The 72,089-nt window shown below is 45.8% G+C and overlaps 1 protein-coding gene across 1 annotated transcript; it reads right to left on the bottom strand.

The window, feature by feature from the left end:
* Nucleotides 1-29,952: 29,952 nt before the first annotated feature.
* LOC135515778 (myotrophin-like) lies at nucleotides 29,953-53,028 on the bottom strand. The gene is made up of 4 exons (XM_064939508.1): nucleotides 52,684-53,028; nucleotides 48,064-48,177; nucleotides 42,802-42,885; nucleotides 29,953-31,265 (listed from the first exon to the last, which is right to left on the bottom strand). Exons 1-4 carry the CDS (start codon nucleotides 52,750-52,752, stop codon nucleotides 31,179-31,181), a joined length of 354 nt encoding a protein of 117 aa, XP_064795580.1. The 5' UTR covers nucleotides 52,753-53,028; the 3' UTR covers nucleotides 29,953-31,178.
* Nucleotides 53,029-72,089: the final 19,061 nt, after the last annotated feature.

Genomic DNA, 72,089 nt, shown 5'->3' with positions numbered 1-72,089 from the left:
GTGTTGGAGGGCCAGTAGGAGGCAGTCTTTCCTCTGGTCTAAAAAATATCCCAATTCCCCAGGGTAGTGATTGCAGGACACTGCCCTGTGTAGGGTGCTATCTTTCAGATGGGATGTTAAATGGGTGTCCTGACTCTCTGAGGTCATTAAAGATCCTATGGCACTTATTGTAAGAGTAGGGGTGTTAACCCCGGTGTCCTGGCTAAATTCCCAATCTGGCCCTCAAACCATCATGGTCACCTATTAATCCCCAGTTTACAATTGGCTCTTCTATTCCCCAGGTTGTTGCTGTAAATGAGAACATGTTCTCAGTCAATTTACCTGGGAAAATAATGCAAACATTATTATTTTTTTAAACAACATAGATATCTATTCAAACTATCTAAAAATGCCATATCAAGCACCGCTTTGCCTGCTGGGCTCTTCTGCAGAGTGAAAATGCAATAAGGAGGGAGGGACAGAGAAAAGTGTGTGCCCTCTCTACGGTGTTCTCTCTACTGGTGGTTGCCTCTCTGCAGAGGTCAGAATGTTTAACAACAAGGCTGATCAAAGGTACAATCTCCTGTCTGAGCCTCTGGATTGAGCTCTGTTTCCCTCTCTCATTCCTCTCTCCACCTCTACCCCCTCAGTTTCTCTCTCCATCTCTCCCTCCTCCTCTCTCTCTCTCCCCCTCAGTTTCCCTCCTCCTCTCTCTTTCCCCCTCAGTTTCTCTCTCCATCTCTCCCTCCTCCTCTCTCTCTCCTCCCCAGTTTCCCTCTCTCCACATCTCCTGCCTCCTCTCTTTCTCCCCCTCAGTTTCCCTCTCTCCATCTCTCCCTCCTCCTCTCTCTCTCTCCCCCTCAGTTTCCCTCCTCCTCTCTCTTTCCCCCTCAGTTTCTCTCTCCATCTCTCCCTCCTCCTCTCTCTCTCTCCTCCCCAGTTTCCCTCTCTCCACATCTCCTGCCTCCTCTCTTTCTCCCCCTCAGTTTCCCTCTCTCCATCTCTCCCTCCTCCTCTCTCTCTCTCCCCCTCAGTTTCCCTCCTCCTCTCTCTTTCCCCCTCAGTTTCTCTCTCCATCTCTCCCTCCTCCTCTCTCTCTCCTCCCCAGTTTCCCTCTCTCCACATCTCCTGCCTCCTCTCTTTCTCCCCCTCAGTTTCACTTTTTCCATCTCTCCCTCTCAGTTTCCCTTTCTCCATCTCTCCCTCCTCCTCTCTCTCTCTCCCCCTCAGTTTCCCTCTCTCCACCTCTACCCCCTCAGTTTCTCTCTCCATCTCTCCCTCCTCCTCTCTCTCTCTCCCCCTCAGTTTCACTTTCTCCATCTCTCCCTCTCAGTTTCCCTTTCTCCATCTCTCCCTCCTCCTCTCTCTCTCCTCCCCAGTTTCCCTCTCTCCACATCTCCCTCCTCCTCTCTCTCTCTCCCCCTCAGTTTCTCTCTCCATCTCTCCCTCCTCCTCTCTCTCTCTCCCCCTCAGTTTCACTTTCTCCATCTCTCCCTCTCAGTTTCCCTTTCTCCATCTCTCCCTCCTCCTCTCTCTCTCCTCCCCAGTTTCCCTCTCTCCACATCTCCCTCCTCCTCTCTCTCTCCTCCCCAGTTTCCCTCTCTCCACATCTCCTGCCTCCTCTCTTTCTCCCCCTCAGTTTCCCTCTCTCCATCTCTCCCTCCTCCTCTCTCTCTCTCCCCCTCAGTTTCCCTCCTCCTCTCTCTTTCCCCCTCAGTTTCTCTCTCCATCTCTCCCTCCTCCTCTCTCTCCTCCCCCAGTTTCCCTCTCTCCACATCTCCTGCCTCCTCTCTTTCTCCCCCTCAGTTTCACTTTCTCCATCTCTCCCTCTCAGTTTCCCTTTCTCCATCTCTCCCTCCTCCTCTCTCTCTCTCCCCTCAGTTTCCCTCTCTCCACCTCTACCCCCTCAGTTTCTCTCTCCATCTCTCCCTCCTCCTCTCTCTCTCTCCCCCTCAGTTTCACTTTCTCCATCTCTCCCTCTCAGTTTCCATTTCTCCATCTCTCCCTCCTCCTCTCTCTCTCCTCCCCAGTTTCCCTCTCTCCACCTCTCCTGCCTCCTCTCTTTCTCCCTCTCAGTTTCCCTTTCTCCATCTCTCCATCCTCCTCTCTCTCCCTCTCAGTTTCTCTTTCTCCATCTCTCCCTCCTCCTCTCTCTCTCCCCCTCAGTTTCCCTCTCTCCACCTCTACCCCCTCAGTTTCCCTTTCTCCATCTCTCCCTCCTCCTCTCTCTCTCTCCCCCTCAGTTTCACTTTCTCCATCTCTCCCTCTCAGTTTCCCTTTCTCCATCTCTCCCTCCTCCTCTCTCTCTCTCCCCCTCAGTTTCCCTCTCTCCATCTCTCCATCCTCCTCTCTCTCCCCCTCAGTTTCCCTCTCTCCATCTCTCCCTCCTCCTCTCTCTCTCTCCCCCTCAGTTTCCCTCTCTCCATCTCTCCCTCCTCCTCTCTCTCTCCCCCTCAGTTTCACTTTCTCCATCTCTCCCTCTCAGTTTCCCTTTCTCCATCTCTCCCTCCTCCTCTCTCTCTCCCCCTCAGTTTCCCTCTCTCCACCTCTACCCCCTCAGTTTCTCTCTCCATCTCTCCCTCCTCCTCTCTCTCTCCTCCCCAGTTTCCCTCTCTCCACATCTCCTGCCTCCTCTCTTTCTCCCCCTCAGTTTCCCTTTCTCCATCTCTCCATCCTCCTCTCTCTCCCCCTCAGTTTCCCTCTCTCCATCTCTCCCTCCTCCTCTCTCTCTCTCCCCCTCAGTTTCCCTCCTCCTCTCTCTTTCCCCCTCAGTTTCTCTCTCCATCTCTCCCTCCTCCTCTCTCTCTCCTCCCCAGTTTCCCTCTCTCCACATCTCCTGCCTCCTCTCTTTCTCCCCCTCAGTTTCCCTCTCTCCATCTCTCCCTCCTCCTCTCTCTCTCTCCCCCTCAGTTTCCCTCCTCCTCTCTCTTTCCCCCTCAGTTTCTCTCTCCCATCTCTCCCTCCTCCTCTCTCTCTCCTCCCCAGTTTCCCTCTCTCCACATCTCCTGCCTCCTCTCTTTCTCCCCCTCAGTTTCACTTTCTCCATCTCTCCCTCTCAGTTTCCCTTTCTCCATCTCTCCCTCCTCCTCTCTCTCTCTCCCTCTCAGTTTCCCTCTCTCCACCTCTACCCCCTCAGTTTATCTCTCCATCTCTCCCTCCTCCTCTCTCTCTCTCCCCCTCAGTTTCACTTTCTCCATCTCTCCCTCTCAGTTTCCCTTTCTCCATCTCTCCCTCCTCCTCCTCTCTCCCTCCCCAGTTTCCCTCTCTCCACATCTCCCTCCTCCTCTCTCTCTCTCCCCCTCAGTTTCTCTCTCCATCTCTCCCTCCTCCTCTCTCTCTCTCCCCCCTCAGTTTCACTTTCTCCATCTCTCCCTCTCAGTTTCCCTTTCTCCATCTCTCCCTCCTCCTCTCTCTCTCCTCCCCAGTTTCCCTCTCTCCACATCTCCCTCCTCCTCTCTCTCTCTCCCCCTCAGTTTCTCTCTCCATCTCTCCCTCCTCTCTCTCTCTCTCCCCTCAGTTTCACTTTCTCCATCTCTCCCTCTCAGTTTCCCTCTCTCCATCTCTCCCTCCTCCTCTCTCTCTCCTCCCCAGTTTCCCTCTCTCCACATCTCCCTCCTCCTCTCTCTCTCCTCCCCAGTATCCCTCTCTCCACATCTCCTGCCTCCTCTCTTTCTCCCCCTCAGTTTCCCTCTCTCCATCTCTCCCTCCTCCTCTCTCTCTCTCCCCCTCAGTTTCCCTCCTCCTCTCTCTTTCCCCCTCAGTTTCTCTCTCCATCTCTCCCTCCTCCTCTCTCTCTCCTCCCCAGTTTCCCTCTCCACATCTCCTGCCTCCTCTCTTTCTCCCCCTCAGTTTCACTTTCTCCATCTCTCCCTCTCAGTTTCCCTTTCTCCATCTCTCCCTCCTCCTCTCTCTCTCTCCCCCCTCAGTTTCCCTCTCTCCACCTCTACCCCCTCAGTTTCTCTCTCCATCTCTCCCTCCTCCTCTCTCTCTCTCCCCCTCAGTTTCACTTTCTCCATCTCTCCCTCTCAGTTTCCCTTTCTTCATCTCTCCCTCCTCCTCTCTCTCTCCTTCCCAGTTTCCCTCTCTCCACCTCTCCTGCCTCCTCTCTTTCTCCCTCTCAGTTTCCCTTTCTCCATCTCTCCATCCTCCTCTCTCTCCCTCTCAGTTTCTCTTTCTCCATCTCTCCCTCCTCCTCTCTCTCTCTCCCCCTCAGTTTCCCTCTCTCCACCTCTACCCCCTCAGTTTCCCTTTCTCCATCTCTCCCTCCTCCTCTCTCTCTCTCCCCCTCAGTTTCACTTTCTCCATCTCTCCCTCTCAGTTTCCCTTTCTCCATCTCTCCCTCCTCCTCTCTCTCTCTCCCCCTCAGTTTCCCTCTCTCCATCTCTCCCTCCTCCTCTCTCTCCCCCTCAGTTTCCCTCTCTCCATCTCTCCCTCCTCCTCTCTCTCCCTCTCAGTTTCCCTCTCTCCATCTCTCCCTCCTCCTCTCTCTCTCTCCCCCTCAGTTTCACTTTCTCCATCTCTCCCTCTCAGTTTCCCTTTCTCCATCTCTCCCTCCTCCTCTCTCTCTCCCCCTCAGTTTCCCTCTCTCCACCTCTACCCCCTCAGTTTCTCTCTCCATCTCTCCCTCCTCCTCTCTCTCTCTCCCCCTCAGTTTCACTTTCTCCATCTCTCCCTCTCAGTTTCCCTTTCTCCATCTCTCCCTCCTCCTCTCTCTCTCCTCCCCAGTTTCCCTCTCTCCACATCTCCCTCCTCCTCTCTCTCTCTCCCCCTCAGTTTCCCTCTCTCCACCTCTACCCCCTCAGTTTCTCTCTCCATCTCTCCCTCCTCCTCTCTCTCTCTCCCCCTCAGTTTCACTTTCTCCATCTCTCCTCCCCAGTTTCCCTCTCTCCACATCTCCTGCCTCCTCTCTTTCTCCCTCTCAGTTTCCCTTTCTCCATCTCTCCCTCCTCCTCTCTCTCTGCCCCTCAGTTTTCCTCTCTGTTTCTCACTGATTTTGTCTCTGCCTCTCTCTGAGTTTCCTGTTGTGAGCGTGTGTGAGTTTCACTCCTCAACATCAAGGTCAGTTTTATAATCATAGGTAATCATAGGTAGACAGTGCCTGGCAAAAACTGTTATGTCTGACTGACTGTCTGAAAGGTCTGGCTTTGAGCACAGCGATGTAGTACACTCTTAGAAAAAAGGTGCTGTCTGGAACCTACTAAACGGATTCTTCAGCTGTCCCCATAGGAGAACCCTTTGAAGAACCCTTTTGGTTCCAAATAGAACCGTTTTGAGTTCCATGTAGAAAGGGTGGAAAGGGTTCTACGTGGAAACCAAAAAGGTTCTTCTTGAAACCAAAAGGGTTCTACCTGGAACCAAAAAGGGTTCCCCCATGGGGACAGCTGATGAACCCTTTCAGAACCCTTGTACCTACAGTGTTCCTGCTTTGTCCACATTCCCCGTCAATAACTCTTTATCCCCCCTCTTCTCTCTCTCTCTGTCTTTCTCTGTGTCAGACAGTGTGTTTGGCTTTCATCCTTTTCATTGGAGAGGTATGACTGGATAATGTGTGTCCTGAAGAATACGTTTTTGTGTATTCTGTCTCGCGCCCAGTAGGGCTGTTCTGAGAGAGAGGTTACACAAGCCCCTCCCAGGCCTAACTGTGCACACGCACACGCACACGCACACACACCCTGTAGCATGCAGATGGAATCTGGCCACTGGTGGGGTTAATAGATTTTTCCTGTTATTGGCCAGGGCTCAGTGACCAGCCATATGTGATCCAGGGGAGAATTGATTACCCAAAGCTTTTTTTATCCTGATCTTCCTTTCCACTCCTGGAATCTCAAAACCATCCCTGTTGCCGAGTGTCGTTAGTAAGAATGGGAGGGGGGGGTAACAATGCAAACCTGAACTAGAGGCAACTTGTGCTTCATAATCTGTCTTCATCTATGAGTGATAAGGATTTGATCATCCTGGGGGGGCTCCCAAGCGGTGCAGCAGTCTATGGCACTGCATCTCAGTGTCAGTCCCTGGTTTGTATCCAGGCTGCATCACATCCGGCCGTGATTGGGAGTCCCATACGGTGGCACACAGTTGGCCCAGCGCTGTCCGGGTTTGGCCGGGGTAGACCGTCATTGTAAATAAGAATTTGTTCTTAACTGACTGGCCTAGTTAAATAAAGGTTAAAGATGCCATGTATGCCATTTATGGTCCTGGAGTAGGGTTGGGACTTGTGTTTCTTTGTGTTTACTTCCATTTTCCTTCCAACACAGTAAGGTAATTATGTCTTTGCACACTCAAGTGCCTCCCATGTGGCGTTGCCTTCACTTGTGCAAAAGATATCTGGCCCTAATCAGGACAAATTAGCCACAGAGAGAAATGGGATATGCCCCTGTGAGCTCTGGATTTTTGTGCTCTTCTCCCTCTGTTTGACAACTGAATTGCTAATGCAGAGATCCTGAGCAAGTAAAGAACGCCACTGTTGACAGAAAGGGTCTGGAGAGGAAAGAGGGACTAGACAGGGGACGAGATGAAGAGTCTTAGCGACAGACAGACACTGTTCTAAGAGGGATTCTCTTAGAGCGCATAACAATGCTGACAAGAAAATAAAAAACAGAGTACTGAAAAGAGAACGAAGTGGGTAAGAGACACGGATAAAAAATACTGGATATAAAACCTCCCGCTAAATGTTGCATTGTCAGCAGGATCTGGGGACCTCAGGCGATTAGCAAATCACAGGGGCTTAAGCTGTGTGACATTTCCTGCCCCTTAAAATGAATCTCCTTTTGTTGGCCATGCTGAGAGCTGGGTTGAACTTTGTTGTGCAGGGTCGAGATGAGGGCTGGATCGGGGTGTTTTCCCTGGTTGTTACCCAGGGAGCAGTCTGGCTCAGGCTTGGTCCCCTGGGCTGGGCTGGATAATGAGCTGTTCAGACATCCAGGTCAGTGGACTCACCTCCAAGGTCAGCCCTGGCCCAGACCACTCAGCCAGTTAGGGAGAACCCTGGGGTGGGTGGGAGTAGAGGTCACACACACAGACGGAAATAGTCCATGCTTTTACTCTGACATTAGCATGTACAGATACGCAAGCACGCGCACACATGCGCAAGCATGCGCACACACACGCACACACACACACACACACACACACACACACACACACACACACACACACACACACACACACACACACACACACACACACACACACACACACACACACACACACACACACACACACACACACACACACACACACACACACACACACACACACACACACACACACACACACACACACACACACAGGTCAGCTAACAATGTACCTCAATAGAATGCTGTGGCCACGAGTTTGAAAAATATACATTAGCTCATTGTAACTACCTCACAAATCATTAATTTCATGATTAGCTGTGGCTCCATACGGTCCATTTCACAAAAATCCAAAGTAGATTTACATTTATAAACAAGATTACAGAATCTCGGCAGACCGGTTAGTTAGACAAGCAAAGTCATCTTAGACAGTTGCTGTCCCAAGACGTAGTTCCCACCTATACAAATGTCCTCTCCATTAAGCATCATCATTCACTGTCACTCTTAATACTGTTTTAATTAAGGACACAGTTAGCCTACACTATCATACACTGTCCTGTGTTGAGCCAAGACTCCCCGCGGCTACAGATTAATCAGACACATCGTTCCGACAGGAAAGGAAGCTCTAATTACTCCTGGCTAATCGTTCGTACCTCTATGTCAAGCCTTCACCCCTCTGGCCAGCAGAGAGCTCTCCTAACCCCTCTCCAAGACAGAGAGACTCAGACATAACCGGATGTCATCACAATGACAAAGAGCGTCCCACAGATCCACGTCCCCAAGGTAACACAAAAGCACGCTTCTCCAGGTGAAGTCTGGTTTGTTTCAATAGTTGGCAAGAGGTGGAAAAGTTGAAGCCGTTTTGACAGCATGCACAAGCACCCAAGTGAGAGCGCACTTAAACTCTCCTAACCCCACCCACCAAGAAACACCCACTCAAAATCCCCTGCTGTCTAGACTGTCTTTGGGCGTGTGATAAACAAACAAGCAAGAGGGACAGAACTGAATTCAAACTGTTTTGTTATCTTTAGTCTGGTAATTCCAACAGCCTTACTCAGTGAGAAGAATATTGAACTCCCTGCAATACCATACCAACCCTCATTCTGAATGCAACAGACCAAATCACCAGCTCTGAAACAGTATTAATGTCAATTCTCAGTCTGTGACTGGTAGCAACAAAATCTCAAAGAGTGCACACTTTTTGATTAGTCTGTTCATTTGTTTATTGGCAGGTTTTGGATAGGTACAGAGTTCATTTATTTATGAATATGCGGAAATGTAATGGGAGTTGAGTTGTAAAAATCATAAATAATAAGGCATTGGGGCGTTGAAAGATACAATTGTCTGCATAACTATTATACTGAGCCACTAAATCAGCCTTTGAAAATGTAATATGCAGTTGTGGAAGTGTTAACTTGATTTTGGCAATAGCTTATGATGCAGAGTCCTAGATTAATTTAGGATGTTAACAACTACAGTAACTAACTTCTGCACAAGTCATGCATTTACATCAAAAGGGCATTTACACAGTTTGAGTACCTTGTGCGTGTCTCAAATTCGCATTCAACCTATTGTGACCAAGGAGGAAGAGTTCACAGAACTAGAAAGTACAGTGCAGTAAGTGATTGGTAAGTAAGAGATTGTGAAAAGTCATGATCATGACACTCCAATGTTCATATCAACTATTTAAGAAATTGAGCTCCCTAAATCAATACCACTGATTGCTTTCCTCTTCAACGAGGAAAGATATCCCAGAAACTAACATCTGAAGGGTCCCTGTTTAGAAACCACTCGGGGACTATGTGACTCAATAGTCAATCAGCTGAGAGCTCTCCATAACAGCATTAACCACAATACACCATTAAGGAACACTGAAGTCAAGTTGAACAATCAGACCTGGTCCTGAGTAAAGCCTGCTGCTGAATTCAAATCAAAAAGTTGTCAGAAAGGGCTCCTGAGGCAACAATGAGTGAAACAAAACAAGTTGCTGACACAATTTCTCTGCACAGTAAAACAAAGAAATGTTCTGGTAAATTGGAACTATTAAGAGGTGCAGGGTAATTATTCTGATCAATAGCAAAAGAGACACATCAACGTTTAACAGACAGAACTTCTATCTTGCTGCCCAGTTCATCTCAATTCACAGCAGTTCATCTTGTCTCCGGATGCCCTCTCCTGTTCTCCCCATCTAAAGGGCTGTGAATTCACCAATTTGTAAGTCGCTCTGGATAAGAGCGTCTGCTAAATGACTTAAATGTAAATGTAAATATCCTGCCCTCTCACCGTTCTCTTTCTTCCTCCTTCTCCACATCATCCTCCTTCAACACCTACTCCTTCCCATCGTCCTCTTCCTCCTACGCTCCCCCTTCTCCTCTACCTCCTCCAGTGGCCTGCCCCCTCCTCCACCACCTCCCCTCTTTCCCCGACTGCTCCTCAGCCCCCTCCTGTATATTCCCTGTTCACCCATGTCATCTCCAAGTCAGTCATCATGTTTGCTGACGACACAGCAGTGGTAGGCCTGATTGCCAACAATGACGATACAGCCTACAGGGAGGAGGTGTGAGCCCTGGCAGAGTGGTGAAAAGGGAGCTGAAGAAATTTGGCTTGGTCCCCAAAGTCCCTCATGAACTTCTACAGATGTACCATTTATATCCCAGACTCAGACATTGCTCGTTCTGGTATTTCTTCATTTCTATCATTTACTTTCTGGATAATGTGCGTATTGTTTTGTATTGGTAGGTATTATTACTGCACTAGCTAGAAACAAAATGATTTCGCTGCACCTGCGATAAAATCTGCAAATCTGTGTATGCGACCAATAAACATTGATTTTCCTCCTCTCTCCATACACCACCAATGTGGCCTTCCCTCTCCACACTGCCTGCTAGACATTCCCTGTGTGGCTCAGGTCTCAGGACACATGAATGCACTGGCCTTTCCCTTAATAACTGATGATCAGCTTTCCAATGACTTTATAATCTCCCTTAGGCCAGCTCCTCTAGCACCAGGGCTAATACTGCCTCCCCCCTCTGTCTCTCCCCTCTGTCTCTACTTCTCCCTCTGTCTCTGTTACCCACCTTTGTCCTCTGGGCCCAAAGCCATTAAAGATGATATCGGCTGGGGCAACAACCTATGCATCCTGCCTCCTCCTCAGTCAGTATGGCTACCTTTAATATGATGATATGGTATGTTGGGAGAAACTAAAGGGTAGCAAAACTGTTACAGTAAAACTATACAGTAAAAATAACAGCAGGGATGCAGTTGAGGGTAAACGCTAGTCTCCAACCGTCATCTCGACAGGCGTTGAGAGTTGACTCTTTCTACTACTACATCCCTGAACACAACACTGCACCCAGTGCAGAGGTAAAAGCATTGGTTTCTACTGTACTTTGCAGTCATTTCATCACATTGTCATGTTTACATTTTCTTAGGTAAAGGATAGGTCCAAGATGGAAAACCACGCAGGTGTAAGGGAGTGCGTAACTAGTGGCAGGGAAGTCAGGCGCAGGAGAGCAAAACTGGGTAATCAACGGAGCAGTTTTATTCGTAAAACCACCGGAAACCAGAACAACAAACAAATGGGTATTAAACCCGTCGCGCACCAGAGAAAACGTGCACATGCACTTACAATAAACAATTCCACACAAAGACATGGGGGGAACAGAGGGTTAAATACTTAACATGTACTGAGGGAATTGAGACCAGGTGTGTGGGAAGACAAGACAAAACAAAAGGAAAATGAAAAGTGGATCGATGATGGCTACAAGAACGACGCCGAGCGCCGCCCGAACAAGGAGAGGAACCGACTTCGGCGAAAGTCGTGACAACAGGTGTGTAAACTGAGGGAAATGAATAACACTCCAAAACCAACATCACACATTTGTAGATCAAAACCTGGAAGACCTGTATGAGATGTCAACTGGACCGCCAACACTCCTACCTGACCGTAAATCTTTTATGGACCGAACCTTGATTTTTTTTATACGACACATCTTATGAGCTCGAGAGCTCAATGAGATATTTCCTTTCTTAAATTGAAAGCAGGACGATCTGCCCTCCCCCAAAAACACACAAGTATAATAAATATAAAGACAAATGGCCAAAGAGGAGCCCAAATAATGACTTATTGAGAAATTACAATGAATACCTTTCCTCTCGCCCCAAGAAAGAGACACAGATAGAGGGGGCAGGGAGAAAAAAAAAACTAATCGAGGCGATTCTCCAAACGAATCATTTCCAAACCTGTGAGCATCGCCCACCCTGCTTTGAGGGACTCTTGGGATGCACAATCTCCAAATCTCCATCTAATTGTCATTCTATTTCTGTCCCATCCTCCCTACTCCCTATTTTTGATGCCATGCCGTCTTTATCTAACAGATTGAGCAGTGATAGAGAGGTGATCAACCTCCAATGAAGGATTATTTGGCCAATGAAACCAGAAGGAGGAATTTCTCTCTCCCTCCCACTCCTTGAAATTAAAAGTTAAACATTGCAATCATCTACCTCCCAACGGACATCCCACTATCCCATCCGTCTGAAGCCATGCGGAAAAGTCAATTCAGTTTGTTTGTGTTCCCATTAGAGGAGAGATAAGGAAACTAAATATCCCCATTCTGTTGATGGCTGAAGAGGAAACATAGGCCTCTAGCTCTATCAGAGGAGGCTGGTGGGAGGAGCTTTAGGAGGACGGGCTCATTGTGATAGCTGGAATGGAATAAATGGAACAGAGTCAAATGTGGTTACCATATGTTTGATGTGTTTAATACCGTTCAATGAATTCCATTCCAGCCATTACAATGAACCCATCCTTCTATAGCTTCTCCCACCAGCTCCTCTATTTTCTATAATACAATGTTATCTAAAGACCTCGTAACCCCAATATCAGTCTTCAGGGTAAGAAGGCTGACTAAGCTTTGGTCTTTGCTGCTACCCCAATTGAATCATATACAGTACCTCATATTTGTTCAGGAAATTGAGTCACGAGGAGAAACCTGGATAATCACAACACCATCATCTTAAAACTAGCTACTTGATGTATTTACAGTTCTTGTTCATCACTAAAGTTTTCCTCAATACACAGAGTACAGTATATGATTCTTCAGACTGTGGGTTGGTGCGGGACACATGGATTTACCATAGAAGATTAGTAAATAAGCTGAGCTTGTCTGCTGTCCATTCTGTCTTTACTGAGGTACTGTAATAGACAGATGGCTGAGGACTATTAGAAATTCCTGTGAAGTTGAGCTTGAAAGACAACAAACTGAAAGAGTACGTGGCAGTAAGTATAGAGAGAGGGAAATATCGCCTCAGACCTTCTATTGAAGAGGGTTTCAGTGGAGAATTAGAACCAAAATGTAGGCAAGAGATTGAAGCCTCAATCAAGTGTTTAACCAGAATATACAGCACAATTAATTAACAATATGGAGACAAGTGGGGACAGAAAAGACTCAAGACTCCTTTAAATGAATGGAGATAATCAGCTACTGTACTGCCCGACTCGCAGGTCAGGAAAATGACTTAAAATTAATCCACTAAAACATCCGATCCTAAAGAGCCAAGCACAAAAACAACTTCCTGCCAATCACCCAACTTGTTCAAACGAGCTCGAGAACGACGTGTCTTTTAGGTGTCTTTTTAAGTCTGGAATCTCCCGTCACCCCACACCAACCGTCCAATCAAAGATCTCAGAGGACTTTCATCAACAGAGATGTTACGTAGGTGTTAAGACGTCTCAGCGCCTCGTCCTGTCCGTCTCTGGCTAATGGCCCTGGCTGACAAGGCTCTACAGCGGGAGATGGAATTAATTGGCTTTTTTTTTGGGGAGAGGACACACAGTCATTGCGCACGATCATGCTTGCTTGCGTGCGCACACACATACATGACCTATAGGGCTGGTTGCTGCTTGCGCAGTGCATTGAATTGGTGCTGTACATTTCAAAGGAAATCATAAGAGAAATGTATAAAGTATCCAAATGACTACAATTCACTCATCTTCTATTCTAGATGATTTACTATCAGTTTGTATTATTCCCCATAGAACGTATCTCATCTTTTTATAAAACATACGCATTCATTAGCAACACTCTTACGTTATTGGCATTATGCATGGTGAAACAATCTGCCCGCAATGGAACGGAAATTGGACAATGAAAGAAACATTAACCAAGAAGAGATATGACCAGATGAACAGTTTACCCAAACAGCCAGCAATGCACTGAAACACAGTCAATTTAGTTTCACTATTTCCCTTTGAAAGGCCAAAAATCACATATCCACCATCAGCTTCCCTCTCCTCTGATCCAGGCCGCAATATCTCGCAGATGTGAACGGAAAAAAACCTGTTGTTTTGACTTCAGCTCTTTGGCAAAATATAAAATGTTCTATTTTCTTGATATTTCTCGCTGTATCTCTCTCCCAGGAGGAGAACCGCAGGACATTACTATTATGAACTTTGTGTTTCTTTGGAAACTCCACTCGACTGGTGTCAAATACTTCAACCAATGACTGTTTGAGACATGAGCAACATTTAGATGTATACTGAGTGTACAAAACATTAGGAACAAGTTCCTAATATTGAGTTGTATCCCCCTTTGCTCTCAGAACAGCCTCAATTCATCAGAGCATGGACTCTACAAGGTGTAGAAAGCGTTCCACAGGGATGCTGGTACATGTTGACTCCAATGCTTCCCACAGTTGTGTCAAGTTGGATGGTGGACCATTCTTGATACACACAGGAAACTGTTGAGCGTGGAAAAACCCAGTAGCGTTACAGTTCTTCACACACTCAATCCATGTCTCAGTTGTCTCAAGGATGAAAAATCCTTCTTTAACCTGTGTCCTCCCCTTCATCTAAACTGATTGAAGTGGATTTAACTGGTGACATCAATAAGGGATCCGAGCTTTCACCTGGATTCACTTGGTCAGTCTATGTAATAGAAAAAGCAGGTGTTTCTAATGTATTGGTTTGTTGTTTACTTTTTGTATTTTTTGTATATATTCCAATTTATTTTTCAATCTCTTTTTCCATTTTTTAATTAAATATACCTTCCGGTAACCCGCCTCACTCAATGTGACACGGATTCACATTTTTTTTGACCCTATAGACCAAACTTTCATCAGAATGTAGCCAGCTAATTAGCTAAATTACTAGCTATTTAGTCATTGTTAGCCACTGCTAGCGGACTTTACCCTCTGCTCAGGCACCTGCTGTTTTTTTTAGCCTAGATAATACTTGCCAGCCTCGGACTGTTTCCTCCACTACAACGCCAGACTCCTGCCGTAAACCCTGGACCATTGATCATCACAGCTAGCTAGCTGCCACTGAGTGACCCAGCCCCGAAGCTAGCCCTGAGCCAGGCGCATCTCCCGGCTAGCAAACAAAATTACCACAACTAAGATACCTCTTTCGCCATCAGGCCCGGTCCCTTCGTCAACACGGCGCCCCGCCGTACCACCACGACTGGTCCGCAAACGTAATTCCATCCGCTGTGCCTTCAACCGGCTTTTGCCGGACGACGGAGCAGATGCTTCTACTTACCCCGGACTGCTAACTTTAAACGCTGTGTCTCCCGCGTGCTAGCGTACTAACGACTACCTAGCGGTTTCCCTGTTTCATCATTGCTGTACACTGGACCCTATGATCACTTGGCTACATAGCTGATGCCTGCTGGACTCAGGCCCTGTGTGTAGTTAACCGACCCTCTCTGCCCATTCATCCCCATTTTACCTGTTGTTGTTGTCTTAGCTGATTAGCTGATGTTGTCTTACCCGTTGTTGACTTAGCAAGCTCTCCCAATTAACACCTGTGATTGCTTTATGCCTCGCTTTATGTCTCTCTCAAATGTCAATATGCCTTGTATACTGTTGTTTAGGATAATTATCATTGTTTTAGTTTACTGCGGAGCCCCTTGTCCTACTGTACATGCCTTAGATACTTCCTTTGTCCCACCTCCCACACATGCGGTGACCTCACCCAGTATAACCAGCGTGTCCAGAGATGCAACCTCTCTTATCATCACTCAATGCCTGGGCTTACCTTCACTGTACCCGCACCCCACCATACCCCTGTCTGCACATTATGCCCTGAATCTATTCTACCACGCCCAGAAATCTGCTCCTTTTATTCTCTGTCCCCAACGCACTAGACGACCAGTTTTGCTAGCCTTTAGTCGTACCTCATCCTACTCCTCCTCTGTTCCTCGGGTGATGTGGAGGCTAACCCAGGCCCTGTGTGTCCCCAGGCACTCTCATTTGTTGACTTCTGTAAAAAGCCTTTGTTTCATGCATGTTAACATCAGAAGCCTCCTCCCTGAGTTTGTTTTACTCACCGCTTTAGCACACCCCGCCAACCCTGAAGTCCCCAAAATTCTGAGATTTCCATACCCAACTACAACATTTTCAGCTCCCAGCTGTGCCCTGGACACCATATGTGAATTGATTGCCCCCCATCTATCTTCAGAGTTTGTTATGTTAGGTGACCTAAACTGGGATATGCTTAACACCCCAGCAGTCCTACAATCTAAGCTTGATGCCCTCAAGCTCACACAAATTATCAAGGAAACCACCAGGTACAACCCTAAATCCGTAAACATGGGCACCCTCATAGATATTATCCTGACCAACTTGCCCTCCAAATACACCTCTGCTGTTTTCAATCAGGATCTCAGCGATCACTGCCTCATTGCCTGCATCCGTTATGGGTCCGCAGTCAAACGACCACCCCTCATCACTGTCAAACGCTCCCTAAAACACTTCTGTGAGCAGGCCTTTCTAATCGACCTGGCCCGTGTATCCTGGAAGGATATTGACTTCATCCCGTCAGTTGAGGATGTCTAGTCGTTCTTTAAAAGTAATTTCCTCACCATCTTAAATAAGCAAAAAAATGAGGAACTAAGAACAGATATAGCCCTTGGTTCACTACAGACCTGACTGCCCTTGACCAGCACAAAAACATCCTGTGGCGGCCTGTAATTGCATCGAATAGTCCCCCGTGATATGCAACTGTTCAGGGAAGTCAGGAACCAATACACACAGTCAGTCAGGAAAGCAAAGGCTATCTTTTTCAAACAGAAATTTGCATCCTGTAGCTCTAACTCCAAAAAGTTTTGGGACACTGTAAAGTCCATGGAGAACAAGAGCACCTCCTCCCAGCTGCCCACTGCACAGAGGCAAGGCGACACGGTCACCACAGATAAATCCATGATAATCCATGAAAATTAATGAAAATTTCAATAAGCATCTCTCTACGGCTGGCCATGCTTTCCTCCTGGCTACCCCAACCCCGGTCAACAGCTCCGCACCCCTCGCAGCTACTTGCCCGAGCCTCCCCAGCTTCTCCTTCACCCAAATCCAGATAGCTGATGTTCTGAAAGAGCTGCGAAACCTGGACCCGTACAAATCAGCTGGGCTAGACAGTCTGGACTCTCTCTTTCCTCTCTTTCTAAAATTATCTGCTGCCATTTTTGCAACCCCTATTACCAGTCTGTTCAACCTCTCTTTCGTCCGAGATCCCTAAAGATTGTTAAGCTACCGCGGTCATCCCCCTCTTCAAAGGGGGTGACACTCTAGACCCAAACTGTTACAGACCTATATCCATCCTGCCCTGCCTTTCTAAAGTCTTTGAAAGCCAAGTTAATAAACAAATCACTGACCAGTTCGAATCAGTGCAATCCGGTTTCCGAGCTGGTCACGGGTGCACCTCAGCCATGCTCAAGGTCCTAAACGATATCAGTACTGTGCAGCCGTCTTCATCAACCTGGCCAAGGCTTTCAACTGTCAATCACCGCATTCTTATCGGCAGACTCAATAGCCTTTGTTTCTCAAATGACTGCCTCGCCTGGTTCACCAACTACTTCGCAGACAGAATTCAGTGTGTCAAATCGGAGGGCCTGTTGTCCGGACCTCTGGAAGACTCTATGGGGGTACCGCAGTGTTCAATTCTTGGGCCGACTCTCTTCTCTGTATACATCAACGATGTCGCTCTTGCTGCGGGTGATTCCCTGATCCACCTCTATGCAGATGACATATACATATGTCCCTTCTTTGGACACTGTGTTAACTAACCTCCAAAAGAGCTTCAATGCCATACAACACTCCTTCTGTGGCCTCCAACTGCTCTTAAACGCTAGCAAAACCAAATGCATGCTTTTCAACCATTCACTGCCCGCACAGGCCCACCCGACAAGCATCACTACTCTGGACGGTTCTGACCTAGAATACGTGGACAACTACAAATACCTAGGTGTCTGGCTATACTCATATCAAATCTCCAATCCAAAATCAAATCTAGAATCGTCTTTCTATTTCGCAACAAAGCCTCCTTCACTCATGTCGCCAAACTTACCCTAGTAAAACTGACTATCCTACCTATCCTCGACTTCGGCGATGTCATTTACAAAATAGCTTCCAATACTCTACTCAGCAAATTGGATGTAGTCTGTCACAGTGCCATCCGTTTTGTTACCAAAGCGCCTTATACCACCCACCACTGCGACCTGTATGCTCTAGTCGGCTGGCCCTCGCTACATATTCGTCGCCAGACCCACTGGCTCCAAGTCGTCTATAAGTCTATGATAGGTAAAGCTCTCAGCTCACTGGTCATGATAAAACACCCGACCGTAGCATGTGCTCCAGCAGGCATATCTCACTGGTCATCCCCAAAGCCAACACCTCATTTGGCTGCCTTTCCTTCCAGTTCTCTGCTGCCAGCTACTGGCACGAATTGCAAAAATAGCTGAAGCTGGAGACTTACATTTCCCTCACTAACTTTAAACATCAGCTATCTGAGCAGCTAACCGATCGCTGCAGCTGTACATAGTCCATCTGTAAATAGCCCACCTAATCTACCTACCTCATCCCCATATTGCTTTTATTTACTTTGCTGCTCTTTTGCACACCAGTATCACTACTTACACACCATCATCTGATCATCATCATCTGCTCATCTATCACTCCAGTGTCAATCTGCTAAATTGTAATTACTTTGCTACTATTGCCTATTTATTGCCTTACCTCCTCACGTCATTTGCACACACTGTATATAGACTTTCTTTGTTTTCTATTGTGTTATTGACTGTACGTTTGTTTATTCCATGTGTAACTCTGTGTTGTTGTTTCTGTCGCACTGCTTTGCTTTATCTTGGCCAGGTCGCAGTTGTAAATGAGAACTTGTTCTCAACTAGCTTACCTGGTTAAATAAAGTTGAAAAAAAAAAAATAGATTGTGCACTAAGTGATACACGTTAGACAATCCTGCTCTGCCAGCCTGGTCTCAAACACTAGTAGTAAATGTAAATCCTAGACACTCAATTTAGTATGAAATGTTACGTTTGGTATGGATACATAAAACAGAGGATTACTTAAGGCAAAAACTAAAGTAGGGTGGTTGGTTGGGATGGAATGTTTACGTATAACGTGAACCTCTAGCAACCCAAAGGTTGTCTGTTTGATTCTCATCATGGACAACTTTAGCATTTTAGCTAATTAGCAACTTTGCAACTACTTAGCATGTTAGTTAACCCTTCCCCTAACCCTGACCTTAACCCTTTAACCTAACCTTAATAATAATAATAATAATATATCCCATTTAGCAGACGCTTTTGTCCAAAGCGATTAAAGTCGGCTACTACCATATGGGTGGTCCCAGCGGGAATAGCCTTGGCGTTGCAGCGCCATGCTCTACCGACTGAGCCACACAGGACCCCGTAACATTAATCCTAACCTCTAGCCTAGCTAACATTAGGTACTTAGCTAACATTAGCATTTGCCACCTAGCCAACTAGCTAATGTTAGCCACAACAAATTGGAATTCGTAATATATCATACGTTTTGCTAATTAGTAACATATTGTACAAATGGCAGATTGTAACAAATACGAATTGTAATTCGTAACATATCATATGAAATGGATGATGAACATCCACAAAGTAATACATACCATACAAAACGTAACATATCATACTAATTGTCTATCACTGAGTCCAGGTTGACTCTGCTCAAATTCCCCTCATGGAGAAAAGGGCTGAGGCAGAAGGGGGAGGACACTAAAACACTATTGATATTCACACACAGTCGAGCTGGGAAGCAGTGAAAAGGTTAAAAGAGTGCACATAATCTATTCTCTTCAAAGATTACAGTTAAATTACCCCTGATGCTCTGATAAACGATTCAAGTTAATAGGCAAATTAACAGAGATTGAATGGGAACAGGTATTTGCTATTCTGTTACTGCATAAAGACCAGTGGAGTGAATAGGAACCCCACAGTATCATCTCCCTATTCCAACACCCAGTTGGACGACACAGTACATTTTGGACCTGTGGCTAGTCTACGGCACACCCTGACCCCAGATACATCCACAATGTGATTCCAACTAATTCCATCTAAATGCAGCTGAAAACTAAGACATGCAAACAAGCTTAACCATTCGCCCAGCAAAGCTCCTGCTGATGGTTTGAACAAGCAGCTCTGTGGCGATCAGAGCCATTAGCCACCAGCTAGTGCAGGGGAGGGACGCCCAGGAAGAGGCCCAAGAAGACTGAGACACCATTTGGGCCGGTTTCATAATTGAACCTGCGACCCTAAGCTCACGTCCTCTGAGTCTAAAGATATCTATGAATCTTTACAACTGAGCAGGAAATCACACAGCGCACCAGTCTCCAGTTCACAGAATCTCAACTAAGGAGCATCGGAATTGTGTCTGAGACAAACAGGATATGGAGGAAACAATATGGAAAAGATACCTATGGTGAATTGGCTTTAGCCTCTTTAATATCAGTGCAGATGAAAGGGAGGAGACAAGCCACTTCACACTATTGACATGTCCCCCAGAGTATCTGATGGATGTCGTCTGCTCTTTAGATGCTGATGCAGTAGCAGCAAGCGCTGATCTGGAGACAGTCGCTAAAGAGCTTGATATATTGCCTTTGCAGAAACACAACAACAAGTCGCAAATATAAACCAGGGAAATGATATCTCATATCACACTCTCCATTAGAATAAAGTCCATGGGGAAACACTAAACAGTTGACAAAGTATTTGCTCTCCTTGTTGCTGGCCAATCTAATAGGAAGTTATGTGTTTTTTACCTGGTACAGTGTGGTACCGTAGACACTTTCTTAACAGGATACATGGCCGCACTGTCCAACACTGACCGGGTAATGGAGAGATCGATGCACTGACATGCAGGCCCTCTCGGCACTACTACTGTGCATAATGTGCATTAAAAACCACATAATCAATGAGCACACATCAAGTGTCCCCCATGAGGAGTAGCATAGGCAAGAGCCTTGGGGGGAGGTGGAGACAGGAGAGAGGGCCAATTGGCTAACTCTATTAATATATTGGCATCTTGAGTGATTCATCACAATATCCATGGGTCTCTGTTTCTATGTTTTTCAATGAACCACCGTTGTCAGGGCTTGCATTGACCCTGTTATGAGGGCGTGAGTGAAGTAGACGTCTCAAGGACATCAAATGTGCTTACTTTACAGGCTTTTAATAGGCCACTTCTTACCAGCCCTGCACACACTATGCACCTTGCCAAAGGACCACAACTTCACAGAGCGATGACTGAGGCAGCACATTCCCAAAGTGCTCTCCCTCCACAATGTCTGCTCTGTGCTATTATTGTCCTTATCATTTAAAATGTGCAGAGCAAAGACATAAAAAAATAAAGAGCTGTGTTTGTATCTATTGATTAAAGTCAGCTTCTGAAGGAGTTTGTGAATAATAACAAGCAGTGACTGGCGCAACAAAGACATTATACTTGTACTCAGATTCCTGACTCTGAAAGTATGGAAGACCTCGATACTGAGTTGAATGGCAGACAGAGTTTTGATGCGTTCTACTGGAGATGCCATTAGTCAAAGGGTGACAGCAGGAGTGAACACATCATTGCTGTCATAATGGACTCTGTCAGCCCCGAGTGCCAGCGATTCTATTACTCAGTCCTATATATCTATCGCTCTGGCAGGAAGGAACACAAACTGCCTAAAGAACGTAAATAAATCAATAGACGAGACAATAGAAGATGTTTCAAGATTTCACAGCACCATAGGCTACACACTGCCATGGTGTGAATGAGTTTTGACGGCAAAGGTCCTCCTCATGCATTTGATAGACAGAGAAGAGATAGCTTAATCTTAATGGAATTAACACTTCCCAAAAGGATTTGCTCTAGTCTATCTGCACTGAAAGTACTCAGAAATTGAAATATGACTAATTTGAGTACACAGGTAAAAGCATTTGCAAAAGGGGTTCAGTGCTACTCTCCATATTCTTGATCTTGATGTGTTGATGGATCACAAACATAATCACCAGGGGCGTATTCATTACGCAGACTTGGTGGCAAAACGTTTCTTTGTAAAAGGAAGCAGACGGAACAAAACGGGGGGGGGACCTACCTGAATTTTTCCAATAGAAACTCTTCTTTTGCTTCTGTTTGGTTCTTAAAACCTAAACAGTTTTCGTTATGAATACACCCCCTGTTTTGCACAAGAAACCGATTACAAACGGAAAAACATTTTACAACAAAAACAATAGTTTCTATTTGACAAAGTCAGTCAGGTACAGTAGGTCCCTCCCTGTATCTTTCAGGTTGCTTCCGTTTAGTTCCTAGTGAATAAACCCTGTTTCAAAATCAAGACCACCACACTTTAAAGCACTCCCCCTTGTGAAGAAATATGTCCACCCCCAAAAGTTAAATCTACACTTAGGGGTCGTTAACCCTACAATAATGAAACAGTTCTCGAGTCAAACCCTCTATTTGATCAGGGCTAAAAGTTCGAACTCCCATCTAAAACCAAACTTAGAATTCCTTCTATGTAATAAAAACAGAGGGAACCAGAGATTTTCACATGGGCACAGTTTGTACATCATCAAACCACTAGTGGAATGGAATCTACTGGAGAACATGATGAATCGATACCATAGACCAGGGAGGAGGGGCAGCTGCCTGACAACTCGCTGCTCTATTGATCGCTGTCATCCTGGAGAAGAAACGTCAGTTTGGCCGCAGAGATGTGGATGGGTAACCAGGCAACAGGGGTAGTTCAGTAAGGGTCCAGGGGTCCATTGGTTTGGTGTTTACCTGTAGATAGGTCATGCTGAGAGAGCATTAGGGGGGTATATGTTGAATAGGAGACAGCTAATTGTGGATTCAACTCAGGTGAACACAAAGGCTGGATGGAAACACAAGCTGCCCTGCACAGCAACAGGAGGGCTCGTGCATGTGCTCTGTGGTGGGAGATGTAACACAGAAACAAAGAGATGTAACACAGACACAAAGAGCATTTCACAGACCAAGTCTGACTAATAGGGGTCACAAAGCCAAGGCAGTGGGAGGGAATATTGCGGTCAGGGTAGATGTGAGGTTTAACAACAAAGGTAGTGAGGCCGAAGGTGAACAAATACTTCCCACTACTAATACCTGGCAGCCTATAGGAGAAGGTCAAACACCTGGCAGTGTGGTGCCAGGACAACAACATCTCCCTCAATGTGGGCAAGACAAAGGAGCTTATCATGGACTACAGGAAATGGAGAGCCAAATGCCCCATTCACAGCGACGGGGCTGCGGTTTGAGAGCTTCAAGTTACTCTGTGTTCACATCGCTATAACAGGAGGTGTCAGAGGAAAGTCCTAAAAATTGTCAAAGACTTCAGCCACCCAAATCATAGACTGCTCTCTCTGCTACAGCACGGTAAGCGGTACTGGTGCACCAAGTCTGGAACCAACAAGACCCTGAACAGCTTCTACACCCAAAGCCATAAGAATGCTAAATAGCTACCTGAACTATCTGCGTTGACCCTTTTTGCACTAACCCTTTTTGACCCTATGCATATACACTGGACTCTACCCACACACTCACACATAGAGTGCATTCGGGAAAGAATTCAGTCCCTTTGACTTTTTCCACATTTTGTTATGTTACAGCGTTATTCTAAAATGTATTAAATAATTGTTTTCCCTCGTCAATCTACACACAATACCCCATAATGACAAAGCAAAAACAGGTTTTTAGAAATGTTTTGAATTTATATATATATATTCAGACCCTTTGCTATGAGACTGGAAACTGAGCTCAGGTGCATCCTGTTTCCATTGATCATCCTTGAGATGTTTCTACAACTTGATTGGAGTCCACCTGTGGTAAATTCAATTGATTGGACATGATTTGGAAAGGCACACACCTGTCTATATAAAAACCAGGCCATGAGGTTGAAGGAATTGTCCACAGAGCTCCTAGACAGGATTGTGTCGAGACGCAGATATGGTGAAGGGTACCAAAAACGTTCTGCAGCATTGAAGGTCCCAAGAACACAGTGGCCTCCATCATTCTTAAATGGAAGAAGTTTGGAACTACCAAGACTCTTCCTGGAGCTGGCTGCCCAGCCAAACTGAGCAATCGGGGGAGAAGGGCCTTGATCAGGGAGGTGACCAAGAACCCGATGGTCACTCTGACAGAGCCCCAGAGTTCCTCTGTGGAGATGGGATAACCTTCCAGAAGAACAACCATCTCAATGAATCAGGCCTTTATGGTAAAGTGGCCAGATGGAAGCCACTCCTCAGTAAAAGGCACATGACAGCCCACTTGGAGTTTGCCAAAAGGCACCTAAAGGACTCTCAGACCATGAGAAACAAGATTCTCTGGTTTGATGAAACCAATGTTGAACTCTTTGGCCTGAATGCCAAGCACCACGTCTGGAGGAAACCTGGCACCATCCCTACGGTGAAGCATGGTGGGTGAAGATGAACGGAGCAAAGTACAGAGAGATTCTTGATGAAAACCTGCTCCAGAGTGCTCAAGACCTCAGACTGGGGCAAAGGTTCACCTTGCAACAGGACATTGACTTTAAGCACACAGCCAGGACAACTCAGGATTGTCTTCGGGACCCTGCCAGAGCCCGGACTTGAACCCGATCCAACATCTCTGGAGAGACCTGAAAATACCTGTGCAGCGACACTCCCCATCCAACCTGACAGAGCTTGAGAGGATCTGCAGAGAAGAATGGGAGAACCCCCCCCCCCCCAAATACAGGTGTGCCAAGCGTCATACCCAAGAAGACTCGAGGCTATAATCACTGCCAATGGTGCTTCAACAAAGTACTGAGTAAAGGGTCTGAATACTTATGGAAATGTAATTTTTTGCAAAAAAAATAAAAAACATTTTTTTCTTTGTCATTATGGGGTATTGTGTGTAGATTGATGAGGAGAAACAAACCAATTTAATACATTTTAGAATAAGGCTGTAGCGTAATGTTTTGGGGAAAAAGTCAAGGGATCTGAATACCTTCCAAGTGCACTGTACTTACACTGACACTCCAACACATACACACACACATACATACACACTCACACATATCACGTACACACAGACACACATTTGCCACACACACACTTCCACACTCACCACATACGCTGATACTGTTTATTATCTAGGCTGTTGCAGAGTCATTTTACCCCTTCCTATATGTACATATCCACCTCAATTTCCTCGTACCCCTGCACATTGACTCAGTACTGGTACCCCATGTGAGCTAAGCTATCATTGCTCATTGAGTATTTATATTATTAATATTAATATTTTGTTTTGTATTCTGCATTGTTGGGAAGTCCCTGTAAAGTAAGCATTTCACTGGTAGCTTTGCTACCTGTTGTTTACAAAGCATGTGACAATAAAAATTTGATTTGATTTGGCCTGGAACATTCTGTCTCATGATTCTCCCTACAGGCCTATCTATTGTTTAAATGCCACCAGCTGTTGCACTGTCAGTAGTTGTTATCAGCTAAGTGCACTTACAGTACACACCCACTTTTAAATAGTCTACTTGAAGAAGACTGAAATAGACAGAAGAAGCTGCCAGTGTTCTGTAAATCACTTTTTAACTCTAGTTGCGCAGGAGGAAAGTTTGGGGAGAGAGTGGTTCACCAACGTCACTCAGGCAGCCTGTGGTCCCTCCAACATATTACCCAGCCTGCACCGATGTTGTTCAGCAGCCCACGCCTCCATAGCCGGCAGCCACGCTGCACCTGGGGTGCTCCGTCATAACAGCGATCATAAATCTCCTTTTATTCCAAGTTAAAATGTTCCTAATAGCTTTCCAGCCGCCATTGATTTCTCTACAAATGATTATCCAGCTGAGAAAGCTTGGAGTCTGGACCCTGGTCGGTTTGGGACTGAGGCTGGGGCTCTGTGCGCATTAGCTGCGAGTACAAATAAAGCTGTATTGATAAGTAAATAGCCCATAAGAGATTTATAGGAAGCAACTACCACTACTTCCCTCCACAATAAAAATTCCATACCTGAGCTGACCTGCCTTTACGTGTAGACAACTCTCCAGTTCAGTCCCCTCTATCCCCCACCTCCCTGCTCAAACATCTCCCTCCTGCTCCCCTGGGCCAGATGGAGAGACAGAGAGCAGGATGAAGGAGCAGAAAGAGAGGAGACGTAGGCTGGGGCCCAGGCCAACCCCTGTGCCTCCCTGACAGCTTTTAACTCCAGCCCATGGAGATGGTGGCTTTGTGACCACTGGACTGAATCTTCATTAAAGTCTTGCATTGAAAATTCCTTAAACGCTTATGTGACTAGCCTTGATATGGAGGCAAGTCAGGCAGTCACCCACCAGTACTTTATTTATTTCATTCTCCTAAAGACTTCTTCATGGATCAAACTTACAAGATGCTGTCCAATATTTCAAATCCACATGCGTACAAGCACACACTGACAGAGCAAGTACTGTTCCACACACAAGCACACACTGACAGAGCAAGTTGTGTTTTACATGTGTTCAGAATAGTTTAAAAGCCAAACCGTTTTGCCAATCTAAACTGCCTGAGGGATTTGAGCGCAATTTATATATGAAAGGTGTTGTTTTTTCCAGAGGACTGGTTTCCTTTTTAATTTCTCTCTGTGAAGAAGACAAATCATTTATTGAAATTAAAAGTACAAACATAGGGGATCGTCCAGAGGCAATAACTGATAGAAAGACACATCTGTATCACTATCATACTCTGCATGGATTCTCAGTAGCAACAGGAAGGAGAGAGGACGGCGTGTGTGTGTGTGAATGTGTGTCCATGCGCTCACACACTAATTACTGCATCTGGCAATTATGTCTGTAATACAGGACACTTAGCAATCAATCTGCTTCTACTATTCGCTGCACTATGTAGTGTAGACCATGCCTTTTGGTGAAAAAACAGGAGACAGGCAGAGACAATCATAGAGAGACAATCATAGATAGAAAGACAAATCATTATTATTGTAATGACCGGGATTTGTTACTTAATTTGGCAGCATTTTGAGCTGGTTAATCATGAGCTCCAATCTACATGGAATCTCTGTAGAAATAGAAAAAAAACTGGAGGAGAGAGGATGGTGTGTGTCCATGCGTGCACACACTAATTACTGCGTCTGGCAAGTATTTCTGTGAGACAGGACACTTAGTAATCAATCTGCTACTACTATTCCCTACATTATCAGGTTTAGACCATTCACTTTGGTGAAACATAATGATGAACAGAACAGTGTTCTTTGTGAATTGGCATTTCACAAGTATGATATCTATTTGAGTCTAAATGCATGTATGTGGTTGCATAATCATTTATGGAGAAAAAAAACTACAGTTGGTGCAGTTCTCTTTTCCATACAGAAGGTGGGAGTAGAGTTCAAGGGAACAGAAAGAAACACATGGTTCTTTATCATGTCTGACATGTATGTAAAATAGCTTTTTCTTTTCACTTCATTAATATATGAAACATTAGACCAACTCCCTGATAGGAAGCGCTAGTTCAAACATCAGTTTTGATGTCTATTTGACCTGGTTCAAACATCAGTTTTGATGTCTATTTGACCAGGTTCAAACATCAGTTTTGATGTCTATTTGACCTGGTTCAAACATCAGTTTTGATGTCTATTTGACCTGGTTCAAACATCAGTTTTGATGTCTATTTGACCTGGTTCAAACATCAGTTTTGATGTCTATTTGACCTGGTTCAAACATCAGTTTTGATGTCTATTTGACCTGGCTCAAACATCAGTTTTGATGTCTATTTGACCTGGTTCAAACATCAGTTTTGATGTCTATTTGACCTGGTTCAAACATCAGTTTTGATGTCTATTTGACCTGGTTCAAACATCAGTTTTGATGTCTATTTGACCTGGTTCAAACATCAGTTTTGATGTCTATTTGACCTGGCTCAAACATCAGTTTTGATGTCTATTTGACCTGGCTCAAACATCAGTTTTGATGTCTATTTGACCTGCCTCAAACATTGGTTTTGATGTCTATTTGACCTGGCTCAAACATCAGTTTTGATGTCTATTTGACCTGGTTCAAACATCAGTTTTGATGTCTATTTGACCTGGTTCAAACATTGGTTTTGATGGTTATTTGACCCAGTCTTACTATCACATATAGAAAAGCCTTCCGATAAGCAGCACATCAAATAGATGGCCTCCAAGGGAGAATCTCATTCCATACTCCTTGCGTCTTCACTCCTCTTTCCTCACCTACTTCTCAAAACCAATTGGATAAGAAAGTCAGAGGTCTCGCCCCTCTGACTTTCTCCTCCAGTGGGCTTTTAGAAGGAGGCGAGGAGGGAGGACATGAGGAGTATGGAATTGAGATTCTCCCCTAGACTTCCCACAGTATCTAAACTACTGGGAACGGCTTCCATTTTCAAGCAAATTATTATGGTTTGATTATAAAACAGGATCTCCCTCCCTGGTCTAAGCAGATAAAGCTCAGTTGAAAACACCTGAACTGCCTGAGAGCACGTCCGCAGGCCTGTGGAGAGGCAATTTATAGGCTCAATGAATTCTTATTTATCATCAGCCTAAATCATAGGTTTTTCTCATCACATATGAAGAGTATTTGTGCCTCTGCATTGCAAAGACAGAAGGAAATTAAGTGCTTTATATTCCCAAGCAGAATTTCCTTGCCAATCAAGAATGGACGGACAGACCTTTCTAACCATTTTAATCGTGTAGACACCCAATCAGAGAAGAGACAAGGATTGAACAGAATTTGCACTCGCAGTCTGAGTTTATCTCGATGTTTCACAGCTCTGGAATAATTGATTTCTCCTTTATTCTCGGGGAGACGGACAGGGGAAGGCTTTAGACATGGGCAGGGAAAGAGAGGCACGAGACTTCACAGGCCTGCCACTACACTCATCCAGTTTCACTCTGGTCTCTCCCCCCTGCTCTCTTCTCTCTGCTCTCCAGCTGCCTTTAGCATTTACAGACTAAAGAAGACATTATGGTGACTGTTGTCTATCAGCCGCAGGTTAAGCTGGGTGAAATGGGTGATGTCTTTCACCTCCTACTGAATGCCTTTGTTTATGTTTTGTGTAGCAGGGTTCCATCATAGACTCTAGTCAAGCTTCAGTGGCACAGCAGGAAACATGTTGCAACCAACTGTTGCCTCACCATTTGAAATGGTTGGGTACTTTTAGTGTGAGCCCCAGGGTTCACTGCTCTTATTGTGGTGCAGAACAGTGCAGTTGATCATCTCCAGTAATGCCTTTTAGAGAAGAAGGAAAAGCCTCTATGACAGAAGCGCCATTGGATACCTGTCAGCCCGCCTACTTCTATAACAGAAACACCATTGGATACTAGGCAGCCCGCCCACTTCAGCCATACTCAAGATACTTCACAAACACGTACGTTAGCACTGTTCCAGTGTGCAGCTCTTTTCAATGATACCATTGTTTTAGATGGGGTGTGTGTTGAGTAATGGCCAATGGGCCAGGATGGAATGGGTTTCCTGACCTGAGCTTGTCCACGGTATTATATTGACTGTCAAGGAGCATAACAGAACATAACATGCAAGGTGTAGGGATGAAGAAAGAGGATTATGATCTCAGACGGTACAAAGCTGGCTCTTCATTAAGCCATGCGTCATTTAGTGAAATATGAAAAAGACCTGGGCTCTGCTCAGTCACAGCACACTGTTGTGTTGTATGTTTCAGACTGATGTCACGCTCTCAGTCCTCCTCTGTACAGAGCAATGTGCCTGGTAGGTGACCCATGTCTACAAGCATCAGGGAAGCAACTCAATGGTCCCCCATACCATCAAGATACCTCATTCACCTCCTGAAAGACACACAGGCCTATCGGAGTTGAAAAGGGAGACTTTGTTCAGGTCAAGCTCATGAACACGGGCTGATTTCTATTGAGAAGCCAAAGGATATGAACAAAAAGACACCAGCGAAGGGAAAATAAAACACCAAGATGTCAGTGATAAACATCCCTTCCTCAAACCTCAGCCATCATTTTCTAATGTCATCCTATAGGCTGGAGAGAGCAGAACTTAGTGTTCCATTGGCCCTTCACCCAATGGGAGGCAACTGGCTAGGTGTTAGTCAACGTCTAAGCAGAGGAGGGTATTTAACCGGGGGGAGAGCGAGCTAGCTCGTTCACCTGGGACTGGGGGCACTCTAGAGGCAGCAGTCAGTGAACAATATGAGCAAGTCATTTTTTCCCCCTGCCAGAGACACTCACCACTCAGAGAGCCCAGACAGTATAATGAGGAATCAATGGAATCAATAGCTGCTGCTTGTTATTCATTCAGGACAGCCCACTGTGCTCCAGGCTCAGACACAGCTGGAGGGGGGCTTTGATGCTGCTGACAGTTTGACAAAGACACAAGCAATACTCAAGTCATTAAGATGGAGGGCATGGCTGTACACAAAGCACCTAGTATGGATCGCAGCCTCGCAGGTAAGTGGGTCCACAGACGTGTATAGCTGTATACAACGGAACTAATATAGATTACAGTTAAGTGTACACACCGCTCAGAAGTGTCCGTTCAGAGTCAATGAGTGTTTTTCTATTTGTAAAGACTGACTGAAATGTGACAAGACCAGCAGAAAACAAAATCAATGGATTACCACACAAAGAATAATTAAGATTTTTTATTTCAGTTTTCCCCTCACAACAATGCCAGAGAGAAAGTATTTTGTTACCATTTGCATTGTAATTACTTGAAAGCAACCAAAAGAGGAAGGCAGCCATTTTGGAGAACGTAGCAGTAGAAGCAGTTCTGACATGCAGCAGAGCCGGCAAGTTAATCAAACCCAGAGAGCGAGAGGACGATGATTTCCCGATCCACAGTTTGAACCCTGAACCCTTGTATATCCCTCCGTTCAGAGCCCACCCACCAAATTCATCTAATACAAAACACACTGCGGCAACAAAGGATTGCAGATCAGAACACGTTCAAAACTCACTCAAAAAGGGAAAAACATTATGCAATTCTAAATTGCATAATGGTCAATGTTGACATAATGACATCACTACACAGCAATGTTTTAATAACAGATTAAACTTTTTTTTTTTTTTTTTTTTTTTTTTACATACATTTTTTGTAATAGCCAACGTGGTGATTGGTCAAGGGGATATTTACGCTATTATACGTTAGAGTAACCTTGGTCATTAATGTTTAGTGTGATATGTTATCAGTAGAGGGTTACGTAGAGAGTGGGTAACCAATATTATTAGCCACCTAAACAGGACCTACCCTCTCATACAGTACAAACCCCCCTAGTTGAAGCGCTGGACAGTTAGCCAGTCAGGTCTACAGAAGAGCTACAGCACACAGCCAGGAGAAAGAGGCCATCTTACTGGGCTAATAGAATTCATCTTTACAACCGTCCTCCATCTAGCACAACTGATGTTTGGAAGATGAATATAACCAAGTGGTCTTACAATACTGAAAACGGCCAACAAAACTGAACACTATTGAATGTCTCCGGTTTTTCTGCCAACATCTTTGTGCAAGGAGTGCACACAGGACTTGAGAGCGATCATATTTAAGTGTTAAGCTCTATTCATTTTTTTTTTACATTGCATCCTTGTGTGTTCAGGGAGGGTCCAAGTCGGTGCTTTTCCCCTCAGTGTTTGGTCCCCAAGGGAGACATGATTGACAACTCCATCCATCCAATGGCTACTGAAGAGGCAAGAAGAGAGAATCCCTACAACTTAAAAAACAAAACAAAAAAAGGGAAAAAAACCAAAAGCTGCAAACAGACAAAGCAGTGCTAAAGACAGAGGTCGGGGGAAGGGGTGTGTCCATCTTGTCTGTCTGGGGGACCACTGCTGCATCCGGCCCTTCTAGGCTCCCGTCTCACTTGAGGAGAGCCTTGATGGCGTCAGTCTCGGCTGCTTCGAAGGCGCTCTGTCCGTCTGGTCCTTTCTGCTCCTTGTCGGCTCCCTGGGGGAGGGGGGACATGACAGGGAGACATTATGATCTGAGTGGAGCATCAAGGCCTCAACCTCAGTGTGAACCCGCTCATTCAAATTGAACCACAGGCCAAGGTTAGAATCAGTGTTCACCCCACACCCCCATCCAGCCCTCTACCCAAGGCCACAGGTTCAGCCCATCAGTAATGCTCTGTGAGAGTGTGGGCCAAACTGACTGTCCCCCAAGGACCACTCTGTGATTATGTGGTCTCTCTCACCCTCTCCAATTGCATTCCAAAAGGAGCGGCAAGGCACTGCGCAGAATCACTGATTAAAACTACTACTCATTTTCAGTTCAAGATGAGCAAAGCTGTGCAGTGCCCTGCTCTGGCCGACTCCCTCTAACCCAATGTTTCTGTTCATCTCTCTCACACACACACAGTTTAGAAACAAGACAGTGAAGGTGAATGAGGGTGAAGGGAATCCAGCAATGGTTGCAAATAACGGACAAAGTGGGATAAAACGTACAAGACTAGCTGACGAGTGGTTGAGCATTACCAGACCAACAACTTATATGGAAAACTTTAGCCTCTTAGCGGGGGCTTACGGAGCCCGGGCAGAGAACACGCCATTGTCGAGTGGAGAAGCCTGACCCACTTTGAGTGCCAGGCAGAAAGTGTGTGTATATGTGCTGCCAAAAGGGGCACCGGAGCGGGGCACGGGCTACAGGGATTAAACAGGACGGGTGGATACCGTCTTAGATAGAGGTCTCTAAAATTGGGGGAAAAGCTCAATTTATGAGTTTACTTGCATCTAACAATACAGTTTACAGTGTTCTGATGCAACTTTGTGAAAAGTTATAGATTTTTTTATTTACAATGACGACCTGGCTTAGTGAGATTGTATGGGTTTCAATATTCATAACAGGACCAAACTATCACCAAATAAATGTGGTAACATAGTTAAACAAACCAGCAATCTTCAGACACGCAGCGAGAGAGAGAGAGCGAGAGAGAGCGAGAGAGCGCAAGCGAGCGAAGCCTCAACACCTGTAGTTGGATGGTGTGTTAGTGAGGCATCTTGTGACCAAGCCTGGTGTTCTCCATGGTCATCGTGTTCGCAGCTCTAGTGGGCTGACGGCAAAGAGAACGAGGAAGAGGAGGCAGAGGCCCTCTAGCTCAGGGGAAGTCATTAGCTAGCAGCTGGTACCGGTGGAGGAGGCCCTCTAGCTCAGGGGAAGTCATTAGCTAGCAGCTGGTACCGGTGGAGGATGCTCTCTAGCTCAGGGGAAGTCATTAGCTAGCAGCTGGTACCGGTGGAGGAGGCCCTCTAGCTCAGGGGAAGTCATTAGCTAGCAGCTGGTACCGGTGGAGGAGGCCCTCTAGCTCAGGGGAAGTCATTAGCTAGCAGCTGGTACCGGTGGAGGAGGCCCTCTAGCTCAGGGGAAGTCATTAGCTAGCAGCTGGTACCGGTGGTGGAGGACCCAGACGTAGCAGTACTCCACAGGCCTCATTTACACAACAGCATCACTTCACCCCGACGCTCACCTCAACAAGACTCCTAGTCAACACAGCCTGGGAGAAGGCTGCTACCTAGCAGACTACCTACAGGAGCCTTCCAGCACCATCTAATGAGCATTCCCTGACTCATTATTTAACTGGAGCTAGCGAGCTGTATTATCCAGTGAAGACCAACTCGTGTTGTCGTACACCGACACGGCTTCTCACTCTCCCTGGGCTCTACTGACAGGGGGGGAGAAAACAACTGTAGACTTGAGGGACGTGGAGGAGGCTATCTACCATGGACATCCACCGGTCTCCACTTAGAATAATGAGCTAGTCTAAAATGGGAGTAATGATGGTAGCCAGTAAACACCGATGGTCCAAACAACATCCAGCCAGGAAGAGATTGAGGCTGCAACTATTTTTTAAATGTATTTAACCTTTAACTAGGCAAGTCAGTTAAGAACAAATTCTTATTTACAATGACGGCCTACCCCGGCAAGACCCGAACAGCGCTGGGCCAATTGTGCGCCGTCCAATCACGGCCGGATGCGATACCGCCTGAGCTAAGTGAGATGTAGGCCAGTCACAGCATTCTGGAGTGACAGAGCAAAACAACGCCATGGTGTGTGTGTAGTAAGTAGCAATAAGGGTTATGTAAGTCTGCCTCTTGGCCGAGGTGTCCATTAAGACTTCATTATGCCATTATTGAGTGGAAAGGAGAGACAGATTATGCATAATCTATCAGGCCCTCAGATCTCCTCCCCTCAGGATTGGTTATAAGATGTGATGCTTACAGGAGTCCATCGACCCGCCCGCTCCAGTCAAGCGGTCGTAGGGCCGTTCACGGGGCATATTTTACATGGCCTTGAACGAGGGAGGAAAGAAAGGAGATCGATATCTGTATAGGGATGGAGAAATACTTCTGTTGGCTGCACTGTTCTCAAAGAAGAGGAAAAGGATAGGAGGGCTGTTTGACCAAAACACACGCAGGGTGCTGATGGCTGTACTGCAAGACAACAGTGAGGAGGGGATGGCTGTACTGCAAGACAACAGTGAGGAGGGGATGGCTGTACTGCAAGACAACAGTGAGGAGGGGATGGCTGTACTGCAAGACAACAGTGAGGAGGGGATGGCTGTATTGCAAGACAACAGTGAGGAGGGGGATGGCTGTACTGCAGGACAACAGTGAGGAGGGGATGGCTGTACTGCAGGACAACAGTGAGGAGGGGATGGCTGTACTGCAAGACAACAGTGGAGGGGATGGCTGTACTGCAAGACAACAGTGAGGAGGGGATGGCTGTACTGCAAGACAACAGTGAGGAGGGGATGGCTGTACTGCAAGACAACAGTGAGGAGGGGGTGGCTGTACTGCAAGACAACAGTGAGGAGGGGATGGCTGTACTGCAAGACAACAGTGAGGGGGGGATGGCTGTAATGCAAGACAACAGTGAGGAGGGGGTATGGCTGTACTGCAAGACAACAGTGAGGAGGGGATGGCTGTACTGCAGGACAACAGTGAGGAGGGGATGGCTGTACTGCAAGACAACAGTGAGGGGGGATGGCTGTACTGCAAGACAACAGTGAGGGGAGGGGATGGCTGTACTGCAAGACAACAGTGAGGAGGGGATGGCTGTACTGCAAGACAACAGTGAGGGGGGATGGCTGTACTGCAAGACAACAGTGAGGGGGATGGCTGTACTGCAAGACAACAGTGAGGGGGGCTGATGGCTGTACTGCAAGACAACAGTGAGGAGGGGGATGGCTGTACTGCAGGACAACAGTGAGGAGGGGATGGCTGTACTGCAGGACAACAGTGAGGAGGGGATGGCTGTACTGCAAGACAACAGTGGAGGGGATGGCTGTACTGCAAGACAACAGTGAGGAGGGGGTGGCTGTACTGCAAGACAACAGTGAGGAGGGGATGGCTGTACTGCAAGACAACAGTGAGGAGGGGGTGGCTGTACTGCAAGACAACAGTGAGGAGGGGGTGGCTGTACTGCAAGACAACAGTGAGGAGGGGGATGGCTGTACTGCAAGACAACAGTGAGGAGGGGGGGATGGCTGTACTGCAGGACAACAGTGACAAGGACAACAGTGAGGAGGGGATGGCTGTACTGCAAGACAACAGTGGAGGAGATGGCTGTACTGCAAGACAACAGTGAGGAGGGGGTGGCTGTACTGCAAGACAACAGTGAGGAGGGGATGGCTGTACTGCAAGACAACAGTGAGGAGGGGATGGCTGTACTGCAAGACAACAGTGAGGAGGGGATGGCTGTACTGCAAGACAACAGTGAGGAGGGGATGGCTGTACTGCAAGTCAACAGTGAGGGGGGGTGGCTGTACTGCAAGACAACAGTGAGGGGGGGGGGGTGGCTGTACTGCAAGACAACAGTGAGGGGGGATGGCTGTACTGCAAGACAACAGTGAGGAGGGGATGGCTGTACTGCAAGACAACAGTGAGGAGGGGATGGCTGTACTGCAAGACAACAGTGAGGAGGGGATGGCTGTACTGCAAGACAACAGTGAGGAGGGGATGGCTGTACTGCAAGACAACAGTGAGGAGGGGATGGCTGTATTGCAAGTCAACAGTGAGGGGGGTAGGGCTGTACTGCAAGACAACAGTGAGGGAGGGGATGGCTGTACTGCAAGACAACAGTGAGGAGGGGATGGCTGTACTGCAAGACAAATGTGAGGAGGGGATGGCTGTACTGCAAGACAAATGTGAGGGGGGATGGCTGTACTGCAAGACAAATGTGAGGAGGGGATGGCTGTACTGCAAGACAACAGTGAGGGGGGTGGCTGTACTGCAAGACAACAGTGAGGGGGATGGCTGTACTGCAAGACAACAGTGAGGAGGGGATGGCTGTACTGCAAGACAACAGTGAGGATGGGATGGCTGTACTGCAAGTCAACAGTGAGGGGGGATGGCTGTACTGCAAGTCAACAGTGAGGGGGATGGCTGTACTGCAAGACAACAGTGAGGAGGGGATGGCTGTACTGCAAGACAACAGTGAGGGGGATGGCTGTACTGCAAGACAACAGTGAGGGGGGATGGCTGTACTGCAAGACAACAGTGAGGAGGGGATGGCTGTACTGCAAGACAACAGTGAGGAGGGGATGGCTGTACTGCAAGACAACAGTGAGGGGGGATGGCTGTACTGCAAGACAAATGTGAGGAGGGGATGGCTGTACTGCAAGACAACAGTGAGGAGGGGATGGCTGTACTGCAAGTCAACAGTGAGGAGGGGATGGCTGTACTGCAAGTCAACAGTGAGGAGGGGGTATGGCTGTACTGCAAGTCAACAGTGAGGGGGGTATGGCTGTACTGCAAGTCAACAGTGAGGGGGGTGGCTGTACTGCAAGACAACAGTGAGGGGGGGGTGGCTGTACTGCAAGTCAACAGTGAGGGGGATGGCTGTACTGCAAGTCAACAGTGAGGGGGATGGCTGTACTGCAAGTCAACAGTGAGGGGGGATGGCTGTACTGCAAGACAACAGTGAGGGGGATGGCTGTACTGCAAGACAACAGTGAGGGGGGGATGGCTGTACTGCAAGACAACAGTGAGGGGGGATGGCTGTACTGCAAGACAACAGTGAGGGTGAGGGGGGTGACTGTAGTGTAACATTTAGCAGACCCTCTTTATCCAGAGCTTCTTACAGTAGTGAGTGCATATATTTTCATACTGGTTCCCCATGGGAATCGAACCCACAACCCTGGTGTTGCAAGCACAATGCTCTACTAACTGAGCCACATGGGACCACACTGGAAAAGGTAGTACTATCCATCTAAATCCTACAATGTGATTTTCTGGATTTTTTTTTTCTTCTCATTTTGTCTGTCATAGTTGAAGTGTACCTATGATGAAAATTACAGGCCTCATCTTTTTAAGTGGGAGAACTTGCACAATTGGCGGCTGACTAAATACTTTTTTGCCCCACTGTATATGTAGCACAAAAGCTGTAAAATAAAAAAACATTTGTCCTCTGACGAGGGTTTAATAAAAGTAAGAGTGGGAGTTGTTAAGGGAGGCAGGGAGGGCTTCAGTGCTGATTCATAATTAACAAGCCCTGTGTTCTTCTGAAGCCGTCAGTAGCTGGCCTGTAGTCAAGTCAGCAGCGCTCCCTCCCCCAGCATGCTGGCTGGTTAGGGTCAAACAGGGTTAACAGGCCTTCGAAAATGCAGGAACCACCTGTGGGCAGTCAGAGGTCAGCTCCCATGATGCTCAGGTGCACACTTCCGAGACTGTCAAGCATTTTGTTCAGAATGAATACTTGAGTTATCATGAATGATACATTCTGGTAGTAGTGGACTACCGATGCAGTATTCGATTCCTCTGAATGTTTCTTAAAGCTGAATAAATGAGAAGACATTCAAGCACTGGCCTGCTGTTGCTCTTGATGTGTAATAACAGTGTGGTTAAAGGTAGCCAGAGAGAAAGTGTTTCAGAGCTCCAGTCCTGCTGCTGTAGCTTCTGGCTGAAACGAGACATCAGGCTGCTGTGGCGTGGAGCGTCAACTCATATCTCCTTGCACTCCACTTCAGGCCTAAACCCTGCTGATGAGCCCATGGCTGGTGGTGACCCGGGCCTGCCGTCGCCTGATGACAGACGCCACATTCTCATATCTGCCAGATAGGGTCTCAATTACTGACGTATAGCGCCGAGGCTGTCCCCGCCCCAAGAGGTGATCTGGTTCCAGCCACATATCTCGGTCTCTGCATGTATCGTGACTGTGTCCCATCCCTAACAGGTGATCTGGTGCCATCCATATTAGAGGTCGACCGATTTAAAACTTTTTTTTCTTCCTTAAAAAAATAAACATAAATTTTAACAATTATTTAAAAAAATAAATGTAAAAAAATAAATAAAATAGGCATGGCCTATTAATTAGGGCCAAATTCAAGTTTTCATAACAATCGGTATTTTTGGACACGATTACATTGTACTCCACGATGAGACTGTGGCAGGCTGACCACCTGTTACGCGAGTGCAGCAAGGTAGTATATTTTTTAAACCTGCAGATTAGTTAAGAAATTCATGTTAGCAGGCAATATTATTTAGAGAAATTGTGTCACTTCTCTTGCGTTCAGCGTATACACACAGTTTGGGCCGCCTGGCTCGTTGCTAACTGTGTGAAGACCATTTCTTCCTAACAAAGACCGTCATTCATTTGCTACATTTTACATAACATTGAAGGTTGTGCAATGTAACTGCAATATTTAGACTTATGGATGCCACCCGTTTGATAAAATACGTAACGGTTACGTATTTCACTGAAAGAATAAACATTTTATTTTCGAAATGATAGGTCATTAATATAGTCAAATCTGGAAACTAAGGCTCGTATTTCTGTGTGTTGATTATATTATAATTAAGTCTATGATTTGATAGAACAGTCTGAGCAGTGGTGGGCAGCAGCAGGCTCATAAGCATTCATTCAAACAGCACTTTCCTGCGTTTGCCAACAGCTCTTAGCAATGCTTGAAGCACAGCGCTGACTTCAAGCCTATCAACTCCCGAGATTAGGCTGGCAATACTATAGTGCCTAAGAACATCCAATAGTCAAAGGTATATGAAATACAAATGGTATAGAGAGAAATAGTCCTATAATTCCTATAATAACTACAAACTGAAACTTCTTAACTAGGAATATTGAAGACTCATGTTAAAAGGAAACATCAGCATTCATATCTTCTGAGCAAGGAACTGAAACGTTAGCTTTTTTTACATGGCACATATTGCACTTTTACTTTCTTCTCCAACACTGTTTTTGTGTTATTTAAACCAAACGGAACAGGTTTCATTATTTATTTGAGCCTAAATCGATTTTTATTTATGTATTATATTATGTTAGATTTCATTCAGTATTGTTGTAATTGTCATTATTACATATATACTAAATAAAATGAAAAATAAAATAATTTGGTCGATTAATCGGTATCAGCTTTTTTTGGTCCTTCAATAAATCGGTACCGGCGTTAAAAAAAATAAATAAATCAGAATCGGTTGACCTCTAATCCATATGATATCTCGGTCTCTGCATGCATTGTGACTGTGTCCCCTCCCAGTAGTGTTGATGCCGAGTGATTTACATGGCGGGTCTTGTCCGTAGGATGCAAAGAAAGGGGCGCCGCTTGGAGTTTGGACAAAGGTGAGTGGAGTAAGTCCCTTAACTGCTGTGGCGCTGAATCACTCGGCGAGTGAGGCCGCTTACGCCACTCTGATGAGCGCGTCATGGTGCTTTTGTATACCCCACCTCATTTAGCCTGGCTGGGGTTGGGAGATGACCGATGCTTACCCACTGGAAATATTAGCCTGTTGGTTTCCAGTCTCACAGTCAGAAACAAGAAAACACAAACATCGACATACAAATGCTGAGGCACACACACGTTTTATGGAAGTAATTTGTAATTGTACTGACATGTCGGCACTCCCCAGATAGAGACCAGAGACATAAAAAAAAGCACAATCACGAGGCAATGAAAGAAATTGCCATATTGTGCTTCTACCATGTGTTGTGCAGCTACACGTGAGGGAGCGCGGAGAGAGAGCGCGGAGAGGGAGCGCGGAGAGGGAGCGCGGAGAGGGAGCGCGGAGAGAGAGCGCGGAGAGAGAGCGCGGAGAGGGAGCGAGAGGGAGCGCGGAGAGAGAGCGAGAGGGAGCGGAGAGAGAGAGCGAGAGGGAGCGCGGAGAGAGAGCGAGAGGGAGCGCGGAGAGGAGCGCGGGAGCGAGAGAGAGCGAGAGGGAGCGCGGAGAGAGCGAGAGGGAGCGCGGAGAGAGAGCGAGGGGGAGCGCGGAGAGAGAGCGAGGGGGAGCGCGGAGAGAGAGCGAGGGGGAGCGCGGAGAGAGAGCGAGGGGGAGCGGAGAGAGAGCGAGAGGGAGCGGGAGAGAGAGCGAGAGGGAGCGGGAGAGAGAGCGAGAGGGAGCGCGGAGAGAGAGCGAGAGGGAGCGCGGAGAGAGCGAGAGGGAGCGCGGAGAGAGAGCGAGAGGGAGCGCGGAGAGAGAGCGAGAGGGAGCGCGGAGAGAGAGCGAGAGGGAGCGGAGAGAGAGCGAGAGGGAGCGCGGAGAGAGAGCGAGAGGGAGCGCGAGAGAGAGCGAGAGGGAGCGCGAGAGAGAGCGAGAGGGAGCGCGGAGAGAGAGCGAGAGGGAGCGGGAGAGAGAGCGAGAGGGAGCGCGAGAGAGAGCGAGAGGGAGCGAGAGAGAGAGCGAGAGGGAGCGCGAGAGAGAGCGAGAGGGAGCGAGAGTGAGCGAGAGGGAGCGAGAGGGAGCGAGAGGGAGCGAGAGTGAGCGAGAGGGAGCGAGAGAGAGCGAGAGGGAGCGGGAGAGAGAGCGAGAGGGAGCGGAGAGAGAGCGAGAGGGAGCGCGGAGAGAGAGCGAGAGGGAGCGCGGAGAGAGAGAGGGAGCGCGGAGAGAGAGCGAGAGGGAGCGCGAGAGAGAGCGAGAGGGAGCGCGGAGAGAGAGCGAGAGGGAGCGGGAGAGAGAGCGAGAGGGAGCGCGGGAGAGAGAGCGAGAGGGAGCGGGAGAGAGAGCGAGAGGGAGCGCGGAGAGAGAGCGAGAGGGAGCGCGGAGAGAGCGAGAGGGAGCGGAGAGAGAGCGAGAGGGAGCGCGGAGAGAGAGCGAGAGGGAGCGCGGAGAGAGAGCGAGAGGGAGCGGGAGAGAGAGCGAGAGGGAGCGCGGAGAGAGCGAGAGAGAGCGCGGAGAGAGAGCGAGAGGGAGCGCGGAGAGAGAGCGAGAGGGAGCGCGGAGAGAGAGCGAGAGGGAGCGCGGAGAGAGAGCGAGAGGGAGCGCGAGAGAGAGCGAGAGGGAGCGCGGAGAGAGAGCGAGAGGGAGCGCGGAGAGAGAGCGAGAGGGAGCGCGGAGAGAGCGAGAGGGAGCGGAGAGAGAGCGAGAGGGAGCGCGGAGAGAGAGCGAGGGGGAGCGCGGAGAGGGAGCGAGGGGGAGCGCGGAGAGGGAGCGCGGAGAGAGAGCGAGAGGGAGCGCGGAGAGAGAGCGAGAGGGAGCGCGGAGAGAGAGCGAGAGGGAGCGCGGAGAGAGAGCGAGAGGGAGCGCGGAGAGAGAGCGAGAGGGAGCTCGGAGAGAGCGAGAGGGAGCGCGGAGAGAGAGCGAGAGGGAGCGGGAGAGAGAGCGAGAGGGAGCGCGAGAGAGAGAGCGAGAGGGAGCGCGGAGAGAGAGCGAGAGGGAGCGCGGAGAGAGAGCGAGAGGGAGCGGAGAGAGAGCGAGAGGGAGCGGGAGAGAGAGAGCGAGAGGGAGCGCGGAGAGAGAGCGAGAGGGAGCGCGGAGAGAGAGCGAGAGGGAGCGCGGAGAGAGAGCGAGAGGGAGCGCGGAGAGAGAGCGAGAGGGAGCGCGGAGAGAGAGCGGAGGAGCGCGGAGAGAGAGCGAGAGGGAGCGGAGAGAGAGCGAGAGGGAGCGCGGAGAGAGAGCGAGAGGGAGCGCGGAGGGAGAGAGAGCGAGAGGGAGCGCGGAGAGAGAGCGAGAGGAGCGAGAGAGAGCGAGAGGAGCGCGAGAGAGAGCGAGAGGGAGCGGGAGAGAGAGCGAGGGAGCGCGGAGAGAGAGCGAGAGGAGCGGGAGAGAGAGCGAGAGGGAGCGCGGAGAGAGAGCGAGAGGGAGCGCGGAGAGAGAGCGAGAGGGAGCGGAGAGAGAGCGAGAGGGAGCGCGGAGAGAGCGAGAGGGAGCGCGGAGAGAGAGCGAGAGGGAGCGCGGAGAGAGAGCGAGAGGGAGCGCGAGAGAGAGCGAGAGGGAGCGCGGGAGAGAGAGCGAGAGGGAGCGCGGAGAGAGAGCGAGAGGGAGCGGAGAGAGAGCGAGAGGGAGCGCGGGAGAGAGAGCGAGAGGGAGCGCGGAGAGAGAGCGAGAGGGAGCGCGGAGAGAGAGCGAGAGGGAGCGCGGAGAGAGAGCGAGAGGGAGCGGAGAGAGAGCGAGAGGGAGCGGAGAGAGAGCGAGAGGGAGCGCGGAGAGAGAGCGAGAGGGAGCGGAGAGAGAGCGAGAGGGAGCGCGGAGAGAGAGCGAGAGGGAGCGCGAGAGAGAGCGAGAGGGAGCGCGGAGAGAGAGCGAGAGGGAGCGCGAGAGAGAGCGAGAGGGAGCGCGGAGAGAGAGCGAGAGGGAGCGCGGAGAGAGAGCGAGAGGGAGCGCGAGAGAGAGCGAGAGGGAGCGCGGAGAGAGAGCGAGAGGAGCGCGGAGAGAGAGCGCGGAGAGAGAGCGCGGAGAGAGAGCGCGGAGAGAGCGAGAGGGAGCGCGGAGAGAGAGCGAGAGGGAGCGCGAGAGAGAGCGAGAGGGAGCGCGAGAGAGAGGAAAGTGATATAAGCCTCCACAGGGCTTACTATTAGAGAATGGAGACATCTGGAATTTCTATGTGGCTGCACCACAGGTACCTCACTGAGCCGACATGCCATGATAGCAGCTGGGAAAACGTGAGCAGAATGAAAACAACACAGTGAGTGACTGACTCCTCCACAAGGCAGTGCCCAAATCATGTCCTGTATGTACACAGTTCTGCATCAAACAAAATATGGTCTAAATCACTGCTCTACGACTGCACTGTGATAGTTACTGTGTACTAGGAATACGATTATTTAATAATTTGACAAAGATCACCTCTCAAAGAATACATAACCTATCTGATTGTATGAATCCAAAAAATGGCAGCATTACAGGACTGTAAAAGCAGCTCCTTGGTGTTAAGGAAAAGTGTTGGCTCCTCTCTACAGCGGTGGGTGACTGCCAGGACAGAGTTGTCACATTCAGCCACCGTGTCATCTCCTCAGTGTTCCAGAGCTGAGTGAGAAGTGTGTGTGTGTGTGTGTGTGTGTGTGTGTATAGCTAGCTAGTGGGATAGGAACAAACAGCAGCAGTGCTGTGTGATGAGGTCTAGGAACATTCCAGCTCCCTCCACACAGAACAGAAGGTTTGGGCAGGCAGGACCAGAGTCACTGAACATTCAGCCTTCATTCTAGTCCTTTGTCATACAGTAGTTACCGCATCAGCAGTTACACATCACACACACAACTTCCAACACAGAAATGGCTCCGACGAGGGTAAAGACAGCTCTGTGCACACGTGTGCGGTGTTACCTTTTCTAGCAGGATCTTGACACAGGTCAGGTGACCCTCGTACGTGGCAGAGAGCAGCGGAGTGATACCATGTTTGTCTGGGGCCTGTGGGAGACCAAAGAAAGTGGAGAAAAAAAAAGGGAGTGAGCGGGTTTGTGCGTGGACAGCCAGCATACATCAGCAGACCAGTCGTCCCTGCCTCCAACACAAGGGCACTCTCGTTATCAGAGGAAATAACTCAGAGGGAGCGCTTTTATTTCTCTCCTTATCACGTCAATGAATTAGAGGAAACTCACTCTGCCACTATTTATCTCCCCTGTTTCAGGAGCCCTGACTGGGCCCCTTATCTGAAGGGACTGGGGAAGAGAGACAGAGTTACACATTGTGTGGGGGGGGGGGGGGGGGGGGGGTGTTAGTGATACAAGACTAGAGGAAGCAAAATGGTGTAACAGCCAGACTGATGGATGTTGGAGTGAACGACAAGTGTGTTGGTGATCAGGCCATGAGGCAGATAAGGGAGGTTGGGAGAGGACATGGCTCGACAGACTGTGTGCAGTGAGAGTCGGGCCTAGTTAACAAGCATTCCAAATTCACATTGGTACATTCAGGGTCAGAACGTCCAGTTCTAGCAAGTATCGGCTAAATGGTCAACACTAACTATAACGTCTTGGGTCAGTGACACCCATAAGAACGTTCAGGCTTGTGTGGCAATAATGAGGGGCTGAGACCAAAGAAGAGCTTTGAATAAGGTTAAGAATTTCTAATATTAAGAATAGTTGCACAACGAGGCTACCTAGAAAGATACTAGCGCAAAACCGTACAATACTGTCACCTTCCCTAACTTGTAAATGCCACAACCATCACTCTACTCAATCCCATTGTAAAAGCAGATCGATTCCCTCCACTGCAGTGTGGTAATGGGTTGAGGCTCAGGGGAGCATTCTGACAGACTATGTGGTCTGGCCAGTTAGCCTGTGCTGCTCTCTGCACACTGAGGGAATTGGGGGGGGGGGGGGCTTCAGGATAATGACAAGTCCCTTATAAACGGAGGAATCCCATTGGTCCAAATATAGAACTTAACCACTCTCTACATGTCTGAACAAGACTAGCAGAGTCTACAGTGGTTAAGTCATGTCGGTCTGAGTCGTTACTACAGTATGTGGTTGACTATAGTAGAAGCTTTGTATGAGTGGATTAAGAATAAGGGACTTGTTCTCTCTGGTACCATTAGGTCTATTCAATAAGCAAATGAATGCAAACACAGAATGGAAAACATCATTCCTTCCTCCTTGGGCATCAGTAATAACTGATCTCTAACGTGAGCAGATAGGAGACAGAGAGGGCAACCACCATAGCCTTCTTCCATATCAGTACTAATAAAATGGAGAAGGACTCACATTAGAATACGGTTGTTAAATACTAACAACATAACAGCAGTATTCTAATAACAGCAGTAGGCCTATATTAACAGCAGTATTCTAATAACTGTATAACAGTAGGCCTATATTAACAGCAGTATTCTAATAACTGTATAACAGCAGTAGGCCTATATTAACAGCAGTATTCTAATAACTGTATAACAGTATGCCTATATTAACAGCAGTATTCTAATAACTGTATAACAGTAGGCCTATATTAACAGCAGTATTCTAATAACAGCAGTAGGCCTATATTAACAGCAGTATTCTAATAACTATAACAGTAGGCCTATATTAACAGCAGTATTCTAATAACAGCAGTAGGCGTATATTAACAGCAGTATTCTAATAAAAGCAGTCGGCCTATATAACAGCAGTATTCTAATAACTGCAGTAGGCCTATATTAACAGCAGTATTCTAATAACAGCAGTAGGCCGATATTAACAGCAGTATTCTAATAACTGTATAACAGCAGTAGGCCTATATTAACAGCAGTATTCTAATAACTGTATAACAGCAGTAGGCCTATATTAACAGCAGTATTCTAATAACTGTATAACAGCAGTAGGCCTATATTAACAGCAGTATTCTAATAACTGTATAACAGCAGTAGGCCTATATTAACAGCAGTATTCTAATAACTGTATAACAGCAGTAGGCCTATATTAACAGCAGTATTCTAATAACTGTATAACAGCAGTAGGCCTATATTAACAGCAGTATTCTAATAACTGTATAACAGCAGTCGGCCTATATTAACAGCAGTATTCTAATAACAGCAGTCGGCCTATATTAACAGCAGTATTCTAATAACAGCAGTCGGCCTATATTAACAGCAGTATTCTAATAACAGCAGTCGGCCTATATTAACAGCAGTATTCTAATAACAGCAGTAGGCCTATATTAACAGCAGTATTCTAATAACAGCAGTAGGCCTATATTAACAGCAGTATTCTAATAACTGTATAACAGCAGTAGGCCTATATTAACAGCAGTATTCTAATAACTGTATAACAGCAGGCCTATATTAACAGCAGTATTCTAATAACTGTATAACAGCAGTAGGCCTATATTAACAGCAGTATTCTAATAACTATATAACAGCAGTAGGCCTATATTAACAGCAGTATTCTAATAACTGTATAACAGCAGTAGGCCTATATTAACAGCAGTATTCTAATAACTATATAACAGCAGTAGGCCTATATTAACAGCAGTATTCTAATAACTGTATAACAGTAGGCCTATATTAACAGCAGTATTCTAATAACTGTATAACAGTAGGCCTATATTAACAGCAGTATTCTAATAACTGTATAACAGTAGGCCTATATTAACAGCAGTATTCTAATAACTGTATAACAGTAGGCCTATATTAACAGCAGTATTCTAATAACAGCAGTCGGCCTATATTAACAGCAGTATTCTAATAACAGCAGTCGGCCTATATTAACAGCAGTATTCTAATAACTGTATAACAGCAGGCCTATATTAACAGCAGTATTCTAATAACTATATAACAGTATTCTAATAACTGTATAACAGCAGTAGGCCTATATTAACAGCAGTATTCTAATAACTGTATAACAGCAGTAGGCCTATATTAACAGCAGTATTCTAATAACTGTATAACAGCAGGCCTATATTAACAGCAGTATTCTAATAACTATATAACAGTATTCTAATAACTGTATAACAGCAGTAGGCCTATATTAACAGCAGTATTCTAATAACTGTATAACAGCAGTAGGCCTATATTAACAGCAGTATTCTAATAACTGTATAACAGCAGGCCTATATTAACAGCAGTATTCTAATAATTGTATAACAGTAGGCCTATATTAACAGCAGTATTCTAATAATTGTATAACAGTAGGCCTATATTAACAGCAGTATTCTAATAACAGCATAACAGCAGTAGGCCTATATTAACAGCAGTATTCTAATAACTGTATAACAGCAGTAGGCCTATATTAACAGCAGTATTCTAATAACTGTATAACAGTAGGCCTATATTAACAGCAGTATTCTAATAATTGTATAACAGTAGGCCTATATTAACAGCAGTATTCTAATAATTGTATAACAGTAGGCCTATATTAACAGCAGTATTCTAATAACTGTATAACAGCAGTAGGCCTATATTAACAGCAGTATTCTAATAACTGTATAACAGCAGTAGGCCTATATTAACAGCAGTATTCTAATAACTGTATAACAGCAGTAGGCCTATATTAACAGCAGTATTCTAATAACTGTATAACAGCAGTAGGCCTATATTAACAGCAGTATTCTAATAACTATATAACAGTATTCTAATAACTGTATAACAGCAGTAGGCCTATATTAACAGCAGTATTCTAATAACTGTATAACAGCAGTAGGCCTATATTAACAGCAGTATTCTAATAACTGTATAACAGCAGTAGGCCTATATTAACAGCAGTATTCTAATAACTGTATAACAGCAGTAGGCCAATATTAACAGCAGTATTCTAATAACTGTATAACAGCAGTAGGCCTATATTAACAGCAGTATTCTAATAACTGTATAACAGTAGGCCTATATTAACAGCAGTATTCTAATAACAGCAGTCGGCCTATATTAACAGCAGTATTCTAATAACAGCAGTCGGCCTATATTAACAGCAGTATTCTAATAACAGCAGGCCTATATTAACAGCAGTATTCTAATAACTGTATAACAGCAGGCCTATATTAACAGCAGTATTCTAATAACTGTATAACAGTAGGCCTATATTAACAAGAGTATTCTAATAACTATATAACAGTATTCTAATAACTGTATAACAGCAGTAGGCCTATATTAACAGCAGTATTCTAATAACTGTATAACAGCAGTAGGCCTATATTAACAGCAGTATTCTAATAACTGTATAACAGCAGGCCTATATTAACAGCAGTATTCTAATAATTGTATAACAGTAGGCCTATATTAACAGCAGTATTCTAATAACAGCAGTCGGCCTATATTAACAGCAGTATTCTAATAACTGTATAACAGCAGGCCTATATTAACAGCAGTATTCTAATAACTGTATAACAGTAGGCCTATATTAACAGCAGTATTCTAATAACAGCAGTCGGCCTATATTAACAGCAGTATTCTAATAACTGTATAACAGCAGTAGGCCTATATTAACAGCAGTATTCTAATAACTGTATAACAGCAGTAGGCCAATATTAACAGCAGTATTCTAATAACTGTATAACAGCAGTAGGCCTATATTAACAGCAGTATTCTAATAACTGTATAACAGTAGGCCTATATTAACAGCAGTATTCTAATAACAGCAGTCGGCCTATATTAACAGTAGTATTCTAATAACTATAACAGCAGTAGGCCTATATTAACAGCAGTATTCTAATAATTGTATAACAGTAGGCCTATATTGACAGCAGTATTCTAATAACTGTATAACAGCAGTAGGCCTATATTAACAGCAGTATTCTAATAATTGTATAACAGTAGGCCTATATTGACAGCAGTATTCTAATAACTGTATAACAGCAGTAGGCCTATATTAACAGCAGTATTCTAATAATTGTATAACAGTAGGCCTATATTAACAGCAGTATTCTAATAACAGCAGTCGGCCTATATTAACAGCAGTATTCTAATAATTGTATAACAGTAGGCCTATATTAACAGCAGTATTCTAATAACAGCAGTCGGCCTATATTAACAGCAGTATTCTAATAATTGTATAACAGTAGGCCTATATTAACAGCAGGATTCTAATAATTGTATAACAGTAGGCCTATATTGACAGCAGTATTCTAATAACTGTATAACAGCAGTAGGCCTATATTGATAGCAGTATTCCCACTAGCAGCTCTTACGTTGACATCTGCTCCCTTGGAGAGGAGGTACTCCAGCATCTCAGCCTGGCCACAATCAGCAGCATAGTGCAGGGGCTTCCTGCCACCCTCCAGGGTCCTGTTCACATCCTCATCCTAAAAATAAAAAAAATACAAACGGTTGAGATACCATCATCACCGACACAACTTCCCCTTCTGTATCAAGACTTGGTCACCCACTTGCTAAAAAGGAACAAACACTTACTGCATGGACATGCACACAGTTAATACAATCACATAATAACAGAAATCCTTTCTTGTGCCAGAAACACCTCTCAGTTCAAAAAACAAAGGCCGTCACACAATCACGCCACACAACACGCCTCTTCCTAGAGTCTCCCTGCTGTGGTATTATGAGGCCTCAAAATGTCAAGCCTGCAGGCGAGAGGAAAGACAGGCTCTGTAGCCACAGTCCATTGTGTGGAGCGGTGGGTCGTCCTGAAGAGACAACACTCATCACAGAGACCGGGCAGCGTTGTCAGTGCCATGTCATAGCACCTTTCTCATTGGCTGGCTATGTGGCCTGAGGAAAGAGGGGACTGGAATGTATTCACCTGCTAAGCATCCTGCAGAAAAATATGCCAAGCAAAAACCATTGATTTCAAAGTTCAACAAAATCATACAGCTCTATGCACAATGACAACTTTGAACAATTTCCACAGTGAAAAAATAAAACTTGATGCAAAGTTTGGTAAAAGAAAGGGTAAAATCTCTCAGTTTAGTGCAGTTATCAAACTTTGTTTTTGCATAGTTCTCCCTGTAAATGTGTTTTGTTAAATGTTCCGTGGAAATTGTTAAGAGTAGACAAGTCGTTGCGCATAGAGTTGTATGGTTTGCTAAACTTTGAAGTTACTGGTTTTTGTTTGAGTCTCCGCATAATTCCATTACCGCATAACTGCCCTAAGGCAACAAGCCTATCAGGAGATGAGTCAGGGTCTGGGCTAGTCTTTGGCTGTGCCGGACGGGCGTGATAATCAATCTGGCTCAGTAAAGGTTACAGCCAGGCTTTGGGTCATGCTAGCACCACTCACCTGCTCTCAAAAGCTTAGGCTCGACAGCACAGTGATTCAATGGATGCCGTTGCTGCAATTCATTGGATTTCTGAAGCTTGATAGGTCTCCATAACTCAGGTAAACGTATAATGTAGCCTGGTGAGAAAGGTTCCTATTGGATAAACAGACAGCAGCTGCAGACACTAGTTGCCCTTCTTGCAGTTCAAATATGAATACATATGAATGACAAACATAACGGCTAAACCCGACAGTGATGTGCAGTCAATCTGCTATCCTGTCACTAGCTGTATGACTGCATATATACATCTCCCACAGAGACCCATCTCTGGCATGCTCACCTGTGTCACCATTCCCATGCCTTCATTTTTTCACACAAGCCAACTGAATCCATTGGTGATGAGATACCATCATGCCTGTTCTAATAGTTTTCAAATATTACCTCCAGGAGCTGGGTAATATGGGGCCAATTTAAACGGTTTCATTGAGGGATATGGGAAACGACAGTGGATCAGTTTAATATCCACATGTGCAGTATGAAGTGTCTAGGAGCTGCCTGCTTTTGAAAAATCTTTGGCAACGTGTGGAAAAACCCATCTCCGCAACTGAATGGCCCAGATCTGAAACATTTCCATCCTATTGCAATTTAATTGTTATCTGGGATTATTGGGCTAGGTTTACACAGGCAGGCAAATTCTGATATTTTAGTCAATTACTGGCAAAACATCTGATTGGCCAAAAGACTAATTAGCGGCAAAAGATCAGAATTGAGTTGCCCGTGTAAACACAGCCTTTGAGATCAATATGAGTAATGCAGCAACTCAGTGCATTAGTAATGTCCTTGCGTTCCAAAAATCAGTAAAGACTTTTTTGAAATAGCTGTACTTCTGACTTTGATTAGACTCAATCACCAAAAGCTGAAAAGAAAGCAGAGCCTAAATACAGTCCACCCTAATGGTTAGGGCTAGGCTGTTTCACAGAAGTTAGCTAATCAACTGATAGGTTGAGGTTGAAGATAAAGAATAGAGGTCTGATTGTCTAGCGCCAAGCCTACGGTCTAAACAAAATGCATAAAAAGACATGTTGATTTTACATAGGAGCTCTACAGACCTAAATGATTCATCAGTGTGGTTCAGCTTTCAACAAGAGTTAGCCCCACAGCTATTTGAAGGTGTTCAACCTACACCAGACTAGCTAAACCTCAAACCACAGTATTCTTTTCAGGTACTTCACAGAAAGATCCAATGCTTAGATACCTTATGTACTGTGTATTTGGGGGGAGTATTCAGACCCCTTCCCCTTTTCCACATTTTGTTATGTTACAGCCTTCTTCTACCACACAATGACAAAGTCAAAATAGGGTTAGAAATGGTTGCAAATGTATTAAAGTAAAAAAAATCATGAATAGCTTATTTACATATGTATTCAAATAAAATCAAATGTATTTGTAACATACACATGGTTAGCAGATGTTAATGCGAGTGTAGCGAAATGCTTGTGCTTCTAGTTCCGACAATGCAGTAATGACCAACGAGAAATCTAACATAACAATTCCAAAACTACTACCTTATACACACAGGTGTAAAGGGTTTAAGATTTTTTATTCAGACACTTTGCTATGAGACTTGAAATTGAGCTGAAGTGCATCCTGTTTCTATTGACTGGACATGATTTGGAAATGCACACACCTGTCAAAGGTCCCACAGTTGACAGTACATGTCAGAGCAAAGACCAAGCCATGAGGTCAAAGGAAATTGTCAACAGAGGTCCTTGTCAGGATTGTGTGAACGGTACCAAAAGATTTCTACAGCATTGAAGCTCCACAAGAACAGTGGCCTCCATCATTCTTGAAATTGAATTTGTTTGGAATCACCAAGACTGTTCCGAGAGCTAGCCGCCTGGCCAAACTGAACAATCGGAGAAGGGCCTTGGTCAGGGAGGTGGCCAAGAACCTGATGGTCACTGACAGAGCTCCAGAGTTCCTCTGTGGAAATGGGAGAACCTTCTAGAAGGACAACCATCTCTGCAGCACGCCACCAAATCAGGCCTTTATGGTAGTGGCCAAACGGAAGCCACTTTTCTGTAAAAGGCACATGACAGCCCTAAAGGACTCTGACCATGAGAAACAAGATTCTCAGGTCTGATGAAACCAAGATTGACAATTGTCCCGAAGACTACAATGTCCTTGAGAGGCCCAACCAGAGCCTGGACTTTAACCTGATCGAACATCTCTGGAGAGGCCTGAAAATAGCTGCAGCAATGCTCCCCATCCAACCTGACAGAGCTTGGAGAAGTCCTGCAGAGAAGAATGGGAGAAACTCCAAAAATACAGGCGTACCAAGCTTGTAGCGTCATACCCTAGACTCAAGGCTGTAATCGCTGCCAAAGGTGCTTCAACAAAGTACTGAGTAAAAGGGTCTGAAAACTTATGCAAATGTGAACATTTGGTTTTTTTTAATACATTTGCAAAAATGTCTAAAAACCTGTTTTTGCCTTGTAATTATGGGGTAGTGTGTAGATTGTTGAGGGATAAAAAAAAAGGATAAGGCTGAAATGTAACAAAATGTGGAAATAGTCTAGGGGTCTGAATACTTTCCAAATGCACGGTGTGTGCCTGGAATGTAGGCCTACAGAGTATGCAACATTGGTGATAAAATCTATTTCAAGAAGATGCCTACAAAACGACTGCCACCATTAAAGTGTTCTTCAAATATGATTGATTCAAGTTTGAGTCTATTTTATGTCTAGAAATATGACCAAAATAAGTTAGTGTCTAAAATGACCAGTTTACAGACCAATAGCAAATGTTTCACTGCTCTGAAAATGGCATAGGTGTGGCCTGAAAATGAGTGAGACCCAGTCAGTATGGAGGCTGAATGATAAGATTCCCCGGAACATCCTCATTCAAAGTAGAGCGCAAACAAGTATTATGATTAGGCCTACTTCATGGTTTCAACAGCATGAAGTTAGCAAGCTAGCCATCTAGATAGATCTGCCTTGCAACAAAACTCTTGAGACACCCGCACACTAGCTAGCTGTCACAACACGGGCCTGTGGATTTGGCTATAGCTAGTTTGGCTGCTTGCTAAAACCAACCATGACTGATTCTCAAGCAGGAGCCAACTATCTAGCTAAATAGGTCGTTAACGTTAGCTAGGTACTTGACCATATATATGCTTGTCTGCAGAACTTTAGTCATTCATTAGGCAATGGCAAACAGACACACACCGATACACAGTGATTGAATCAGATTACAAGTTGTTGCAGTAGCTCGCTAACCATTTCTGTTTAGCATGGTAGTTTGCTAAAGCTAGCTATCTAACAATTTACCCAATCTAGCTACCGATTGCTTTACAAACGTTTGTAAAAGCAAACCTTCTAGCTAGCTAACTACAGTGAGTTGGTGATAGTTAGGTGAACGGATAGTTAGCTAATGTATGTACACTAAGCTAGCTATGAAAGTCAGCTACCTAGCTAGCTAACCTTGCAATGCCATGGCTAGCTAACGTTTGCTAGCTATACAGACAAAACATAGCAAGCTAGCGCACATAGCTGGCTGATTTGCGAGTAAGATAGCTACAGTATATCGTACCTTCATTAGAGTCTTAACCTCGTCAAGGTCTCCATTTTTCAAGGCCCACATCAATTCTTTATCCCCCATTTTCTTGTGTTCCAAGAGTTCACTGTGGCTTCCCTAATGAAAAATGCAGCTGTCAAACTTCTCTCAAGGCAAGCAGTTCTTGACAGATCACTCCGTAGTCAAGGGAAGGCGGCTATAAAATTTGCAGCGTTAAAGGAATTAAATAATTTGCTAAATTGAACACCTGGTACTTCTATAGTGCACTGCAGGCAATTGTTAAAAAATAAAGTTTCAAAGAAAGGACAGTAGAGGGGTCCGCCTTTCTCTCATGAAGCGTTTCCGATGCCGCACACCCGGAAGTTAACCTTTCCTTCATGCCAGAAAAATTCCACTAGAAAACACAAAGTCAAAATTGTCTTGATATGAACCATTCGCTTAAAAAAAGTAAGTTTAGAGTTAGTCATAATGTTAGCAGTGTAGTTAAGGTTAGGTTCAAGGTTAGGTTTAAAACCACATTTAAAGAAGATAAATTGTAGAAATGGGCGGGATTTATGAATTTGTGGCTGTGGTAACTAGTGACGACCGGGATCGCAGATCTTCTTCGTGTGAATTTCCGCCTGATGAGACGCTTTTTGAGTATTCCAGCCTTTCTCAGTTCGGAATTTGACAATTATATATATAAATGTGAACGGTAAAATAACATTTGCACCACCCACTAACCCTGCACCTATAAAATCAAAACACACCCCTTATCCCACAACATTTCTCAACAACTGTTCCTACTCCTGGCTTCTAGCTTGGGAGGATGGGACTCCTTTCAAGATCTCCTGTAACTATTCTGCAGTAAGATCGTTCACTCCTAATAACTTTTCTGCTGCTGCTACTACTTGCAGCTACTACTACTTTTATCTTCTGCAACTTCCGCTCCTTTTCATCTGTGCTATACAGTTAATTACCATAGCAATGAATGCCAATTAACCATCCTTGCAAAAACACAAGCTATTTCAGGACACTCATTCCTGCCCTACTACTTACTGGTATTCTCTCATGATCCCTTACCCTTTGCCCATCATCCTCTACTTTCCTCACTGCCTCAGCATTTGTCACTTTTTGCACTGCTCAAACCCTTGGAACCTCAACCTGTTTCACTCGCACATGATCCCCAGCAACATGAACTCCCCCAACATTGCAACACACTACTTTTTCCTACCAAAACTACACACTCCTTTGTCCCATGCCCTCCTGCACACTCCCCACACCTCGGAATGTCCCTGCCACACACTGCTGTAACATGACCATAACCTTGGCACCCACAAACACTCTCACGGGATAACTAACATATCCTAGCATGACTTTATCAGGCAAACACTCAATATCAAGGATAGACACGGTCTCCTCAGTATCACGCTCGCCACTGGATCTGCATCTCACCAAATGGTGTGCATCACAGATACCAGGCATCTTCAACTTCAGTTGATCCATCTCCACACTCAAAGCCACCTAAGTAATCACTAACTTCAGTGGTGCTCTACTCTGGAGAGCATAGCTTGACACAAGTCTTGTCCTTTTATTTATTTTTATTGAACCTTTATTTAACTCGGCAAGTCAGTTAAGAACAAGTTCTTATTTACAATGACGGCCTACCACGGCCAAACCCTAACCCGGATGACGCTGGGCCAATTGTGCGCAGCCCTATGGGACTCCCAATCATGGCCAGTGATACAACCTGGATTCGAACCAGGGTCTGTAGTGACGCCTATAGCACTGAGATACAGTGCCTTAGACCGCTGTGCCCCTCGGGAACAACGAGGCGCATGACACATAGCGTCCACTCCCTCTGGGTGGAAGACACACACAAAAAATCAATATAAGTCCACTTCTGGATACTGAGTTAACAACACCCAACTCCCCCTTCCAAAGTAGAGTCCACATGACTCTACTTTCTCCGCGAAACAAACTCCCACTGGGCCAGAGTCATCTCAGGCATGTCCCTGCTCATCAAGGTGAGGTGAGGAAGCCTTCACCACAAGTTCTTCCTCTTCACTTCTATAGGATTTGATTTCTGAACTTCCACATTCCTACTCCATAAGGTTTTCAGGAGAGGGACATGTAACTGTCTCTCCTGTTGTTGACTCATAGGAGAAAGTACTCAGTTTATATTTCGCCAATGTTGGTTTGTACAGTTAGAATGGCGCTAAGAACTTTCTCCCTCATGTCATCCTTCCGTCTCCCAGATCAGCTGTCAGTTAACCTTTTCACACTACTCAAACGTCTATGGTTCAAGCAAAACTGATCTTATATCAGCGCTTAGGCAAAACTCCATTGGCTGTGTACAGGTACAGTGATCAGTAAGCTGCTCTGACAGCTGACGCTTAAAGTTAGAGAGGGAGATATAAGACAGTGATTTTTGCAATTCGTTCCAGTATTTGGCAGCAGATAACTGGAATGAAAGGTGGCCAAAGGAGGAATTGGCTTTGGGGATGACCAATGAAATATACCTGCTGAATCGCGTGCTACAGGTGGATGTTGCTATGTTGACCAGTGCGCTGAGATAAGGGGGCGCTTTACCTAGCAAGGACTTATAGATGACCTGGAGCCAGTGGGTTTGGCGACAAATGTGAAGCGAGTGCCGGCCAATGAGAGCATACAGGTCGCAGTGGTGGGTAGTATATGGAGCTTTGGTGACAAAACGGATGGCACTGTGTTAAACTGCATCCAGTGTTGGAGGCTAATTTGTAAATGACGTTCCGAAGTCGAGGATCGGTAGAATAGTCAGTTTTACAAGGGTATGTTTGGCAGCATGAGTGAAGGAGGCTTTGTTGCAAAATAGGATGCCGATTCTAGATTTCATTTTGGATTGGAGATGCTTAATATGAGTTTGGAAGGAGAGTTTAGTCTAACCAGACACCCAGGTATTTGTAGTTGTCCACATATTCTATGTCAGAGCTGTCCAGAGCAGTGATGCTAGGTAGGCGGGCAGCGATCGGTTGAAGAGCATGCGTTTAGTTTTACTTGCATTTAAGAGCAGTTGGAGGCCACGGAAGGAGAGTTGTATGGCATTGAAGCTCGCCTGGAGGTTTGTTAACACAGTGTCCAAAGAAGGGCCAGAGGTATACAGAATGGTGTCGTCTGCGTAGAGGTCAATCAGAGAATTACCAGCCGCAAAAGCGACATCATTGATGTATACAGAGAAAATAGTCAGCCTGATAATTGAACCCTGTGGCACCCCCATAGAGACTGCCAGAGGTCCAGACAACAGGCCCTCCGATTTGACACACTGAACTCTATCTGAGAAGTTGTTGGTGAACCAGGGGAGGCAATCATTTGAAAAACCAAGGCTGTTGAGTCTGCTGATACGAATGCGGTGATTGACAGAGTTGAAAGCCTTGTCAGGTCGATGAATACGGCTGCACAGTATTGTCTTTTGTCGATGGCGATTATGATATTGTTTAGGATCTTAAGCGTGGCTGAGGTACACCCATGACCAGCTCGGAAACCAGATTGCATAGCGGAGAACGGTGGGTGGGATTCGAAAGGGTCGGTGGGATTCGAAAGGGTCGGTGATCTTTTTTGTTAACTTGGCTTTCGAAAGGCAGGGTAGGATAGATATAGGTCTGTAACAGTTTGGGTCTAGAGTGTCTCCACCTTTGAAGAGGTGGATGACCGCGGCAGCTTTCCAATCTTTGGGGATCTCAGACAATACAAAAAAAAGTGGTAGAACAGGCAAGTAATAGGGGCTGCAAGAATGATGATCCGGTGTGAAGGTTCAGAGCTTGCGATAGGACTCCGGAGATGTAGTAGAGGAAAAGCAGTCTGATGTGCTCTGGGTTGATATCGCTCTGTGCAGACTGGCAGGAATTGACCGGGTGTAACGGTTTTCTTCATGTGAAGGAGAGTCGGACCAAAATGCGGCATGGCTATTTAGATTCATGTTTAATAAAACATACAAACAATCCAAAACAAGAAACGTACCGTGAAAACCGAAACAGCCTAAACTGGTGCAAACTAACACAGGAACAATCACCCACAAAACCCAACACCAAACAGGCTACCTAAATATGGTTCCCAATCAGAGACAATGACTAACACCTGCCTCTGATTGAGAACCACATCAGGCCAAACATAGAACTAGACAAACCAGACATGTAACATAGAATGCCCACTCAGCTCACACCCTGACCAACCAAAACATAGAAACATACAAAGCAAACTATGGTCAGGGTGTGACACCGGGTTGAGGCTGGCTGATGTCCGAGTTAACGGTGAGGACCACTAGCAGTGGCTAACTGACTACTAGCTAGTAGCTAGTTAATTAGCTAGCTTCTAAAGGGGGTTCCGGTTCTAAAGTATAAAAATAGCAGATCCGTACCACATTGGGTAAGGCGGGTTGGAGGAGAGTATATTCAGTCCGTAGATGGAAAGTGAGATTAAAATATATATGAAATATATATGAAGAAAACGATATATTCATGGGACAGGACAGGATGGGACAACACAAAGACACATGTCCGACTGCTACGCCATCTTGGATCATTTGGTGTTCACATAAGTAATTAAATAAAAAGGAAGACAGAGCTTTATTTTACTGGAAAGGCTCGGCCCAGACAATTAAGTTTGTTAGTTTGGGGTCTGTAAGGCATGTGGTGTAACAGCTCCTGTCATCACTCAGTCAGCCCAGAGGAGTGTGACTGGCTCTGGGTGATAGAGAGGAAGTAACCCCCATCTCCTGGCATCTGCTCTTCACTCCATGGCAATTTCCATTACCTCCCTCTTGCTATTCAATGGGACATCACTAATAGATCCCAGGTCTGCTGAACCCACAGGTTAATAAAAACACATCAGGACTAAACCAAACTCCCAATGGGGCAAAATAGCCACTGATGATAGTAGATTGAACATCTTATCAAAGGTTAATGTCAATCAATGTAAAGGGGTAAGGCCAAGATCAGAGAAGTTCAAGGCTATGAGACAATCTAAATTGCATACTCCTCGCATCCTCTCTCCTCATCTCCTTCTCGAAACCCATTGGATGAAAAACCCAGAGGACCCTCCTCTCTGACCTTCTCTTCCAATGAGTTTTCAGAAGGAGAGGAGAGAGAAGAAACGGGGAGTATGCAACTGAGATCCTCCTCATGTCATAGTCTCTTGCCTCCCTAACAGGAAGACCTGCACATCTATTCCACCCTCTACTACCCCCCCCCCAACCCACGCTATCAAATGGCTTTATACGTCCCTCTCTCTGTGATGAATGGCTCTTTGTAGCACTATTATTACATCAAATAAGCACTCTGGAGCTAAAACAAACTCGGCCAGCAGACGAAAAGCGACTATAAAAGTCGCCATTTGGAGAAAATTCAATAGGGCTCTGCACTGGGGATAAAAATGAAGGTAATGATACTCTCTAACTCTCCTCCAACGCCCTGCCTGCAGCCCAGCCTCTTCCCCCGTCCCCCACTCTTCTAAGCCTGGTAGATGTACAATACACACATACTGCTTGTCTGAGGAGAGGCTCAGGGTGGCCATTAAAACTGCTTTATGTGTTTGTAATAAACTCTCCAGAGTACGGGTTGGAGTATCTATTCGCCACCTGAGGATGAGGACATAGGCCCTTACTCCCTACATTCCCCTGCTTGGCATGCTAATGTCTCATACATGTCTCAAATGAGTCACCATGGGGTGATCTAAAGTTCATACAGTGCAGTATATAAGAGCAGCAGGCCGATATACAAAATGTTGATGGCTGGTTAAAACTCAAATGAATGTTCGTGGGTGCTGCTGTGTTCCTTTGAAATGTCCCCACTGCAATACCTAATGAGGATTGTAGTGAACATTTCAATGTGCTAACGTAATTATCATTGGCTGGTAAGATGGCCACCTACTGATTATAGTGGGTCACATCACACTTTAAAGCAGTTGATTCACAGGACATCCCACCTTATTATAGACAATAAAGCCTGAAGAGTGCTGGACTAAGAAATAAACATAGATGGATTGGCACCATATTCAAAATGAATGCTCGGGCAGAACTCTAAAGGGAGAGTAAAGTTAGGACACACTTTTCTGTCACATCTCTAGATGCTGCATTGATGTTGAGGAATAGAGTGTAAAACACGTTGTCCCTACAGATTTGACAGTATGGGGCACCTCCATTTTTCACTTTGGTAAAACTATCCCAAGGCGGCAAAAATATGAACCTGTTTTCAATAAAAAGCGGGGCAAAAATTTTAATATATGTTTTCTCTCTCAAAACGATGAACAAACCCCTATTTTCAGCTCTATCTTAAATGATCTGGGAAACTGATATTGAACGTGTTTTCTAGTACATGTCCCCTTTAGTTGTCTTACTAGTGATCAGGCAGTCGTTTTTTATCGCACAGCAAAGATAAAGAAACGTTGGAGAAGAATCTCATTTAAATGAAAGATCGCATTTTCAGAGGCCGTGTCCAAAAACCTTGACAACGAAGCAACTTTTCCTCCTCTCAGGGAGGGCCATTCATTCTCATTGCAGAAGGTTCGAATTAAACATGAAGGTGAACAATATTCATGTGTGCCACATGGTATATTGAATGGTATGGATGAGGGAGATATGCTTCCAGTGTGCATCCAGGGGTAACATCGGGTAATTGGGGCGGTTTCTCTTCATCACCGAGCATGTGTCTTCACCTGCCAACGCAGAGGGATCAAACATCTAGTTCACCCTACATGCTCTCCTTATCTTCCTCCCTCCTCGTCCTCCTCTCTCTTCTTCTGTCTGCCCTGCTTCTTCTTATATTTCCTCTGTCTTCTTCTCTCTGCCCCGCATAGCAAACTCATCTCCAGCTTTCTGTCAAGCTCTGATACCTATAAGAACATCTCCACCTCTCCAGCTCGGTCAGCTAGTCAGAGTACTGACAGGTAATCCATGTGCTGACCATGTTGCAGTAAACCATCTCTATCAGTCTTGTCAATGCTAACTGGCTGATAATTAGTGAGACAGACCATGCCGGGTTCATACAGCAGCCAGGGAGATCCCAACACAATGACATCACAGCATTAGCATAGACAGAGACAGAGACAGACTCCAAATTGACAAAGACTACAATAGCATTGTGCTTCATGATTATATACATTATATACATGATTATAAACTGGGTGGTTCGAGCCCTGAGTGTTGATTAGCTGACAGCCGTGGTATATCAGACCATATACCACGGGTATGACAAAACATGTATTTTTACTGCTCTAATTACATTGGTAACCAGTTTATAATAGCAATAAGGCACCTCGGGGGTTTGTGGCCAATACACCACGACTAAGGGCTGTGTCCAGGCGCTCCGTGATGTGTTGTGCATAAGAACAGTCCTTAGCTGTGGTATATTGACCATATACCACACCTCCTCGTGCCTTATTGCTTAACTATACAGCATTACTTAAAGAAATTAAAAATGGATTTAATGAAAATGTTAATTGACAGAGATTGCACTTGTAAAAGTGATGATTAATTGAAGAGATTTAAGTGATTTTAAATAAACGCTTGATAAGTGTTTATGTAACCACCGTGCTTCTGTATCAGTGTTCGCTTTAGCCTTCAACTGATTCCATATTTGCTTTGCACAGAATTCCACAGAGCCTTTACATTAAGTCACCCTCAAAAGTAAGCAGCCGACCATGATTGATATAGACTAGCATGCTCTGAAACCTTGCAAACCATTTATACCCAAAGATATTCCATATGAACCCAATTCAGTTTCTGATGTTGAGGAATGAAATAGATTATGAGGAAGAGAGGCAGCATCCGGTCTTGTCGCTTTACATTTTGGAAAGTTTTGATAAGACAGTTGCATAATATAGTTCTGTTTTTTCTTTGGCGTGTTTGTAGAATGAATCAAAATGCCGATTGGAAAAGTCATAAAGGGGAAGAGGAAGATACTGAGTATATTGAGAGGCGAGGAAGATACTGAGTATATTGAGAGAGGAGGAAGTTTGGGGCTTATATGCTTCCCCTTCCCCTCTGCACAACCAAACCACTGTTTCTGGAGAGCGGAATCACAACAGCACCCGTACAGGATGACAGCATGGTTCAACAATACTATTATCAGTCTCGTTACATGTTAAAGCTAGGATCCTTAATTGAAACAATAACAAAGTGTCCCTCCGCCTCTGTTTTGATTTAAAAATCGGAGGGATGGGCTTTGAGCAATGTAACCAATCTCAAATTCCTAGACAGAGCTATGGGTGCAAGGACTGACCATCCATGATATCAACATTGTAGTTTTAACCATGTTTTGAAGTTATATAGTGTTTGTTTACATTTACATTGTTACAAACATTGAAGTACAAGCACATATTTTTGGGATCTGATGGGGTACAACAGTTGAACTAAGCTCATGAGGCATTTATAAGTTATGTTCTTCAACAATCAATGAGTATGTATCATTAATTTATAATAGATTTAGCAGCTAGCGATTCTAGCGATTTGTAGAAAGCACAGAAGGCTGCTGAGAGGAGGACAGCTCATGATAATGGCCGGAACAAAGGAAATGGCAAGGTATTTAACACATGGAAACCATGTGCTTGATGTATTTGATACCATTCCACTAATTCCGCTCCAGTCATTAACACGAGACCGTTTTCCCCAATTAAGGTGCCACCAACCTCCTGTGGTAGAAAGAGTTTGAATGCATATCAGCTTAATACTGCTGCACATTAGTTGCAATTCTAAACCAATAAAACCCGATCTATATAAATCTATATCCGTCTTCCTCTCCACATCGGCTTCACACCACATGTAATCCACGCTAGATTCCCCAAGCACCTGAGGAATAACCAATAATACATTTGAATCAACTTAATGGGGTATAATTTTAATGTACTGTGCGATCTCGTTAACTTTATGAAATTAATAACAAGGTGATAAAGGCTTCACTCTGAAAATAGTTTGCCAGGAGCAACACTGGGAAGTTCTAAAAGCATGTTCTCTTCACGTATATAAAGCTGACTGACAGGTTCATAAAAAGCAAGCCATTGTAAAATGGTGAAACCACTCAGAGACCAGAGATCATCATCAACAGTGTGGCGGGATCATGTTCTGTACTGACCATTGACCATGTCTGACTCTCTGCATCTATTAAAGGCAGTGGAAATATGGAACTGCGGGTGGACGGCTGCTTTCTGACTCCAGCTTCTGCCTCCCTCTCGAGGTCAGGCCTTAGATACTCCTATACTTCCACTCCACATGGGAGCGTGGCTGTGTGGGTGGGGAGAAAATAAGAAGGCTACTGGACGGGACCCTGTCTACAAAGCCTCCACGGTGTAATTCTAACTACATTCCAACCGTTGGAATTATGTAGCACACAACTACTCTCACTCAACGGTGCAGAGAGGTGGATTCCAATGGTTTGTTTAGCTTTTAGTGGCGACAGGTAGCCTAGTGGTTAAGAGCATTAGGCCAGTAACTGAAAGGTCACTGGTTCAAATCCCAGAGCCAACTTGGTGAAAAATCTGTCGATTTGCCCTTGAACAAGGCACTTAATCCTAATTGCTCTGAATAAGAGCATCTGCAAAATGACTAAAATATAAATATATCACTTCACTAGACGAGGGGTGCCGTGTCACTAGAGGAGCAGTGTGTTCTGGCTGTACTAGAATACATCTACAACATTGGGAATGAAGTCAACAACGCTATCTCATAACATATTTACAACTATTACAAAACTGTACAACTACACAGTAAATATACTGTACAACTATATAGTAAATATACTGTACAACTACAGTGGGACAAAAAAGTATTTAGTCAGCCACCAATTGTGCAAGTTCTCCCACTTAAAAAGATGAGAGAGGCCTGTAATTTTCATCATAGGTACACTTCAACTATGACAGTCAAAATGAGGAAAAAAATCCAGAAAATCACATTGTAGGATTTTTTATGAATTTCTTTGCAAATTATGGTGGAAAATAAGTATTTGGTCAATAGCAAAAGTTTCTCAATACTTTGTTATATACCCTTTGTTGGCAATGACAGAGGTCAAATGTTTTCTGTAAGTCTTCACAAGATTTTCACACACTGTTGCTGGTATTTTGTCCCATTCCTCCATGCAGATCTCCTCTAGAGCAGTGATGTTTTGGGTCTGTTGCTGGGCAACACGGACTTTCAACTCCGTCCAAAGATTTTCTATGGGGTTCAGATCTGGAGACTGGCAAGGCCACTACAGGACCTGGAAATACTTCTTACGAAGCCACTCCTTCGTTGCCCGGGAGGTGTGTTTGGGATCATTGTCATGCTGAAAGACCCAGCCACATTTCATCTTCAATGCTCTTGCTGATGGAAGGAGGTTTTCACTCAAAATCTCACGATACATGGCCCCATTCATTCTTTCCTTTACACGGATCAGTCGTCCTGGTCCCATTGCAGAAAAACAGCCCCAAAGCATGATGTTTCCACCCCCATGCTTCACAGTAGGTATGGTGTTCTTTGGATGCAACTCAGGATCCTTTGTCCTCCAAACACGACGAATTGAGTTTTTACCAAAAAGTTCTATTTTGGTTTCATCTGACCATATGACATTCTCCCAATCTTCTTCTGGATCATCCAAATGCTCTCAAGCAAACTTCAGATGGGCCTGGACATGTACTGGCTTAAGCAGGGGGACATGTCTCTGGCACTGCAAGATTTGAGTCCCTGGCGGCGTAGTGTGTTACTGATGGTAGGCTTTGTTACTTTGGTCCCAGCTCTCTGCAGGTCATTCACTAGGTCCCCCCGTGTGGTTCTGGGATTTTTGCTCACCGTTCTTGTGATCATTTTGACCCCACGGGGTGAGATCTTGAGTGGAGCCCCAGATCGAGGGAGATTATCAGTGGTCTTGTATGTCTTCCATTTCCTAATAATTGTTCCCATAGTTGATTTCTTCAAACCAAGCTGCTTACCTATTGCATTTTTTACATAGTAAAAATACTGTACAGCTACATAGGAAATATACTGTGAAACTACATAACAAATATATTGTAGAACAACATAGTAAATATACTGTATAGCTACAACTAAATAGTAAATGATGGCGTAGCAGTCAGACGTCTTGTCCTGTCGTGTCCCTTGTATATATAGTTTTTACATATTTTTCTACGCATTTCTTTTAAAATATTTTGCTAAACCTCAACATCTAAATACTCTCCTGCAAACCGCCTCACTCAATGTAGCATGGATCTGCTTTTTTCTCTTCTAAAGTATTTATATTTACTTCGGATCTGGAACCCCTGAACTGAAGCTAGCCAGCTAACTACCATCTATCAGTGAGCAAACCATTGCTAGCGATCATCAGCTAACCTTTAGCTCGGAAAGCTCTCACCAGTTCGAACAACGCGACTCTAACCAGAGCATAACAGACCTATTATTTTTATCCCCGGATTCCCACTGCAAACGGAACATTTTCATCTGGATCTTCACAACTCCTGGCTATCGTTTCCATCCACTTAGCTTGAAGCTAGCCCAGCCAGAGCTCCTGTGCTACCACTGAAGCATACTCCTAGGCTACGATATCCGGACCCACGACCGGTCTATTGATGTCACCGCATGAAGAGACATAAACAGACTTAACCACATCGCAACGTCCCCCAAAGGCTAACTTTCTAGCCCTTGCTATCTGCTTGCTTGCTAATTCGGCCTGCTAACTGCAAGCCTGCCCCGGTCTACTAACAGCTAGCTTGTTTAGCCACGGTCTGCTAACTGATAGCTTGTTTAGCCCCGGCCTACTAACTGTTAGCTTGTTAGCACAGGCCTGCTAACTGTCTGAATCGCCGTGTCCCCAGCCAGCCCAACCACTCACCGGACCCATATTTATTTTCAATCTCTTTTCGATTTTTAAATCGATGATACCTTCCGGTAACCTGCCTCACCCAATGTGATACGGAATCGCTATTATTTTGAATTTTTAGAACACATTCAAGAACCTCCAGAAGCTAACCAGCTAACTAGCTACAAACTATTTAGTCATTGTTAACCACTGTTAGCAGCTTTTACCTTCTGCACAGCCAGACAGTTTTTTTTAGCCTGGATAACTGTCTCTCCACAACAACGCCGGATTCCTGCCATAATCCCTGGACCACTACTTCTGATCTTCACAGCTAGCTTGCACACAGTACCGAAGCTATCCCTGAGGCCCACTTCCCGGCCTACTCAGCTGTTCACCCGAACCACACTCATACACGGCTAGAGCCCAATACTCCACCGGACCCTTGCTGTAAACTTGGCTACATAGCTGATTCCTGCTGGACTGTCCATTAATCACGGTACTCCATTCTGTTTGTTTATGTTTTTATCTGGCCCCAGCCGCACTCAGGCTCTGTGAGTAGTTAATCCGACCCCCTCTGCCTAGTCATCGCCATTTTACCTGCTGTTGTTGTGCTAGCTGATTAGCTGTTGTTGTCTCACCTGCTGTTTTAGCTAGCTTTCCAAATCAACACCTGCGATTACTGTATGCCTCACTGTATGTCTCTCTCAAATGTCAATATGCCTTGTATACTGTTGTCCAGGTTAGCTATCATTGTTTTAGTTTACAATGGAGCCCCTAGTTCCACTCTTCATACCTCTGATACCTCCTTCGTCCCACCTCCCACACATGCAGTGACCTCACCCATTACAACCAGCATGTCCAGAGATACAACCTCTCTTATCATCACCCAGTGCCTGGGCTTACCTCCGCTGTACCCGCACCCCACCATACCCCTGTCTGCGCATTATGCCCTGAATATATTCTGCCATGCCCAGAAATCTGCTCCTTTTATTCTTTGTCCCCAACGCTCTAGGCGACCAGTTTTGATAACCTTTAGCCGCACACTCATACTACTCCTCCTTTGTTCCGCGGGTGATGTGGAGGTAAACCCAGGCCCTGCATGTCCCCAGGCACCCTCATTCGTTGACTTCTGTGATCGAAAAAGCCTTGGTTTCATGCATGTCAACATCAGAAGCCTCCTTCCTAAGTTTGTTTTACTCACTGCTTTAGCACACTCTGCTAACCCTGATGTCCTTGCCGTGTCTGAATCCTGGCTTAGAAAGGCCACCAAAAATTCGGAGATTTCCATACCCAACTATAACATTTTCCGTCAAGATAGAACTGCCAAAGGGGGAGGAGTTGCAGTCTACTGCAGAGATAGCCTGCAAAGTAATGTCATACTTTCCAGGTCCATACCCAAACAGTTCGAACTACTAACTTTACTAATTACTCCCTCCAGAAATAAGTCTCTCACTGTTGTCGCCTGCTACCGACCCCCCTCAGCTCCCAGCTGTGCCCTGGACACCATTTGTGAATTTATCGCCCCCCATCTAGCTTCAGAGTTTGTTCTGTTAGGTGACCTAAACTGGGATATGCTTAACACCTCGGCAGTCCTACAATCTAAACTAGATGCCGGGTCTCACACAAATCATCATGGAACCCACCAGGTACAACCCTAAATCTGTAAACAAGGGCACCCTCATAGACGTCATCCTGACCAACTGGCCCTCCAAATACACCGCTGTCTTCAACCAGGATCTCAGCGATCACTGCCTCATTGCCTGTATCTGCTATGGATCCGCAGTCAAACGACCACCCCTCATCACTGTCAAACGCTCCCTAAAACACTTCTGCGAGCAGGCCTTTCTAATCGACCTGGCTCGGGTATCTTGGAAGGATATTGACCTCATCCCGTCAGTTGAGGATGCCTGGTCATTCTTTAAAAGTAACTTCCTCACCATTTTAGATAAGCATGCTCCGTTCAAAAAATGCAGAACTAAGAACAGATATAGCCCTTGGTTCACTCCAGACCTGACTGCCCTCTACCAGCACAAAAACATCCTGTGGCAGACTGCAATAGCATCGAATAGTCCCCGCGATATGCAACTGTTCAGGGAAGTCAGGAACCAATACACGCAGTCAGTCAGGAAAGCCAAGGCCAGCTTCTTCAGGCAGAAATTTGCATCCTGTAGCTCTAACTCCAAAAAGTTCTGGGACACTGTAAAGTCCATGGAGAACAAGAGCACCTCCTCCCAGCTGCCCACTGCACTGAGGCTAGGTAACACGGTCACCACCGATAAATCCATGATTATCGAAAACTTCAACAAGCATTTCTCAACGGCTGGCCATGCCTTCCTCCTGGCTACCCAAATCCAGATAGCAGACGTTCTGAAAGAGCTGCAAAACCTGGACCCGTACAAATCAGCTGGGCTTGACAATCTGGACCCTCTATTTCTGAAACTATCCGCCGCAATTGTCGCAACCCCTATTACCAGCCTGTTCAACCTCTCTTTCATATCGTCTGAGATCCCCAAGGATTGGAAAGCTGCTGCAGTCATCCCCCTCTTCAAAGGGGGAGACACACTGGACCCAAACTGTTACAGACCTATATCCATCCTGCCCTGCCTATCTAAGGCCTTCGAAAGCCAAATCAACAAACAGGTCACTGGCCATCTCGAATCCCACCGTACCTTCTCCACTGTGCAATCTGGTTTCCGAGCCGGTCACGGGTGCACCTCAGCCACGCTCAAGGTACAAAACGATATCATAACCGCTATCGATAAAAGACAGTACTGTGCAGCCGTCTTCATCGACCTGGTCAAGGCTTTCAACTCTGTCAATCACTATATTCTTATCGGCAGACTCAGTAGCCTCGGTTTTTCTAATGACTGCCTTGCCTGGTTCACCAACTACTTTGCAGACAGAGTTCATTGTGTCAAATCGGAGGGCATGTTGTCCGGTTCTCTGGCAGTCTCTATGGGGGTGCCACAGGGTTCAATTCTCGGGCTGACTCTTTTCTCTGTATATATCAATGATGTTGCTCTTGCTGCGGGCGATTCCCTGATCCACCTCTACGCAGAAGACACCATTCTGTATACTTCCGGCCCTTCCTTGGACACTGTGCTATCTAACCTCCAAACGAGCTTCAACGCCATACAACACTCCTTCCGTGGCCTCCAACTGCTCTTAAACGCTAGTAAAACCAAATGCATGCTTTTCAACCGTTCACTGCCTGCACGCCCAACGAGCATCACCACCCTGGATGGTTCCGACCTAGAATATGTGGACATCTATAAGTACCTAGGTGTCTGGCTAGACTGTAAACTCTCCTTCCAGACTCATATCAAACATCTCCAATCTAAAATAAAATTTTGAGTCAGCTTTCTATTCCGCAACAAAGCCTCCTTCACTCACGCCGCCAAACTTGCCCTAGTAAAACTGACTATCCTACCGATCCTCGACTTCGGCAATGTCATCTACAAAATAGCTTCCAATATTCTACTCAGCAAACTGGATGCAGTTTATCACAGTGCCATCCGTTTTGTTACTATAGCACCTTATACCACCCACCACTACGACCTGTATGCTCTAGGTAGGTAACTGTTCAGGGGCAGAATGACAGATTTGTACCTTGACAGCTCGGGGTTTGGATATTTCAAACCACTGAACTCACAACCTGCTGGTTACTAGTCCAACGCTCTAACCACTAGGCTACCCTGCCGCCCCACTTAAGGGGGCTGAATAATTTTGCACGCCCAATTTTTCAGTTTTTGATTTGTTAAAAAAGTTTGAAATATCCAATAAATGTCGTTCCACTTCATGATTGTGTCCCACTTGTTGATTCTTCACAAATAAATACAGTTTTATATCTTTATGTTTGAAGCCGGAAATGTGGCAAAAGGTCGCAAAGTTCAAGGGGGCCGAATACTTTCACAAGGCACTGTGGAGGTGCAATAGAGATTGTACTAATGTACCACACATTTGTATGTACTGTAGGCTAAATCACTGAAATTCCTCAGTGTAAGGTTGATAACTAGTTCAATGTACCGGTCATGGACTGAGGGAAATCATGTTGATCATACTGATTATACGAACTACTTGGGCCCACAGTAAAATACATTAGCCAATATCTATATGATTGAAAATATGGTAATACATGAGAATGTCTAATAGATGAATAATTATTCCATTGACATATATTCCATTTACAGGATGAGTCAAGTTAGATGATTTGTTCTAACACAGTAAAGAATGGAGAAATCCCTCTGTCAATATGTCACAGGATGAGTTAAACAGAGGGAGGTCTGGGAGATGAGCAGTGCCTTGTGAAAAGGCACCTCACTCGAGTGCCAATGGAAATCATCCAATTTCTGCCTCCAAGTTTAGAGTAAGAGACAGAAGGGGAAAATGAATGGGATTAGGTGAATACACATTTTTGCACACTTTAGCTAAATGTTTCTGCATGTTTAGATTTCCCTCTCAAAGAGGGATCGAGGGAACGTTACTGGAAGATAGAACAGTCAACTTTTACAAGTGTTTCTCTTCATACTTAATCAAGGTTGGGCGATCTAAATGCATTTCCCTGTTCAGGTTGTTCACCACAAAGCTACCCTATTAATATGGTTCCTTATCTTTCACAGCTTGTGAGACATAGACTTCACTTGTGATAAGTCTGGTCAGAAAATCTATACAATCTCCAGCCGCCCAATTAGACAGCAATTCATCAATATGTGTTTTGCTACAATTAGAACAAGTGTTCTTCAGCTGTCCCCATAGGAGAACCCTTTTGAGTTCCAGGTAGAATCCTTTTGGGTTCTATATAGAATCCTCTGTAGAAAGGGTTCTACATGGAACCGAGAAGGGTTCTACCCGTAATCAAAAAGGGTTTTTAAAAGGGGTCTCCTATGGGGACATTCAAAGAACCCATTAAGGTTCAAGATAACACCTTTTTTTCTGAGTGTAGGTTGACATGAGCTACCCTGTGTAGTTGCTTTGCCTGAGAACACAGAAGGCAGAGGTGAGCGTACACAGAGCTATGGAGTAACTGCTCGCCTCTAGCTCAGGAAGCTCACTGTCTTCTTTGATATGCACAATACTAGATCTTGAATCGTCTGTCTCTGTCTCCGTTTGCTCTTCTTACGAGAGCAAACAGCACACTCCTGTGAATTGTTGTTGAGTTCAGGGGATTTTGCAAGGATGCACGGGACAAAACAGAGAGCGATTCACAGCCTTTTGAATCAATAGGGCTCGTCTGCCGAGGACACTGAACTTTGCTTTTCAGGTGCTCAGGAACACAAACTGAAGGAGAGGGGCTAAGCAACACATTAGATCACTTCTGACTGCTAAACCACCTAAGGGGTACAGAACACCTCAGTCTACACTACTCACTTTTCCATTTCTGGGGTTTTAAACTGATTCAACTGTCCTTGTGATTATCTCCACCCCCCCTCCAGGTGTCTTCTTGTCATCTTCCCCATTATCCCCTGTGTATGTATACCTGTGTTTCCTGTTTGCCCGTTGCCAGTTCGTCTTGTTTGTCAAGCCAACTAGCGTTTTTGTTCTCACCTCCTGCTTTTCCCAGTCTCTGACCCCCGCCTGCCTTGACCTGTTTATTGCCTGCCCCTGTTGGAATATTAAACCATTGTCAATTCGAAGTGTCTGCATCTGGGTCTTACCTTGATTTATGATAGTACAAACTGGCCATGACTGACCCAGCAGACCCGGGCCAGCTGCACAACGCCATCTCCACCCAGGGAGCCACCATTGGTAAGCACAAGGAATTGCTTCGTGGCCTTGTGGAGGGGGTCCAAACGGTAGCTGAACGCCATGACCGGGCGTTGGACAGTTTGCTGGAGCAATTCCCCGGGTTGTCTGGGAGGCCGCCTACCATGGTGGTAACCCAACAGCTCCTCAGTGACTCAGCTGCTAGCAGTGCCATCTCATCAGTCACTCCACCTTCTCGGGAGCCCCACTTACCTCCTGCAGCACGCTTCAATGGAGAGCTGAGCACCTGTCGGGCATTCCTAGCTCCGTGTGCCCTCGTCTTCGAGCTTCAGCCCTCCTCCTTCCCCTCAGATCGCTCCAAGATAGCCTACCTCATCACGCTGATGTCCAGGAGGGCTCTCAACTGGGCTACTGCTGTGTGGGAACAACAGCCCGCCATATGCGCTAGTCTCGTGGGAGAAGTGAGGAAGGTTTTTGATACCCCATTCTCCAGGCGAGTGGCCGCCCGGAAGCTATTCCAACTTCGGCAGGACTCCCGCAGTGTCGCTGATTATGGCGTGGATTTACACACGTTGGCAGCGGAGAGTGCTTGGAATCAAGAGGCACTGTTTGATATGTTCCTGCACGGTGACTCGGAGGAGATCAAGGACAACCTTGCAGCCTGGGAGTTACCTACGGAGCTCGATTCCCTCATTGCTTTGACCATCCGTATCAATGGGCGATTACGGGAATGATTGAGGGAGAGGAAATTGAATTTCGCTCGCACGCCCAGGGTTCCCACCTTGCCTCAGAGTCGTCCCAGAAGCTCCCGACGTTCTCGTTGCCGGGAGAACCTGAGGATTCCTGACTTGCCCTGTGGGCTGCCGAAGACGGCCGAGTCACCACTTTCTGAGCCCATGCCACTAGGCAGAGCTGGGCTGTCGCAAGCGGAACGACAATACAGGATCGACACGAAGAGTTGTCTGTATTGCGGGACTCTTGGTCATTCCGTGTCCTCTTGTCCTTTAAAGAAACCAGGCTCACCGGTAGGATCGAGTACTCTGGTGGGCCATATGGAGAACATTCCTGCATTCCTTGCTCGCACCCATTTTCATGCCATTCTGCTGTGGGGAGACCAGTCCAAATCTCTCCGGGTCATGCCATTTGGCCTTACCAATGCCCCTGCTGTGTTCCAGGCTCTGGTCAATGATGTTCTCCGTGATATGTTGAACCGGTTCATCTTTGTCTACCTAGATGACATCCTCATCTTCTCCTGTTCCACCTAAGAACATGTTCTCCACATCCGACAGGTTCTTCAACTACTCCTGAAGAACCAGCTGTTTGTAAAAGCAGAGAAGTGTGAGTTCCATCATTACACCGTCCCTTTTCTGGGTTTCATCTTCACCGCAGGGAGTGTGCAAATGGATCCCAGGAAGGTGAGAGCGGTGGTGGATTGGCCCCACTCTACTTACAGGGTGCAGCTCCAACGCTTCCTGGGGTTCTATCGCCTCTTTATCCGGGGTTACAGCACCCTGGTATCCCCCTGTGTGCACTATACTGTACTCTATACCATCTACTCCATCTTGTCTATGCCATTTGGCCATCGCTCATCTATATACAGTATTTATATGCACATATTCTTATTCATATACACATATACTTGTTAGATACTGCATGGTCAGAACTAGAAGCACAAGCATTTCGCTACACTCGCATTAACATCTGCTAACCATGTGTATGTGACCAATAAAAATGGATTTTATTTGACCTCGCCCAAGGCTCTGTCATGTGGTCTCTAGCTAATGACCAGGCGTTCCAGGACCTCAAACATCGCTTCACCACAGCTCCCATCTAGGTTCAACCAGACCCTCCCCATCTGTTTGTGGTGGAGGCCGATGCTTCTGATGTCGGAGTGGGGGTGGTCCTGTCTCAGCGTTCTGCCCTGGATCTCAAGCTACATCCCTGTGT

The sequence above is a fragment of the Oncorhynchus masou genome, chromosome 27 (assembly GCF_036934945.1).
Source record: "Oncorhynchus masou masou isolate Uvic2021 chromosome 27, UVic_Omas_1.1, whole genome shotgun sequence".
In the NCBI taxonomy this organism is placed as follows: domain Eukaryota; kingdom Metazoa; phylum Chordata; class Actinopteri; order Salmoniformes; family Salmonidae; genus Oncorhynchus; species Oncorhynchus masou.
This window is presented reverse-complemented; position numbering and strand designations above follow the sequence as displayed.

What these genes read in the sequence shown, in the direction of transcription:
- LOC135515778 (XM_064939508.1), bottom strand. Translation starts at nt 52,752, where the DNA reads ATGGGGGATAAAGAATTGATGTGGGCCTTGAAAAATGGAGACCTTGAC. An exon ending in AGGTTAAGACTCTAATGAAG is followed by an intron (nt 48,178 to 52,683) that starts GTACGATATACT and finishes TTTTATTTTTAG; the next exon opens with GATGAGGATGTGAACAGGAC. An exon ending in CCAAGGGAGCAGATGTCAAC is followed by an intron (nt 42,886 to 48,063) that starts GTAAGAGCTGCT and finishes GGTCTCCCACAG; the next exon opens with GCCCCAGACAAACATGGTAT.